The 65,236-nt window shown below is 39.0% G+C and overlaps 3 protein-coding genes across 20 annotated transcripts in view; 2 read left to right on the forward strand and 1 right to left on the reverse strand.

Moving 5' to 3' along the window:
- Positions 1-438: 438 nt before the first annotated feature.
- On the reverse strand, positions 439-21,904 carry dtna (dystrobrevin, alpha). 15 transcript variants are annotated; one of them, XM_038717859.1, is made up of 24 exons: positions 21,679-21,904; positions 17,143-17,210; positions 16,300-16,380; positions 15,993-16,206; positions 15,579-15,664; positions 14,911-15,065; positions 14,695-14,800; positions 14,031-14,197; positions 13,714-13,838; positions 13,108-13,116; positions 12,575-12,658; positions 12,254-12,334; positions 9,581-9,676; positions 8,375-8,456; positions 7,947-8,041; positions 5,956-6,069; positions 5,644-5,740; positions 4,493-4,516; positions 3,711-3,870; positions 3,520-3,609; positions 3,339-3,438; positions 2,807-2,924; positions 2,595-2,633; positions 439-1,593 (listed from the first exon to the last, which is right to left on the reverse strand). In XM_038717859.1, the coding sequence occupies exons 2-23, from the start codon at positions 17,207-17,209 to the stop codon at positions 2,616-2,618; spliced, it is 2,169 nt and encodes a 722-aa protein (XP_038573787.1). In that variant the 5' UTR covers position 17,210; positions 21,679-21,904; the 3' UTR covers positions 439-1,593; positions 2,595-2,615. The 15 variants fall into 15 exon arrangements, with proteins under 15 accessions (XP_038573787.1, XP_038573785.1, XP_038573783.1 ...); XM_038717857.1 differs by lacking the exon at positions 21,679-21,904 and adding an exon at positions 20,061-20,217 and having other exon boundaries at positions 12,254-12,322; XM_038717855.1 differs by lacking the exon at positions 21,679-21,904 and adding an exon at positions 20,061-20,217.
- A 1,635-nt stretch (positions 21,905-23,539) lies between these two features.
- LOC119902016 (coiled-coil domain-containing protein 178) lies at positions 23,540-42,136 on the forward strand. Of its 4 annotated transcripts, none has more exons than XM_038717873.1 (20): positions 23,540-23,691; positions 23,946-24,102; positions 26,567-26,703; positions 26,805-26,863; positions 26,956-27,035; positions 27,440-27,658; positions 27,751-27,971; positions 28,701-28,843; positions 30,248-30,401; positions 30,548-30,643; positions 30,862-30,998; positions 31,119-31,302; positions 31,422-31,484; positions 31,807-31,935; positions 32,025-32,138; positions 32,323-32,468; positions 32,844-33,003; positions 35,414-35,563; positions 38,973-39,107; positions 41,453-42,136. In XM_038717873.1, the coding sequence occupies exons 2-20, from the start codon at positions 24,045-24,047 to the stop codon at positions 41,579-41,581; spliced, it is 2,514 nt and encodes an 837-aa protein (XP_038573801.1). In that variant the 5' UTR covers positions 23,540-23,691; positions 23,946-24,044; the 3' UTR covers positions 41,582-42,136. The 4 variants fall into 4 exon arrangements, with proteins under 4 accessions (XP_038573801.1, XP_038573800.1, XP_038573803.1 ...); XM_038717872.1 differs by having other exon boundaries at positions 23,989-24,102; XM_038717875.1 differs by lacking the exon at positions 41,453-42,136 and adding an exon at positions 39,205-40,730 and having other exon boundaries at positions 23,989-24,102.
- Positions 42,137-49,382: 7,246 nt separating this feature from the next.
- Positions 49,383-65,236, forward strand: part of klhl14 (kelch-like family member 14) — an 18,998-nt gene continuing 3,144 nt past the window's right edge. Inside the window, exons 1-7 of the mRNA XM_038717876.1 lie at positions 49,383-51,991; positions 53,950-54,071; positions 58,170-58,259; positions 59,079-59,157; positions 59,544-59,734; positions 61,679-61,837; positions 64,709-64,866. Coding sequence (XP_038573804.1) covers positions 51,114-51,991; positions 53,950-54,071; positions 58,170-58,259; positions 59,079-59,157; positions 59,544-59,734; positions 61,679-61,837; positions 64,709-64,866 — 1,677 coding nt within the window. The 5' untranslated portion in view covers positions 49,383-51,113. The remainder of the gene's footprint in view (positions 51,992-53,949; positions 54,072-58,169; positions 58,260-59,078; positions 59,158-59,543; positions 59,735-61,678; positions 61,838-64,708; positions 64,867-65,236) is intronic.

Genomic DNA, 65,236 nt, shown 5'->3' on the forward strand with positions numbered 1-65,236 from the left:
TAAAGTAGACTGAACATAGACCAGATAAAGAAAGGATGTATTGTGGGAAAACTGTGGTGTTAGGCAAATACCTGGGGATGGATGCTGTCACTTTAAATGTTGAAAGGACAGGCTTGTGCGGATGTCTTTAAAAAGTGCTGATGATAATAATAATAATAATAATAATAATAATAATAATAATAATGAACTCATATGCTGATAACATTGCCTGGGAGCGACATTCTCCCTCCTAATATTCACTATGAGATTCAGTGCTGGATGGCTGCTTTTATGTTACCTCAGATGGTGGGTCTATGTGATGAATTATAGACAATAGGTTGAGGGCAGCCAACAGTGCATTTATGACAGATAATAAATGTGCACTGCCAAACCAAACCAATTGAAGTGTGCCGTTCTGGAATGGAAAAAGAAAGAAAAAAAGGAGTTCATAGGCAAAAATTGTGATATTGTGTCAACACTTTATTATGCATCACCACCATGCAAAATCACTGCTATGAACTTGCCCAAAAATCAAACTAGATATATTTCACACATTTATGATTTTAGATTGGCTTGCCACTTTTCCCAAAGTGACTGAGTAAAGTTTCACGCACACTCATAAAATACATCAAGAGTGTGTATGTTTGTGTGCAAGTCACACAGAGATGTGTGTGTGTGAGAGCACTGACGCTAACACATGGAACAATGGCAAATGATCCGTGGTCTAACCTTAATTCATAAACTACTTAGTAAACAAAATTTGTTCAATGCCCTTACCAGTGTAAACCTTTGAATTTGAGTGATTTGGAAGTCTCTGTGTTACATCGTTTTCACCAACACATTCAGATATTAGAACCAATCCATCTATAGCTTATATTTAATAAACAATTTATATATCGTCATACGTTTGCAGAACAAATCCCTCTGCAGATAAAATCACTTCTCAGCATTAGATTTAATGAGCTTAGCCTCATTTGTCCAGTGAAGGCAACTAGCATTGCTGCTGTTTTGCTACATGCTGCATTGACAGTTTGAAAAAGCTCTGCTGAGAGGTCATCCAATCAGCTAAGGCAGTGTGCATTATGATTACTAATGTATCAAATAAAACAAACTTATCTGATCGGCCTGCTCCAAAAAAACCAAGTCAAAAAACAATACAAAAGCCACTCAACAGCAACAGTAAGAAATCTATGGAATAGTGGTAAAATCTGTCGGAGTTATACATTTACAAAATATTGCAAATTTTATCATCTATAACTTCAAGTCCAACACTTTAACCTCATTATTTTCAGAAACGTTTCAGTTTGCCACCCTAACAGTGTAGTTGTACATTTGCTTGACAACTCATGTAAAAAGGCTAAAAATTAAGAAATAATTCCCCAAAGTTATGTGGTTTTTATGGCACCTGTGGTATAATAGACACATCACCAATTAATCTCTTTACATCAGCTCACAGTATAACTTTAAATATGCGGTTGGTTAAAAAATATATCTTTACGTAAATGTATTCTGTGGTTGGAACTTAAATTCTTCGTATCTTCAGTTCTCTGTAACGTCAGCCCAGTGTTGTCTCCTCCAGTGTCTTCTACTATTGTTGCTTTTCATATTGCTCACCTGTTAGGAATACAGAACATGTACTAACAGTAGTTTTGTAGTCAAGACAGCCCAAACTGAGACCAAGACCAAGACCAGAGTTTATCGAGACTGAGACAAGACCAAGACTTTTAGGGGCTGAGACCAGTCGAGACCAAGACCGAGGGAGGGTGAGACCGAGTCAAGACCAAGACCAGTTCCCCACATTACATGAAATGTGGAACGAGATCATAGGTACACATTGATCTAAAAGATCCACATTCCCATTAAAACACCCACATACAAACACTAAGAGCTGAAATCAATGTAAGTATTGTATTGCAGGGAGGGGTGACAGTCGTCAAGGGTAACAACACATTTTTAATTAGGGTTATTGGTTGCATTTCAAGCAAAATGTTTTACATCCAATTAAAGTTAGGATGTTAACAAATAAATCAGTCAATGCAAAAGCAATTTATTGATATTCCCAAAGTTATGGTCTTGACTGGTCTTGAAATAAAATCCGGAGTCCTCAATGTCCGAGACCGAGACAAGACCAAGTACAAATGCAGTCGAGTCCGAGACGAGACCAAGACCATCAAAAAGTGGTCTTAAGACCGGTCTCAAGACCAAGACCGGTCTTGAGTACTACAACACTAACTAACTGTAATGGAAGTGCTCAACATGTAAAGCAAAGGCCAGATAAGTATGTTTACATACAGATCATTTGAAAATAGAGCTTGATTATCCACATCCAGACTATAACATAAGACTTTTTAATAACTTTTAAGTTTCAGTGGCTCCTTTCAATGTTTGACCATATTTCCTTGAAACTCTTAAGTCATCAGAAACCTGAATAATGCTAGAATCACATTACACATACATGTCATGCAAATCCCAAAAACGATCAAAATTAGGATTACACTCAAAACCAGGATACTAATACACATGTAAACATACTTTAAAAGGAATAAAAGGCCAAACACCTAAAGCATTGATAAAAAAAAGTCTCAGCCGTCAGACTGACAGTTGCAGATACTCACCAGTTGCCTGGACTAACACAGTCACTGCTGCAGCGTCACCTGTACCACAGTATGAACGCCACCAAAACACACACACACACACACACACACACACACACACACACACACACAGCAGGTTAAGGGGTATGTATTGACAATGAGTAATTTAATGATTCAAAACGCACAATATGCCCCCTTCTCCTTCCTTACAGTCTTGGAAAGCTAGAACTCACCATGCACGCTTTGTCTGGGTCCTGCCTGTGCTTCATAAGCTCCTCCAACGTGAGCTCGTCCTCCAGCTGCTGCTCCAGATCGTTTTCAAAGCTCTCCGCCTCTGCAGCGCTGGCACTTCTTCAACAGATTAACAGGCAGTTTAAAACCACACACAAGATCGGAAGTGTACCTAAACACTAAAGTAACACAATTTAATACAAAGCTTTGAAGCTGCAGGCCCACCAATTTGTAATTTCTCATAATAACCATTATATTTTATTCAAATCAGTGGTTTATAGAGATGTAGGAGATGAACTGGTCTATATGCCAGTATGACACAAAGAAACACTTCAGGGAAAGCTGGCAACAGAGCAAATAAACTGTCAGTAAAACAGTTTCTCAGGTTAAGCAGTGACAATGGATGAGCTGAGAAAGCGTAGAAGAAGAGACTAAATAAAAAGGGTTTTGAATTTGAAGGGGGGATTTTGACAGGAACAAAATGGTGATGAGCCATTTGAAGCTATATCAGGTCAAGATATGCAGTCTTCGTACCTTGGTTTATATGTGAAGAAGGGATCTGAAGAAGTTGTGGCCAATAGGTCAACACGTCCAAAGTCTGAATCCACAGTGCTCTCAGTCTCACTTCCACCCTCTGTGGAAAAAAAGTCATTTTAAAACAGCTGTTGTGTAAAAACTCAGACAACAAAAGAGCTTCATTTTGGTTCAATTTTACCTGAATTGAGTTCCTTAACCAGTGATGACATTGTGTTGGTGATGGAGTCAGCAGCAATGAGTAAGTCATTTCTCAGATTTCTCCTTGGACCTTTAAAAAAAAGTTTTAAAATAGGATTACATGCAGCTTCGAGCCATTCTTTGGACACATGTCCATAAGCAAATGTATACTTCTGTATGTGACTGTGTTACCCTGAGCAAAGGCCTCCTGAACATCCCCTCCCACGCCCATGAGTGAGTCCTGAGGTGTGTGAGTCGGGGTCGTGCCGGCAGAGTCCGAGTGGATTGGTGTGGGGATCGGCCGGCTGATGGTGTGGCTCGGGGAAGAGCGAGGAGAGCCGGGACCCTGAGTCTGCAACAAATACAAACCGTTTTAGTGTTAACTAGTGCCGCTGTGTTGACATCGTCAAAAGCCATGCTGTAATGAAACGGTCTAAGAAGAATATGATATTATCTGGATCAAAAGGTTTCTTATCAAAGCAAACCTTCCACAAGCAATGCAACAAATAACTCTTCTCATTTTCGGAGCTCAAACCACAGCAAAGAATCTTAATTCAAACGACAAAAACAGCTACAAACAATTCAACCATTGTTTTAAGTCGACACCACAATAGCTTTATAAGTAACAATAACTTACATTCCACACATGCTAGAAATGTACAGTATGAGGAGTAATTAAGCTGAATTATCAGTATTTTCCAAATTCTCAACATGCTGTTATACACATTTTTCTGTCTAAAATTATTACCACAGACCAAACCACAAGTTGGTGCTGTCTGGAGAACACCATGTATCTCCAAATTTCAGATAAGCTGAATATTTACAGTACTTTCATCTCTTAATCTTTACAAGTTTGAATTGTGTAGATACAAAGTTTTCACCCGACAACAGCAAAGTATTTCAAACATGCATGCAATAATTTTAAATCCGAGTGTAGTTTCAGTCTCTTTTTACTTCACAGTTTTCACACTTACACCTTGTTTGCATTCCTCCTCCAGCTGGAAAACAACATTTTATGGCTCATGAAACACCAGCCAAGTTACATTGTGTATTTCAAAAAATAGAAATCCAATCAGTATTTCCTCTAGGACGTGACAAGCATATGTCTTTCTCATGCAAGTTTAATGGATTAACACTGATCGTTTTAGGCTAGTTAGATTTATATCCTCCCCACTTAAGACAGTATGTTATGTTAGTTAGTTATGTAGGCTTTGAGGATCTCCTGTCTTGTTGTCACACTTAAGGCTATCCTCCTTAGAGAGGGGGTAGACATGTTGTCTTGTAAGGTGTGATGGAGCATAATCCCAAACTCAATATCCTGAACTCATTGATCAGGACATTAATGATTTACAAAAATATACAGTGAATTTTGTGATGATGCAAATGTATAAATAAACAGTGTTTATTATATTAACAAATACCAAAACACATCTTTGGAGCTTGCTGTCACTTATTAATTGACAGACAGGAGCAAGACTAACATTAGACACCAACTAGATAACACATTTTGCGGATGCTGTTAAAGGTTTGATTACATCAATGATATTTAGAAATATTGGAACAGGCCAGTATATATATAAAAAAATTATCTGGTGAGAATCCCACAAAACCAGATGTTTTATCTATAGCTATAAATCTTAAAATATACATGTGAATTTCCTGTACTTTTTATTTTTACAGTCAAAACAATGACATATAAGGCCTCAACAAAGCTTGACTACTAAAAGATGTGCGCCATCTATTGGACATGTTGGGTAATGCACACATTTCCTCATCTGCAAAGTGCAGTGTTTGCTTTATGTTAGCTGGAGTGATCGCCCACAGCTGGGAGTAATTGTTCTACAAGGGAAATTCATCATCTGGCCATATTGCTTACCACCTGCCTCAAAATAAGAAACAAAAAATACAAGTTACCTTACCATGTAGTTTTATATAAACATGCAAACATTAGCTGCAGAATAGAACTGATTCTGGTCAGGAAGCAAACTAGAAACTAAATTACCACAACCTTATCGTTCCCCACAGGAAACACCCTGTGTTCGCTCAGTAATCATGAAGGCATCTTAACTGCATTCTGTATTTGAGTGCTGTGAAGTCAAGGAGATGAAAGGCACGTCTGTACTACCTTGAGAAGCATCATTAGCTGCTCCAGCTGCACCATGAGTTCCCTGCGACTCTCCTGCAGAGTAGACATTCTTTGTTCTAGCTCATCTTTGCGTTGCCTAACAGGAGGAGAGAAGTTGTACAATGTGATGATACCATAATGTCACGTCAATAGCAAAATGGAAAATGTGTATGAGCATCTGTAGACTCTAACATACGCTGTTCATTTGTCAAGTAAAAAGCAATTACAATTATGTACGTTTTATTGCAGCCTAAGCAAAAATGTCTGTTATAAACGCACTGCACAGTGAAAGATTAAAGCAGGCGGAGTTACCTGAGAAGTCGTAGCTCAGCCAGCAGAGTGGGGTTCTGCTGACCCTTGTCAGGTGGTGGCTGGGAGGCCTCCTCATGCTGAAGGCGCAGCCGCTGGATTTCCTGTAGGATTTCTCTATGACATGCACAAACATATGCAATTACAACACAAGGTTATATTTCAGACATGGCTGTATGACCATAGGTCAACACAAATTACAGGGAAGCTGCATTACTAGGCCATACTATATGCACAAATTTGGAATAACCTCCCAGATGATCTTACTGTAGGCCCTGTCATTTGACAGTCTAAACCAGTGGTCCCAAAGTGGGGTCCAGGGAGTACCAGGGGTCCTTGAGGGGGTTCTAGGGGGACCCCAGCAAAAAGGGGAATAATTTATATCACTTTAATTCCATCCATAAGTAACACAATGGCAGAATATATGACTATTTTGGTCATGGGTTTTAAACACTTTCTGTAATAAAACATCTAATCTTATCAAAGGGGGTCTGTGGGTTAATTTGTGTCAGTTTAGGGGTCTTTGATGTCAAAAAGTCTTAGAACCACTGATCTTAACATGCAAAACAACAAGCAAAACACATTTTATTTTGGCCACATGGGGGCAGCGGAACAGGCTGTGAAGCTTGGTTATTTACAAGTCCAGCAGATGTGGAGTAACATTAGTTTGTGTCCACCTGACCATTTTATGTTCAATATTCACTCTCTTTCAGCTGTTTTTGGTCTGGTCTCTACCAACTGCAAATGACCATATCTAACTCTTTAGCTGTTAAACGCTCCACTATGTTCACCAGCTATTTGTTAACCGTTTAATGCTCGAAAGGTTAGTACACATGCGTCTGCTGTGCCCAAAAATGTTGCTATGGGAGAGGGGGTCCAAAACAGTAAAACAGTGAAGATGCAGGCTGGAAAACAAAACAATGAGGTGAAAGATGCTATGGACCTTTTTCACAACATTTATTTTGCCTTGTCATGGTAGCAAAACCACAAGTGATACTAATAACGTAAGCAATGGCTCAAGTGTCCCTGTAAGGCATCACAGTGTGACAGGTAACAGCAGAGTACTAATTCTCTGTGGGTTCCTCGCCACAAGTGACCCCTGTCATATACAAGTGGTCATGAGATACATTATTTATATAAAAGTATTAATTATAGGTGCATTTAAATCTACGTACTTCTTCAGTGTTGCCTATAATTGAACTTCTGTCTCCACTTTGGTTATATTCTTCTTTTTCTTCTTCTTTTCCAAACAAGCTAGCTAGTGGGCAACAAGGGTTCTCCATCGATCGCGGTCAGCAGTTCTTCGGCCTCATCCCAGGAGACGTTGAGGGCCTTGAGGTCACTGATGAAGGTCCGCCGCCAGCCAGGTCAGTCGTGGCGTCGGCCTTCAGGTGGAACCCAGCGAAACGCCTTCTTCAGGATTCGTGCGATGATCTCGCTTAACTTGGACCTAAGGACCTCCTCCTTGGTTATGTGGTCGAAGTAACGTATCCTCAGTATCCGCCCAAGGCAGTGTTGGTGAAAGACGTCTACTCTTCTTTTCTTCTCTTGGTTATATTATTCAGTATTATTTATTCATCTAATTTAATGTTAAATTTGCTGTTACTTACAATGATGAAGTCTTTTTAACTGCTTTTATTTTCTGTCTTACCCTAGTTTACTATTTTTAAGCAATTTGTAAGGTAGGCTACTTGGAATTTGACACTGTCTGAAAAATGCTATACAAATAAATTGCCTTGAATATACATAGGCCTATTTTGTATACTGCTACATGCAGTTAGTTACCTCCTCAAAAATGTTAATATTTGGTAAAGAAATGTATAATAATGAAAGTTTCTACTAATAACACTAAGGTCTGTTTATTCTGTCAGACCAAGAACCCCTCAGTTCTCAAGGTGAGTTTATTGTTGAAGAGTTAAAAAAAGGAGAGGAGACAACGAAAAGAAAAGAAAAGAACAGAACAGAACCGTATCACTAAAGCAGTCATCCCTAACCTGTTTTTGCTCTCGAGCTCGGCAATGAGCTGCCTCTGCTGTTTGTTGGCATCCAGAGAGCAGGGGAGGTCTGTGGGGACCCTCTGCTGTTGAGCCTGTCGGTGAAACCAAGCAAGAGACATCACGTGAACCGGCTTTACCTCTGGATGATGTCATCCACTACCTTATCTCAAATCTCACAGGGAGAACAAAACAGTCAAGTCACCAACCATCCATAAAGACCTGATCAGAACATAAACAGGCATAAGGGTCTGGTTAGAAATGATCATCACCTTCATCATCTTAGCAATAAAAAGGAGTGAAACCCCTGAAGGTATGGGTAGCAGCGAACGTTAAACCTTCTTCTCACCAAGGACAGATTTTTAGCAGTGAACGATGAAAGATGGTATGATACTGTGTGCAATAAATTTCTTATATATCTCTCTCACCGCAGCATCAGCAGCCAGTCTAGCAGCATAGCGGGCGATGAGACTGTGCTCTTCATCTTGATGGTTACTGCTCTCCAGCAAACTGATCATGAGGAAAATAGAGATGGGAGTCACAACATTAAACAGTTACTAGGCTGCTATGCAGATATAAACTATGCAGGGAAAAAAATGCAAACATTCAAGTTTAGTTTGTTCAGGAGTCAGATTAGTTCTTCGGCAGGAAAGCTTCATACGTTTCACAGCAGAGGCCCCAAGTAATCATGCTAAGCTAATTGTGTAAAACCACTAAAGCAGGAATAAAGTTGGGTTACTGTATAAAAGCAGAGGTGAAGTAATCATTCACTCTGTATTTAAAGTCCAGAAGTGTTACTTACACAATCTGATCTTTAATACCATAAAAATATGGTTGTATATGTATATGCAAGCACACATACAGTAAAAGCAGTACGGAGGATATGGGGGGGGGGGGCAAACATGATGGATGACATTGCATTGCAACCAGCATTAAAACACACAAACAAGCATATTAGTGCACACAGAAAATACAGGCATCCGTTTGTTTGTAAGAGAAGAAATAAGCAAAAATGCCCCAAAGAGGAGAGACTATTCCCAGTGATCAAATACAAACCAGTCACTTTACACCTCAGTTTTATTTTTAAAAATGTACACACAATTTTCAGACCAAACAGTGCAAACTCATTTTAGAGATTCCCTTAATTTATAATTCTATTGGTTAATAATAATAATAATAGTCAAGTCGGAGAAAATAACTGTATTAAAAAGTGTTCAAAGTATTTGGTACAAATTAACTAGTGGTAACTAGGAGTTATACAATTTACCTTTTTTCTTTTACCAATTTGTAAAAGATAACAAAACATGCAATAGGTCTTTTAAGGACTTAAATTTGAAAAACGTCATTTCACTTTGGAATCAAATCTGTACCGGTTTCTAGGTAGAAACAAACTTTGATTCCATTTTGGTTGTTTCTGACTGACACAAATCAGTCAAAAACAACTATTGCTGCTGAATAATACAAATGCCTTGACAAAAGAAAAAAAGGTCAAGGTAAACAGTCTGTAAAACTGACAGCATGCAGCGTTAAGGCTGTAACACACTCAGCATAAGGATGGGTTAGGGGAAGGACTGCGAGGTGGCAGTTCAGCAGAGCACATAGTTTCCACTGACACTAGCACCACACCAACTAACCAGGTTTTGGGGTTGTTTTGGAGTAGATTCACATAGAGGCCAATCAGAGCATGTTCGTCAGCAAGTCTATCAGCAACATCAAGGTTGTAGTTCAACCTGGAACAGTGCAGGGTTTCACAAAACATAAAACATTACATTACACAGGTGACAATAGAGGGACAGGGAAAGACAGTGGAGAGGAAGCAGAGAGAGAAAAGGAGAAAACGCAACAAAGGAAAAGAGGAGGAGAGTCGCTGAAAAGCAGCCATTCATGGGTGGCTAGAGAGAAACAAGGCCATATTATATTTGGGAGGAACACCACTGATGAAAGCTTGGAGCACGATTAAGGACATGCCCAGCGAAAAAGACTCTACAGGCTACATGCACTGTTTACATTCTACAAGCATCAATCGCTCAGTCCTCTGTTATCAAAAGTACTGATAGTCATTATTTTTGAGTCAAACAATCTACCCCCTAAGATATGTCAAGCATACACACTGTACAGTCTTTTGTATCTCCTATATTTATACAGGCTTTCCACCTGCATCACAAACTCCTATAGCAACCATTCATTCTGTCATTATGGAGGGTCAGTGTAGAATTAGCATCGACCATAAAATGTCTCGAAACAGCAACAAAGAAATGCACAGTCAATCCATTCAGAAAAAAATACAATAAAAATAAATGTATAGTCTGGTAGTTTCCAAATTTAGGTTAAACCGTTCTAATTGTTTAATTGAATCTTAGCTCTAAAACATTTCAAGTTGTTGTCAGTTAACCTGACAAATTATCATTTTGGTTTGTTAACCAGCAAGCTAACAAGCTAATTAATCAACTACCAGCTACTGCATTTTGACTTTATAATATATATAGGGGTAGTGATGGTGCAATGGATAAGACACCTGCCTTTGGTGTGAGAAACCGGGGGTTCAAACAACCACTGTGACCCATCCACCAACGTGTCCTTGAGCAAGACAGTTAGTTGCTCCAGAGGTGTGCGACCTCTGACATGTATAGCAATTGCAAGTTGCTTTGGATAAAAGCGTCTGCTAAATGAATAATAATGGATAGTATCGCTAGCAACAAGCTAATGTTTAGCAGAGCTGATATTATCTAAGCACAAAAATAAATCTACCTAATGTTATTAGCTTGTTGTTAACACATAGTAGCCAACCATATGAGGTCAGTATGCAGTTTTGACTGGTAGCTGAATGTTCAAAATAACTATTAATTTAGTCAAAATGATCAAAGGGCCACTCCATCAAGTGTACACTCCAAGTTAGCGGGAGCTCTACTCAGCTTGTGAAACAGCAATGTCTTCTGGCGCTCTGGAAAAAAATGAAATCACTTGAGTGATCTCGGGTTGGGCTTTGTGATTACAAAAAGCAGTATTCATTTAGGCATATTTTGCTGATTTGGTTGATGATTATGATTATGGCTTACATGTTACCAAACAGCTGCTTTTTTACACATCCAGCAGATATTGAGCAACTGTGAACCTGATGAATGTTCAGTAATCACTCTTCTTTTACCTCTGTTTTGCTTCTCCAATAACTCCCGAGGTAAATACCTGGGCTCTTTGGCAGCTAAATGTTCCACCATATTCATCAGCAAGTCACCAGCTTTGTTTGTTTGCTCCAGGTATTATGTAGTTGGTGCTGAGCAGATAGTAGTTTATCAGAGTTTATTTATAGGCCATGAAAACAAAAGAGTGTGGGTTTGCCACTACAAGCAACACCTTTCATATTACACATATTGGTTAGTGCAGTGCTTTAAGAGACAGCCTGCATTACACATGAAGTTTGAAAGATGTTGTCATTTACATGTTAGGAAGCTTATTGTGTTGCATTATGGGAAGTGTAGGGTCCAGGGTTTTTCAAGCGTGACCAACATTATAGAAACTAAAAGTCAGAATATCTTGGCATAGCTCTGTTTTGTTTTGACCACTCTAAAAGTATTAAATTACCAGAATGCCCCATTAACTGTATATTCCAGCTGTTTAAAGTCAAAACTCTCGTCATAAGTTTAGGAATGTAATCAGGTATTCTCCGTCATTGCTGTGCAAAAGCTAGGCAGTCAACCTCCAGAGCGCACATCACCTGAAAGCCCTGTTTTACTGATATGGTCTCAGTCAGTGCAAACATTAACCACAATTTCAGATGCTCTGACATGCACATAGAGAACCTGAAGAACGCCACTCACTCATCACATCTGTATGTTTTTCTATAAGAGTTATGAAAGGGAGTAGTGTTCCCTAAAGAAACACTTTACTCATCGAGTGCAGGTGCAGATGAGCTCAATGGCCTTTTACTAGAGAAATCAGGATCAGAATACTTTATGTTCTGAAATGCAACATATATAGCAACAGAAAAAACAAGTTAATCCCATTTCATGGGTGATTGAGGGTAATATTCAACAGCTCATATTAGAGACAGTTAGTATTTCCCATTATGTAAATGAAAATATTGTAAGAGAGAATTACCACTGATGTTTATGATGCATGCTTCATCTAGTGTCTTTGAAATAGCCCCTCGAGTACAACAACGTAAACCCTTCTATAAGAAAAGTAGTTCACTAATAATTTCCTTTGGTCGATAAGCACTCTAGTTTATGCCCTATGATTATTAACTATTTTAGTTCACACATGCATTTGAGCAACAAAGGCATTCTCTTATGCACACCTGTGTCACTTACCCTCTGCCTTTCAACAGATGTGGAGCAGCCCCAGTCAAGAGCTTTCTTTGCTCAACATCATTATTCTTGCTGTAAGGCAAGCTATTTACATTCAGCACGAGAAACCATAAAGGAAAAAAAAGCACGGTAATATACAAATGTTCACACACACACACACACACACACACACACAACTACACATACTTTGCAAAATGAAGGCAAGAAAATAAAGGCAGTGTGGGTCACAGAGTATACAGGGCATGGGGCCTTTAGGGAGCATGGCAAAATGAAAAGATCTGCTGTAAAATCCAGGACATCCATTGTCATGGCTGTTGTACTCACTTTTTGGTGGAGTAAGGGTTCCCTGATGTAGGCATGGAGTGGGAGAGTGAGTAGTCATTGGTGAAGTTCACTGGTCTCGGTGGCCTGGACAGGAAACAAATGTTTTTTAATCCAAAAGTGGCAAGGCTGTTTTCTTCTAATGTTAAAGAGACAGTAAATGCTCCTGCCCTTTTCTTTTGTCTTTCATTTTTTCAATCTTGCAGATTTCCTGCAATCTTATAATCTTTGAATTTCCATTTTGGTAGATGTCCTGCGGTACATATATCATAACATGGCAACGAAGTCAGATATGATTAGTTATGTAGGGTGTGGTAAACACTGAAAACATGTAATGAGTGGAGGAATGAATCCGTGAATCAACAAACACAGAAAGTGTTCAGAGAGAAATTAACAGTTGACTGTCAGTACACTAGGGAGGATGGGACTTGACAATACTGTATATGATTAGGACAATACAAAGGACTCCAATCTACAGTAACAAAAATGTACAAAGACACATTTTGTGACGTGTTAAATAATTAAAGTAAACTCACCACGTATCTCTGAGGAAACAAAAAAAGGAATGAAAATAATTTGTTACAATTAGCCCAGCAGTGCAGAGACTACATTAAATGCAGAGAGAAGACCCACAACAAACAAGACTTCTCAATAAATTTACCAAAGGACTATATTACTGGCAGATATTAGCTTACAACAGACATATCGGTATCTGGATATTTCAGCCAATAAGTAACAACAAGGTAAAAGAATAAAGTAAGAGGGGTGATTTTTGCAAAAGAGGTAACATTATGTCCCTAAACATGATTTAGCTTTTAATGAATAGCACCAGAGTGCTACAAAGTCTGTGTTTGTGTAGGCTTTTGTTTCATTATTTATAAAACAACACAAAACATCAGTCAAGCCAAGGAAAAGGCAGAAGCAGCGTTGCACATCAAAATCATTCCCAAGGCTATAATTAAGCCTCATTGATCAGTTGACCCAAGAGATTGACTGGAATCACTTCAGACTTCGAGGCAACAACAAGATAATTATCAGCTGAGGGAGGAAATCAAACATTTTGAATAATGACAAGAATGCAACTCTCTGACTGCAGGACTACAGCAACACACAAGAAAAAAGATGCAAGAAGATGAACTTACACAATGTGAGCTAGGTTGAGAGGTTTCTCAGGCATTTCAGGAAACATGGGGTGAAGAGGCTCTCTGCTGGACGCACAGCTCAGTGACTTACTGAGGGCATGGGATAACTTCTTAGCAGGGGATTTCTGGGAGAAGCACAGAAGTGAGGTGCCAATTGTGGGGACTTGAGGACACTTGTTTCTTTTCAAAACACATGGCATCATCACAGCAAGCTACATTTAGCATCCTCGCATTGTGGGGAAGCAGAACGGAAATAGCCACAATGACTGGTCAAATGGAGACACACCTTCCTTAGCCCGCCCCTCTCCTTCGCTTACCCATGATGTATACTCCTTCATTTGGTGCTGGTTGCTATGGGAACCGCTGGCATGCCCCCTCCAGAAGCAGTCCTGACAGAGCTGGTAATTATGACATTGCTGGCAGCGGTAGCGGAAGCCCATCATACTCTCAGTATGGCAGTAGGAGCACTCGACCGGGTGAAAGACTGCAGGGAGGAGAGGAGGGATCAGACGCACACACACACACACGCATGCAGATGGACAAACACATGCGCACCAACAGCTGTGATTGTAAACCCAGATATTTTGCACATTGCAAAGAGAAGAGGATTCATTTTAATTAATTTACAGACAGATGTGCTATTGAGTCTATTCTGATGACAACATTAATTTCATTTTAAACGAAAAATGCACAAAGCAGTACAACGGCAGCATGCTGGATATGTGTAAGGATGTGACAGTGTTTCTCTTGCTCACATGGAGGTGACTTGTGATAATGAGCGCATCACAAATACGCACAAGCACACACACTCATACATAGGGTGTCAGGTCCCTATGGGTCATCTTCACTGGAGTTGTGTGTATATGTCCACTTGGCTGATTGTGTGTGCGGTGACTCAAGATTATGATGCAAAGCTGAACTTTACATCCTCCCAGCCCTGGAATCGTTCAAGTTTTATAAATATTCTGTGTGGCGTCTTACCGTTCTCCACGTTGGCGAGCCGATGCATGAGCGGTAACCACACCAGACACTGAGGAGGCGGGTCTGACATCAACGTATCGAGGAATGTATTGAGGGAGACCTTTTTCTGTTGACGATCAGTGCAGAGGAGAGGTGAGATTCAACAGGAAAACTCCCCCACAACGTCAACGCTAAACACTTTGCTTGTATTGTACGCTGTGGTTAATTAAACTTCACCTGCTGTGCAAAGCATGTTCTTGCAGCTTGTTCGGTGTAACCAAAAGAAGGTCCCTCAAAAACCGCCATGGGTAATTTGAGAACCTCCCTCAGAAATTGGTCAAACTGCAAGTGCACCATTATTCCAGCAGAATCTGATATCTGAGAAAAAATGTCTGGGAACAATGCGGGGAGACATTATACAAATTAATGAAGCTAATTGTCAGTTGCCACCACAGTCGGCTAATTACAGCACTGCACAATACAATTATCCCACTTATTTGTGAAAACAAAGTAAAGTAAAGCAGTTATTAAAATCAATTGTTACAATACACCAGCATTACAGCCCTCCTTTTTTCACTTCACGAGCCACTGCGACTGCTCCCACGGTTTTTGTAGATTATGTAATAAACCCTATCCTTCAGATAATGAATAATGACTTCTCCCAGCCATGAAGAGCTGGGCCAGTACTGCTTCTTCTTTAGGAAGAAAAGGCTAAGCAGACAGAGATACAGGTAGTACAGACACTAATAATTTTGTATAATAAATTCCAAAGCAGTACATTACTTAGACTAGAAATTGCATGAACTTTACAAAGACAATTAGCTGATTTATAACGGGTAAAATGGTTGATTTTAATTTCATTTTTCATAATTTAAAGTAAAACAAGTATTTGTTGTGCTGCTTACATCTTAATTTATCGAGTATTTTCCCTCCACAGATGGTTGCTAGGGCCATCTTCACAACAAAGACAGATATCTTGCCATGGCCTTCCCTAAAAGGAGCAAATATATTTTACATTATGATCATTAATCATTTTAAACAGAGCGGTTGAGGCCAAAAATGCAATGAACTCTAAACTCTAAAAGGCAAAACCTTTCAAGGCAAACTTGAGTTATATTGTCTTAAAAACGGTTTAGCTTGGCTTTTAACATCTCTAATACTATACACTCTACACAAGCATGTTGTGATAGTATGAAAGCAAATAGTCCCACTTTGGCAGACACTTCACAGTCACATTTCACACTATGTTAGCTTGCGTCAAAACCTCAGACGTGAAAGTACACATTCAGCCGCCGACTGTCATATGACATGTTACTCACGGGTCATAGGCTGCCAGCAGGAAGTTGAGCAGCAGGCTGATGGACTGCTCCACGCTGATCTGGTGGGTGGTGGGCATGCGCTTGTTCAGCTGGTAAAAAATGGTGGACAGTACCACTTCTAGACGAGCCACAGAGAGGTCAGCGTTGAGGTCCATGGTGTTGATGCCATTCTCTCGGAAAGCCTCGATGACATTCCAAATGTCAACCAAATGCACTGGAAAGCAAACAGGAAAACTGTTCAAACATCTTGATAAGGAGGAGTATGAGCATACTGAGTGTAGTTAAACATACACTGCATCATACTCACAATTGCATCTCTTTTGCAGAAATCTGAGTTTGCATGCTGTTCTGTATGTCGATAATCGTATGGAATCCAAATCTTGAGCCCCTGAGGAAGAATGACTCGTTATTAAATAACATTGTAAATGTCAGTGATAGTTCATAGATAATGTGGAACCCTGGAGGGAGAGTGTATGGAGGCCCAAAGTATTCAATATCAGATAAATAAATGACACTATGAAATAAGTAATCATATGAATAAAAACAGACAATGTATATATTATGATATAGATTATTTTGTGAAATAATACCAAAATATGTACCAAATAAATATATTTTTTCATCCTGCTTTTTTTCACAATAAGAGAGTTAATTGTAGATCATTTTTATTTAATCTTCCATCGTCCTTTTTCAAAAGTGAAATATTTATAACATTTGGAATTCACTTTTTTCACAATGTGAAAATGTGATGTGTCTATTACTATGCGTACTGACTTTGACGCTTATTTTTGCCATTTTCTAGTGTGAACCCAAAGAATAGTTTATTAATTTATTATATTCATGATTTTGCAATTCCATGGTTGTATTATGTTTATATTGCATTTATTTATATAATTTTTAACTTCATAATGTCCTATTTATTTATCCCATACTGGACACTTTGGGTCTCCATGGCAGTGTTCCTTCACACTGAGTAATTTGTAAGACATCACGCTGGTGTCAGTGTTAAAATCAATCTGGTTGATTCTAGTGGGGACACTTGATCTTCATGATATTTGTTTTACATGAAAGTCACAGTGAAGAATTTTTATTGTCAGTGAGTAAAACAGTCCAGCATAGATCACGCTGAGCTGTAGCCCTGGGCACTTACTCATCTCGACAAACAGTTGCCTTCTATCTGCCATATTGTCACCGCTCCAACCGATGTCTTCAATCATTCTGATCAAGAAGAGAGAAAGTTATGTGAGATCCTGTATACCCCTACTTTTAACAGAAACAGTCCCAATTAAGGCATTTTCAATCAGTGAATATGCTCCTAATAAAGCTTTCAGCTTTATTCTGTTTAAAACAACTTCTAAACTGATCTAGAACAGAAGCATCACAAAACATTGGTTGCACTATTGTGTATAAATCACTCACTGGAATCACTCACCACTTGGTTAACATAGTAGACATACTGTAATAACATTATGTGCATTTGAAATGATGAAACTCATGTAAAAACATTCTTAACGTTTACATATTGAAACTCTCCCCTAGGAATACTTATGAACAGCTGTCATCAAGTAAACACTGTTATGTAATGTTTTACTAGCAATTACCAAAGCTAGATTAATAACCAGGCAAAGCGGGCAGCTGCAGGGGGCCTCAGACCTTCAATGTGCTCAAAGGCTCCAGGTTTTCTGTGTGGCAAATAACTGGTCACTAAGACCCGCCCACCTTAATTACTGTCGCAATGCCTTTCAAGCTTTCTATTCTCACTCAGCACATATGCATTTTACAGTGATAACGGTGGCAGATTTAAAACTTAACCTTCAAAGTTAAGCAGACAAATGCAGCTTCTTATTTTTCCTGGCAACCATAATTTTTTCAGGTTTATATGACAACTGTCATTAGCAGATTTTATCAGTTGTAGCCAGCAAGATTATTGAGATAACTTTACCTCCATGAGCTGCGAAAAGGGTTCCGTAAGCTGCAGTAGCAACGTTGGAGATACCAGCGAGAAACTAGATTTTGAAAGTGCCTGACCAAACAAATCCCACACCTTCCCTTTAGGCTTGCCTTCAAAGCCACTCCCCCAAAACAAATTTTTATATGCATTGAGTGAACAGGCAGGTACAGGTAGTTAGACAGACAAGTAGGCCTAGCCCAGCCAAGCCAACGAAATGGTTGGTCATTCTTATTACAGTCCCGTGACAGCCACAGATATTTTTCTCTCAGAGCATTTGATTGTTGTCACATGTCTCGTCAACATTTAAAAAGAATTTCAGCAAATGTAACAAAAATAAAATAAAATGCCTACCCGGGTTTAAAGGGTAATTCTGTATTTTTAAACCATGGTCCCATTTTCATACATTTTGGAGTTGAAATGACAAGTAGGTATAAGGTTTTGGAATCTGTGCAGTAGATGGCTTCAGCCGGCGGCTGTGAACCGGCTGCAATGACTGCAAGGAGTATTACTATATGCCCCTCTAAGCACTACTAAATGATAGGGGCCTTAGGAAAACACCTGCATTATTACCTAATCTTGGGGTCCTTCCTCAAATCTAGCTTGAAATAATAAGGCCTTCCTAAATAAACGTATGCTTAATTGAATGTATTATTAAATAAAAATGGGAGAGGGGGGGCAATTCATAGTTTTCAGGTGACGTCACATTCCAAGGAAAACAGGAGAGAGTCCAGTGTGAGCCGCTATGTTTGGTCTGTTGTTTTGCCCTTGAGGTCACCGCGCATGCCACGTGACTGTAAACTATGAATAGGGCCCCACAATTACTTTTAAATCAGGACCTCATGGTAGATAAATCTCAGCTTTGGTCATTAGACAATGACCTCACTTTTTTCGTAAAAAAAATAAAAAATAAAGTAGATTTGCAAATTGAATGTAGCACACTACAGTGCCCATCAGAAATGTGAGGGGGGGCACAGAAAAACTTAAGTAAGACAAGGACAAGACATTCAAAGGGGGCAGAGCAGCAGAGAGAGTGCTCAAACCATGCCTCACTGCACACTGTCCGAGGCAATCTAATACACCTAGTCATGTGGTTTGTTGCCATGGCAGCAAAGATCCCAGCCGCTCCGTTCGTAAAAACATAGTGCTAGTCACCCCTCCACACACACATACACACACTACACCTCCCACTGCAGTCAAGCAAAGTTTGTAGAGAAAAGTTTTTTTTCCCTGGTAAATATCTTTTTATGATATAATAACGCTCAGTGGGATGATAGTCGAGAGCACAGTGGCACTTCTTGGGCGAGTGACTTGAAACCACTTTTTCTGCAAGACAATCATTCAGGCATGGTATTTCAAATTACTTTGACAGTAATTGGTAGACCCAGATATTATGCTGCAGAGACCCATGGTGTGGAAATTAGAATTCACCTAGTGTTAAAAAGCAAACAACATCATGCTTCCCCCCTTGATATCCTTCTTCAGAATCCAGTCAGTTTAGGCAGTCATTTATGGAGCTTTATAAATCTTTGAAATCCAGTTTAAGAGGGAAATGATTAAGCTAATAAGTTAACCTGGAATTACAGAATCAAGTGTAGTATTACCTCACAGCATAGCAGTATGAGCTTCAACAGAAAAAATGGTAATAACTAATTATTAATGGTATATTATCATGACAAGACAGAACAGAACATCTACATAAGAATGAAATCATCTGCATTTTAGGGTTCATATTATAAAGCAATGTTGCAAATGACAAGCCTGCAAAAACACAAATAATAAATGGCTGTTTCATCATCTGTTTTAGATGTTCACACAGTCAGGCCGCCACTGACAGCCAGTGTCATCTTGAAAGTAATGGATATGCAAGCCCATTCATCACTTAAGCAGTGAGTGAATGAAAAAGTGTACATATATATACTATTTTATAGATTAACACTGATATCCTTTCCATATCACAAGCAAACACATCCTGAGTGCCAGCTATGTGACCTTCTGCGGTCTGTTTCCAGTCTCAGAAATAACTGAGATTGATACAATCTAATGCAAGTGCAGATATTAAAACCAGCACAGCCAATACAAATCGTGCGATGGTGAAGGGAGCAAGATGATCAACATACCTTTCATAAAGCACCATGGTCGTAATCCTTTCCCTTGCCTGAGCTCTGAGTTACTTCAAAGCCAAGTTCTCCTTCTAGAAACAATTGTCCACAACGCAAAGTTCTTTCTAACAAGGGAACATTACAACAGGGCTGACTGAATACATCTGAAATTAGAAACTGTCAGCTAGGATACAGCCTGTCCTGCCTCTATCTTTAACTACAAATAAGAAGGCTCCACATTCTTGTACAGCTTTACTGGCTCTCTAGTTGCAGACCCCAAACCTCATTCCTGGCATGTGCCCAGCCAACATTACTCTTTCTCTATGGCACTGTCACGCTGGCAGCATTAGAAAATAACTGCCCTTAAAAGAGCAAATCATTGTAAACCATTGACATTGCAGAGAGACTGGTGGGGCTAAGCACTGCCAAAAGCAAAGCAAGGGTCTCCCAGTAATGACTCACTCTATTTTTTTAATGCTGCATGGATTTCTGTTGGCCAAATATTCAATGACATGTCAGGCCAGCAACAAAAAGATATGCCTTATTAGTCAGTTATTTACATTGTTAGTCTATTTCTGTAGCAGCCCAGTAAAACATAGTGGACAGCGCTGTTAATGTATGCCCTCCTTAATGTACTTGGAACAGATTATCATGCAACATTTCCAAACACAAGCACTTACTTGAGTTACAGAGCAATCTGTGTCTGGCCAGCTTGTTACAGTACATCGCAGCTGTTACCACTGATTGGCCAGAGTTATTTTTACATCACGAGACTATAAACTACACTGGCATCCGAATCCCATCTCCTGACGGGAATAAATAAGCTGCACCGCCAACCTAAGGTTAATCAGTCAGCAAAGCCCGAGATGTTGTGTTTTAGTGTTGTAATTGCTGTTTAGGAGGTGAACCAGTTCTCTCTTCCTGTCTGGTACCAGCCAGTGATGTCTGCTGGAGGGCCCCTCTGCTCGCTGTCCCCCCGCTGATGATCACCATGGTTTCAGCTGCAAAAAGGCCAAAACTTTGGGACCACGATGTTAAAAGAGAGTGCGGCTACAAATTTATGGGTTGCTGCTGGTGCTGTGGTTTTGTTTACAACACTGTTTTGGAGTTATTTGCACAAACTACAACAGGTACATTTGTTGAAGTATCAAAAAAAGTAATGTAGAGCAAATGGATATAGAGGCTGCCTGTGCAAATGTGTGACATGATAGCCAGCGCAGAATTACATTTGCATTTCAATCACAAGCTTGAATAGAGATGTACTCCTGGGCACGTTGCTCTCTTGACATCAAGAAAACCATCAAAATTCCACCACAGCCATACTGGCCAAAGGTAAAAGGGCAGCGAGTAAGGCAACAGGCACCTTACTGTACATTCTCAGCTCAGCCATCACCTGTCACGCCAGATACACCTGTGTGCACGAGAGACAAAAGGTCTCATTGTTACAGAAATATCTGCATGCTTATACGAGTCCCTTCCTTATGTTTTTATCCTCGCACATCCTTGTTTTTTATCGCTGTAAGTTGATCGGGGAAACTCATTTCACCCAGAGTGACAAAGTAGGTTAAGGTCGCTCCTCCCGCTGCTGCTTGCCACCCTCCAGCAGCTGCAGCAGGCGCACTTGCACAAGACTTACCAGAATTTATTCCGAGGCATGTCATGCAACATCACTGTTTTCCATCCAGCAATCCGACAGCCGGTCGTGTCCTGTAGTGCGATCAGGGTTTCTTTGGTGTAGGTTGCTGCATCACCGCACGAAGCGGCCGTTCTTGTGCCGCTCTTCTGGAAAGCCTGTGCGGTGGAAATTTTCGGGTAGCGTACTGGCTGAGCAGTGCACGGGCAGCATTTGCCTCCAGTATGTGGCCTTCGCGGTGACGTAATGCGGAATCTCTTCGCTTGCGTCAGTGTGCTTCGGCTGCAAAATGTGTGTTTGATGCAAAAGGGGACAACGAGAGAAAAAAATAATAAACTACACTATATATTTTCGTGGAGGTGGTCATGCAAAGACGCGTTCATTCGCTGGTGTGAGCATTTTTGCAGCTTTAGTAAGATGACGTCATCGAGATTCACGAGGCTACATCTTTGTGAATGAAAACAGGGTTCATCAAAAATAATTACCCTATGCTACATTTCCGTAAAAAAAAACAAGATGTCTTCAAGATGTTTCTTGAACAGTCAATAGATCGGTAGACTATGTGATTGAACAATTTAGATTGTAAAACACTGAATATATTCCTAGATAATTTATTTTTTTAAGTTGTGACCCCAACATAATGCTAATAGTCCTAAATAAAGTAATCATAAGATTGACAATTAAAAAAGGAAAATGCATCTGTGTAGCCTATATTTTGCACATAAGCTAGTCTGCTTTGGAGTTTCTTTAGCTCTCCAACTCTTGTGTAACACTTGCTCTCAAGAATCGTCCAAATTATTTTCATTACTTTGTAGTAGGCCTCGTGGGGCAATTGCATAGCTATGGCTGCTGTGGCCTATATCTAAAAAAAAAAAAACAATTGCTGTCCAGGAGACTCCAAATAGAAATAATAAAAAATAATAATAAAGAATATAAACACATGTTATTTGGATTTTAAGTTTGGATAACTGTCTTTTGAGTAAAATATATCATAAATACATACATACATCTATCATTAGGCTACAGTAGGCTTATAGGATTTACAATTGTTATCTGTTAGGCCTAGTATGCATGTGTTAATAGTTCTAGGGGTGAAATCAGCTAAAATGGGCCAAATTAGTTTGGAGCTTTATAGAACTCAAATACTGATCTTGAATTGTTGCTACAACACTGGTTGACATGTAAAAAGTTTTATTTGCTCTGAGATTTCTATAGTGGGCGGGGCACTGCCTACATGAAGTACATCAGCGAAATCCTATGGAAAATGAGCTTGACATAGTAAATTTCACTCAACACTAATGATAAAGCAAATATAAGTAACATTACCAAAAAAGCAAAATGTTTATGAAAGATGTTTTGCCAGGCTCTTTCAAATAATATTATTTCAAATTTGTAAAGAAACTTAGACTTTTGTTAAAATAGTAATTTCAGGTAAGGAGGCAACATACTGATACTCAAACTCACAATTACAAAACAATTATACCTTTTCACTTTTTTAAAACAAATAAATATATAAGAGACCCATGCCAATGTATAAAAAATATCTCATGCAGATCTTATTTGGTAGTCCTATTAGTCATTTACCAAAAAGTGGCCCATCTTAGCTGACTTAACCCATAACGAGGCCTACACACGCCAGAAGACCTTTTATTTCCTAAAATGATCTCAATAAAAGAGTCATAGTCTTTTACTCCCGTCTCGATTTTATTCTATTCCTTAAATGTGCCTAACTTCTCGTAATACGAGTAGGAAACACCCCTCATTGTTGCTAAAAGAAAGCACAAACCTTCATTGATGCTCTTGAACGCAACTCACTCTCTCCAAGCGCAGCCCCTTGTTGCTAAGCGACCTCCGCCTAAGATTGACAGCAACTTTAGTTGCTTCATTTGGAGGAAACTTTAATGAAAGGCAACTTTTTCACGGGACCGCTGCAGCGTTGTCACCCAGAAGAACAAAACACACTACTAGGTAACGCTAGCTAACTGACAGCTGGCAACAAGAGGTGTGTTGAGATAAGTAAGTTGAGCCATTTTTCGCTTTCACTTTCTGCCATGACAACGCCCCCCCCTGCTCATTAATTTCTCATTAGCTAAGTTAATTAACCGATAACTTAACGTTAGCTAAAAGGGCGACACCAAGGTATCAGTTGCAACGTTAGCTAACGTTAACTTTGTCTGAAAGATTAACAGATGTTAAACCTATACTATCTAATGTATAAATAAAGTAAGTTAGTTAATAAACGGTGGCACTTTTTCTCTCGAAATGTGCAGGTTGATGTTGAACGTAAACGCCTCTAACGTTACGTTTCCACAGGACGGTGGAGATTAAACGGGTGGTATTTTCCTAATCCTGTCGGGCAAGTTTCAGCAATGCCAGACGTTGAACCGCTCAGATTCCCATCGAGGGAAGGACGACCTAGTCATCAAGGTGAGAAGAGTTAACAAGGTGTTAACTGACTTAATACTTTTGTAACTGTTTTTTTTTTTTTTTGCATTTGCAATTACAGTAAAAGGATGATGCTGCAGTTATACTGTATCTCCCACGAGGAACTTTTTTCTAGACGTAAAATAAGGTCTAAACAGATGTAAAATAAACAGACATAAAATTTGATTGAGAAACTCTGTTACAACAGATGGATGCTCAAACTAAAAAGTAACTCTAAACAAATATGGACCAAAGAAACTGAGCAGTGTGGTCAGTGGTCACACAGTCTACATTTATAACATGAATATGATGACAAAATTTTGTCTGGAGACACCTGTCCCCAAGCACAGCAAGAAAGCTGGGCACACACACTCACAAAGTCCAGCCTGTGGACTGTAATCTGTTGTCCAGTCAGTGCTTGAGCTGGACTGCACTTCAGAAATGATATGAAGGTGGTGAATATGTGAATACATTTAGATGATAATTATAATTAAATATCTAATATCATTAGCGAAATGGCAGGTGAAAGCCCCTCACATGGGCCTGGTCTGTGGCTATAATACACCCTGCCAGGATATTAGAGCTTATTCAGCCTGCTGATGACATATTGCCTTATCACGTTCCTACCCCACTTGGTTCTTTCACTGTGTATTATTCATCTAAACTGCTCAGCAACAGATGGCCTTCATTTCTGGTCTCCACACAGTTTTTCCCTGACTGTTCTTTTATTCGTCTGAGTCAGCTCACACACTAGCCATTCTCCTAATTAATGGACCTTCATGGCAAGATAACTGTTATCACAGGTGGGAAAGGTTCAATAATCACAAACACTTTGTGACCTGCTCATTTCATACTGATTAGAGTAGGCTACTTGTTTGTCTACAGGTCCTTGACAATTTTGGTTGTATCTCAACTAGGTGGCCATTTACCTGGGGATCAAAAACTGTAATGAAGGGGATCTCTCAACTGCCCCAAACATTATGATCCTGTCCTTAAAAAGGTGCCAGGCAACACCAGGTGTGATCATGATAGCAGTGTGAAGACATGTATAATCACCTGGTGGAGCACATCACCCTTCCACTTGTGACAACTGAAGATAATGTTGTGCAAATGCATGGTTCTTCCTTTCAGTGGCATACATACATTCATGAATCTGTTGGGTGGATTCTTTATCCAGGGCTGGTCCTCAACCTGCAAAGTTTAGTGAAACTGATAGATTGTTTGGGCACAGAGAAGAACAATCCACCCATAGTCCTCCATCTTTTAAATCCAACGACAGCAGAATGTTGGCCAGTTAAGTAAGATAATCAAACATTTTATTAATTAAATTCAATTGATTAAAATGCATTGTTCTCTCTCCCCCTCTATTCTAGGCCTTGCAGTGAAATGAAAACATTACATCTATCTTAAATGGCAGCTTACATATAAAGCAGAGGATTGAGAATTCATAATATAGTGTGCATATCTGTACAGTTTTGTCGATATTACAAAACTGATGCGAGTTTCACTGTATGTTGTGTGCTGTGTACAAGACTTTCTAAATGGCAGCCTACTAGTGAACAGAAATACTGGTGGTCCTCTCCACCTTTTTAAAAAAAATCTATTTACTGTATTACAAACTACATTTTATGTAATTTCTGTGAGGGATCATCTCAGAGACACTACATAGGGCACAAGAACCAAGGTTTCAGTTCCACATATGCAGACATGAACTGTGACAGATTTTGTTCCAAACCTACCACATGACTGTACATATTATTTGTATTCTGATACCAACTGTTACACTTAGTCTAGGCTTATTAAATGAATTACTCAGAGACTGGATTAAAAGTTGTGTATGGTAGAATTCACACACTGTACATTAAAACATTAAACAGCACAGGGAACTTTTTGCCACTAACATAAATTTTTCTCTTAAATTTGCCCAAAGGTTACTTTTACTCGTGAATGAGCATGACATGTCTCTGTACGATAATATAGACCAAAAACTCCCAACAGTCATTTTTCTCAGATGTTCATGTAATCCTCACTACTGGTGGGGTTTTTTTGCACCTTTTGTCAGCCAGATGGCGTCCTTTCACCACAAAGAATTGTGCCCTTGGGTTTGTCTTGAGATGCTCAAATTAGTTGTCTCTGCTCTCCCACTGATGCTTTCAATATATTGCAGTCTATGCAAGCAAAATCAGAGAGAAAGTAAAGAATCACAGCCAAATACATTTTTGTAATTACTCTTCAAAATAAATTTGATGAAGTAGAACAATTGTTTGTTCCAACAAAAGTCTGTTGTTTGCTAAGTTCTTTCATTGAGTGATGGTTCGTCAGTGTGTTTTTATAAAATATTTTTGTGCCATTGTGTGAATGAAAAGCTTTAGATAGGTTTGGTCTTTCATTGCTTCTCTGTTTGTGTTTGTCAGAAATTGACATTTTAAGTTGGATTTACAGATCTCAATATTCTGTGTTTCTCAAGATCAAGCAGATCTTCAAGCTGTCTGTTCTGGAAGACGTCGCACTTGTGTTTTGCTCAACAGTCCCTCACCATGTGTCGACAATGCTATTTACCATATCCAAGAGCTGAAGATGACAGTGGAAAATTGGTGTCAACAGGTAAACTGATGTCAGATGTGATCAAACCTGTGAGAGATTGAAGGACAAATATCAGATAGGAGTATAAATCAAGTATTTTTTTCATTTTGTTTTTGCACCAGTCGGGAAAATATGAGCCACCAGTCGATCAGGACAAGCACCAATACAGCAACATTTTAAGGTGCAGTCCCCTTTTGTTTTCATTTCCTATTTCTTTTTGTCATATTCAGTAGGACGTAAAACCATGACATGTGTTTAACTGCTTTTTGACAGATTTCATTCCAGCGACTTAGATACTGAATCAGTGACGTCCACGGAGTTGTTTGTCGAAGGCGTTGGAATTAGTGCAAGAGGTGAATTATTATTTTTCAAAAAATACCATACCAAGTCATTTCTAAAATATTTTGTCTTGATTTTTGTTGAGCAAAATAAGAGCAAACACTGTCAATAATGCACATCCAGATAAAAGCAACACATGAACATGTCAAGGGTGCACTTCCACTTGGAAAAGTTTAGTTGCTGTGTCACTGCATTAGTGGCTCGTCAATTTGTCACTCACTGAGTCCCATTTACTGGTTCACATCTTTTCTCTACATAATAACTGATTGGATACTATCTCGGTATTCACTTCTGCTAATACAATACCATGGATCAAGTTTATGTTTAACTGCACTCTGTAGTTGGTCAGCATAGCTTTACAAAAATTTGTTTACATGTTTGATGATACAGTACAATACATTGTGCCAACCTTGTAAAGTTTTTCATCCTCTAGAAAGTTGCCCATTATCGCCACTAGTGAAGAAAATAAATGATGTCCTCGGAGAGGTTGTGTATCTGATTGAGCGGCTGGAGGCTGATCGGCAGTATGTGGAGGAAGCACTCCAAAAAGAGAAGAGAAGAAAAAGATTTTTGGAGAACAAAGTTGACAGCATCTCACTGTGGAAGCAACAAGAGCACTCTTTTGTAGTCCAAAAAGGTCTTTCCTCATAGACATTTGTGTTTTGGGATGTTCTCCAAAACAATGAATAAACTTTCTAATTCATTTTTGAGTATTGCTTTTTTTCCTAGAGCACGAGGCTTGCATTAGAGACATCACTGAACTGAAGTGGCAGCTAAAATTGGAAAGAGAGAAACTTGACCAAGCCCAGGAGAAACTGTCACAGACTGAGATGTTGAACCAGCACTTACATGAGGACATCAGCTTTGCCAAAAAACAAGTTCCCATAGTGAAAGAAAACCTGGACCTCCAGAGAGGAATCATAAATCAAATCAACACTGCACAAGCTGAGGTAACCTCTAATTTGATTTATTCTTGTTTTGAAAACAATTTCTATGTTTATATTTACAGGTGCTATACTATACAGTGCTAAACCACATTCTGGGGTGTTTTATACATTAGCAAGTAACCACAATAAAATAAACTTATCAAATTATTATTGGTTATTATTTTAGTTTCTGATTAGTTTCTCCCTCGCACACTAGCTCTCTCTCACTCACCCATTCTCTCTTTTTTTAACTCTTAAGTATCATGGCACAAGGATTGCAATGTTTATTGGTCTGTTGGTCCAGTGTCCATCAACACTTTGGTCTAAAGTAAAATCATTCAGTTTTAACAATTGACTGGATTGCCATGACATTTGGTACAGACATTTATGGTCTCCAGAGGATGAATCCTTATAACTTGGATAATTCCCTGAGTTTTCATTTAGTTTTCCTACTTGTTAATTTCTTTAGTGCAAGTCAGGATACTTTGATTTTAATGCCTACATGCAAATATACAGCATGAAAGTGCACTAGAAGATTGATGGATAAAAGAAAGAGGGTTCAACATGCAATAGGTCAACTTCAACTCAAAACCACTGCAGCTTTGTGGACTGACTCAGTATTAGAGGAAATGAAATGTTTGTATAGTATTTAGTTTCAACAGGGCATGATTGCATAAGAGGATAAAGTTTTGTCTTTAATATCAGTACCTGTCTGGGGAAAATAATAACCCCATGCCCCCCTTCTTTTTTAAGGCTTATGAAGTACATTCAAAAACACGAAGTCATCTCATACTGGTTCAGAGGGAGTTAAAAGATATGGCGCTGGACAGAGACAATGAAAAGATGTCAATGGATGCTGTACAGATGGGGATGAAGAATAAGCTTGCTATCAGGTTGTGAGTATCCATCCGGACAGTAGTAAAAACACCTTCAAATTAGAACAAAACAGTTTGATAGCTTTCATCAATTGCGAGAACAATGACTAGTTAAATCAGTTGTTAATGTCAACATGTGTAGTACTGAGAGTTTGCACAATGTATACAATCAATATATTTGGCAACTTTTACTTTCAAGTGGTGCGGCAGTTGTAGCTTCAGTCCTTCTGTTTTGTGGTTCCTAAGATGTATTAATCTCTCTTGCATCATTTCTGCTAAATAACCACATAATCATTAAACATATTGTTATTCTATTTAATGTCACAATGGGTTATGCAGCACAATGGGAAATTAACCCAAAAGCAGTCAGACAGGCAGACTGTTGCAGTTCAATGATTCATTGTATGTGAACGAGCTTACAGGCAGGTGTTGGTGGCATGTAGGTTCTGGTTCTGTGTGACAAGTTGACAGGCAGGCAGATTCAGGTCCAGGTAAAACAGCAGCATCAGAGTCTGTGCAGAGTCTTGCTTCGTTTTGTCGGGGCAGAACTCAGCCCAGGTGTTCAGTTGGGTGCAGTTGGGTGTGGCAGTCAGGTGATGGGGAAAGAAGGGTGATGTCCGAGGGCATCTAGTGGACAGCTTAAGGATGGCAGGTTGGGGGAATTGGGGCTAGAGACCGGGAGAGAGAGCAATGCAGAGGGCCGGAGATGAGAGTGTGAGTGAAGACTGAGAAGCAAACTGGGACATTAAAGGCATTTTCATATGTAGGATTATGCTATGTCCATAGAAAACACTTGTTTCTGTCTGTCTGGCAGGCTTCTGTAAAAATCATATAACAGGACACCTCAAACAAAGATATGATCAACAACTGCTTTAAATCAGTGTTCAAGGTATATTAAACTTCACGTTAGCTTGATGTTGCATTACCAGATAACTCACTCTCACTGTAACAGACCTAATCATTTAACCTGACTACAAACAAACTTTGAAACATTTTTTAATACAGGTGTCCTGACATACAAAAAATAATTATGATGATTTTAATGTTAATGTTTTAAATTGGTTCTTTGGTGCTGACAAAGACAAGACCAGGTCATGTTTCATCAACCTCATTAACTCAAAAATAACTCCTAATAATGTTGTAAAAAATCAATAACTTAGTTAGGTTTAGTCCTGCTTTGTAAAAAATAACTTTCCTTATCTAAGGGTACATTTTCCTATTCAGTTTCACAGTTATCATGCTGTCTTGTGGATGATTTTCTTGCAATATAATGGGGATCATGAGTTGCTTGGTTTGTGATACCATCAATACCACATGAAACATATTGTGATGTCATTGTGTGATGAGTTCCTGTTATTCCCAACCCTAAGTGTGCAAACCGCTTGTAATTCACTAACTTAATAAGAAAACTTTTTTTTCCTTCAGGGAAGATTTAAACCAGTTGAAGAAGCTGGAGAAAGGAGTTTGTGCTGAAATAAAGAATGCTGAAAAGACAGTTGCTCTTACTGAAGAAAAGTGCGCAGCCACAACAAAACGTATCTCTGAAATGATGGAGCTTGAGAAAACTGAAAGAAACTGGGTAACTGATATTGTCCACATTTTAAGGCTTAAAGATAAAAATGTAGCTTTCGACAGTTTACAAAAATAGTGTAATTCATGCCCCCCCTTCCCTTTTCCATTTTTCCTTTTTTTTAATTTTAAATTTTTTTTAAATTTTTTTTACAGATTTTGCAATTGAAATTTCAAATTGAAGATGAAATGCGAAAGAACAATACATTAAAAGAGAAACTACTTGCACTGCAAGAAGACATTGAGAAAACTGTAAGTATTGTATAAAGTTAAAATGTCTTTATAATGTTTGTGCTGCTTTGGCTACTACTACTGTCTTGATAGTTAATTTGGTAGAGCATAGACCATAACTGACAATGACTGGACTCTCACTGGACTTATGCATGCTAATGTTTGAATCCATGGCACTGTAAGGTGTTTAAGATAAGTGCATCGACTCCGTGGCACAGTGTATGTTTTGTTATCCACAGAGACTTAACGGGGAAGCAGAGGTTTCCTGCATAGAAGAGCAGCTCTGTTCCAAACGTAATGCTTTTTTAGCTCTTCGCAAAGAAAACATGGAGTATGAACAGAATATAGAAGACTACAAGATAAAACTTTCTGAGAGGTACAGTGTCAAAGCCAAAACCGTGGGGAAACATACAGCATCCCATATTTGGTATAACTATATGCTGTAGTACGCTACTTATGCGTGTTTACCATAACTTTTCTGTGTGATTTCTACTAGCAAAAAAGCAGTGAAGCTGATGCATGAAGAGAGGAAGCAGATGCTCCAGAAAATCATTGACAATGACGAGCAGTGGGAAAAGGCCAAGGAGGAAGTGACCGAAGTTGTAGCCCAGCACAGTGTCACCCAGACTAAACTGGAGGAGCAGGAACAGCTCACCTTCATGGAAGAACAGAGGGCCAGGGTCAGTGACAACATATGTACATGTTCCATGTCTATTGCATGGGTCACAGTTTGTAAGGAAAATGGGAGATACCAAATGCTTTCTCCATTGTTATTCACAGCTCTTTCTGTCCTCTACAGAAAGAGATTGAAGACCTGAAGAAAGATCTGACAGGTCAGATCACTGCCCTGGAACTACTAAAGGTATAATTCATGAGGCGCTTCAGAGTCTTCACTCTGACCAACCACATTTTACTCAGTCAAAGTGGTAGAGAAATGTAATTACAAAACTGGTGCATACAAAGTAGATTTAAATTGAAATCTTAAAAATATGTCACTGTATGTTTCTGTGGAACACTTTGATTTTATAACTATGTTGGGAGAGGCATGAAGAGGTCAATAGAAATTTAAAATTTAAACATTATACATTTCATAAAGGTACCTTTAAATTCCTGTTTTTAACCCCCGTACATATGTTAAATGTTCAGGATAATGACATCCTGCCTTCTATTTTATTTTGCATCAGGGTCAGTGTGCAAATATAAACGAAGAGTTGTATCGACAGCAAAGGAGCTCAGAGATAACTAACCAAAAACTTCATAAAGAATTTGAAGATGCATCCTCAGCAACAAAAGCTCTGGAGACCAAAATTGAGGTACTTAAATATAATTTTTACATAAAAGAGCAACACTATATTAAATGTTTAAATCAACCGCATTAGTGGCTAATCTTTGCTTTGTGTAGAAAATCAAGAAAATGGCAGAACATTTGGAAAAGATTCAGTCTGAACACAGGAACACATTAGTCAACTTTGAGAAGGAGAAAAAACTAAAGTCTGACAAGCTGAAAGCTGCTCAGGTAAGAAAAGAGGGGTTGCATAAAGTAATTCTTCTTGAGTCAAAGAACAGTTGCTAAGTCAGGTTTACTCTGTGAAGCTCATTGAGCATGAAGCTAATCACAGCTATTTATCATATCATTTCTTTGTTGAACAAAATAATATCTTGCTCTAAGCACTTTAAACATGAATGCTATTTGTCTATAGGATTTACACAGTGCCATTATAAAGAGACATGACAACACCCTGGGCAGGATCAGTGACCTTACGAAGAAGAGTGAAGAATACCGAGATGCTTCAGATAAAATGGAAAAGATAGTTGAAAACATGCCAGAATTCATAGCAGAGCTTCAGTAAGTTAGTTACACACAAGAAACGCTCAATATAATAGTAGTATAATAAGGAATGGGACATTATTGTTGGAGAATACTCAACCTTTTCTTCAATATCAGCCTTTAAACTTTAAAATTAAATTAATAATCAAAATATACTTTTATGCATTTTCCCCAATGTTTAGTTTTCTTTGATTATATACAGGTGTTTAATATATAATATAATAAAAATATTATATATTTAATATCAAACTTTGTTTTCTAAAAGTTGAGAATTTCATGAATAAATGCTTTACTTTGAGTATAGATTTTTTTTTCTACCTGCTCCACTGTTTTTATGATATTCAAAAATGATTATGGAAAAATAATATTTAAGTTTTTGATTTCTCCTTGCAGAAGTGTTTTTGATGTGGTGGAATTCAAAAACAAATCAGCTGCTCTCATAATGAGCACCTTGCAGTCTGATATTAATAACTGCCAACAACGAACACAGCGATCCATGCAGACACACACTGCTCATTTTGCAGCAAGAAAAAAACAAATGGAAGACACCAAGGTAACAAAATGTTGTGCTGTATAACTCTCTGTAAATACATGATTTTTTTTTCTTTCAAATACGGTGCTATCAGAGACAAGCTGTAAAAAAACATCTCATTGTTTATTTGTTTGTGGATTAGTGTCAGCACATTGCTTGTCACAATACTTCCCTTAAGATGCAGGGAAAGGAGCTGTGTGCAATTAAAATTACAAGCCATGGTCAATCTTGTTTAAGTGCTTTTCCCACAAATGACAACTATAACTGTTGTTACAGTCTTTTGTCTGGACGAATTTGATGATGCGTGTCGTGGTGAGATGCGGTGTCTGTTTTGTTACCTGTAGGCCAACATTTTCAATAGCTACAGTATTTCAATGTAAGCATAGAGTTAACGGTATCAAATAAGCATATTATCTTTTTTTTTACATGAGCATCAAGAATAGGCTCTTGTAAAAACATGAGCATACTGTGCACAAAATGGCATGTATTTGAACTCTGCTTTGTAAGAGAAACCCCTATTTATTGTAAGGTTTTCATCTGCAGGATTATCAGCCCCAGCCAGAGCGTCTTTGCTGATGGGGGTTTCACATGGCTTATCTAATGTGAAATCGCCATGTGGTATATAGTTTCATTAAACGGTGATCAAGAATGCATTAGTTCAAAACAAGAAAAGGCAATGGAGCTTAAGCTGCCATGCATCCAAGTGCAGCAACTTTAAAGAAGTTGTTGGCGTGAGACAATTTAAGAATTAGAAGTCTTCCTCATAGACACAACTCCCATTAGCCAGATAAAAGTTAGCCATGCAAAAAAGGGTTTAGTCTTTTCACTTGACGAAATAAGATGATATAACAACAATACTCCTCACCAAATAAAAAGATCAGAGCGAGTGTGAGGTTCTAAGGAAATTGGTCACTTTAATCATTGAGGCCAATATAAAGCACACATAATGTCTGCATTAGCATAACATAATAAGCAGAGTGTGCATTCAGAAATCACAGTGCATGAAGCAGAAGTTAGACACTTTCAAATATTCTTATATTTCTTCTAAAAATGCTGACCCCATACTATACTATTATAAGCTCCTGTAGGTAGCAGCTCCTCTTTGCTATAAAAGCTGATAGAGGTCAATATAACTAAAAGCCTGATGGGAATTAGTATGTTGCTGTATTAAATACAACTTGCAGATGGTTACTTTTAAAGATACAAATACAGGGTATAACAAGGTGAAATAGGTTGTCTGGTAATTCCGTGGTCATCTCTATTCAAGCCGTACATATCTGAAAGTAGTTTGTCTTTCATATATGAACCTATCTTTTGATTTGATCAGGGCTTGTCGTTTGGCGAGCACAAAGTAAACAATGCAAACTGCCGACGCTATCAGTTTCTTATGGGCGATGAAGTGTAATTTGTTCCATTTACACTTCACAACAGCATCAGATGGGCTTTGTCAGTGCTGCATGGAGTAATTAAACCTGAAATCAATAGCAGGCATTTGTCATGTTTACAGCCCCTCTTTCTGCTGGGTTAAACTCATCACTTTAGTGCTGTTCTGTTTTACTGCAGAGACACACTTCATTATGTCTGCAGGTAGACTTCACCAGCCACATATCCAGTACTTGGGAAACATAGCTCAAATGAAAAGAGGACATGCAGAGAGACACATACTCACTGTGATTTATTTGCTTGATTTCCCAGAAAAGTGTACATAGTTGTATGCCTGCTATTGATGTTGCCTTAATTAACAGGACAAATACAGAAAGCATGTGTTGTGTTGAATGCACACATAACAGGTCAGCGGTACAACTGAAGCATCCTCTAAACTGTATATCTCCAATTCCCTTCACCATCGTTTATCGGGTATCTGTATTTTACATCAGTGCTGAACTTAATTCTGCCTTGAACATGTGTTCTTGTGCCAGTGTAGTTGTGATTTAATACAAACATAATGATAAAATGGTCGTCATGCTAACACAAATCCATTTGTGTTAGCTGATTGCTAGTATGGCAGTATACTAGTTAGTATAATGGTATAGTAAAATTAACATTTAAGTGTGAGAGGTCCCTGGTTCCTATCCCTATAAGTTTTTTAAGTATATTAGTGACAATTGGGGATACACCAGTCTTTGAGAGATGTGTTTACCTGTATGTAAAAGAGTCTCATAACTTTAGGAAAAAGAGAAATCTGGTATCGGATCAGTATTTTTTGAATTGATGTATCAGAATCAGAGTGTGAGACAAAAAGTTGGAACAGTGCATCACCAGTGGACTGTAGTGTAGGGTATGTCACAAGTACAGCATTGATCTGCAGCTGAACTTGCACCTGCTTGTGTCTTAGTGATTATTTAATAGCTACTGTAAATTATTATTATTATTATAACATATTATTTACCTTAACTGTTTTACCTAAACCTTTTTGTTTTCATGTGTGTAGGAAGCACTAAAAATTGCGCTGAAGGAGAACAAACAGCTGGCAGATGAGTACAAAGGTCTTAAGAAGATCCTCATGGAGGCCAAACAGGAAACAGTGTCCGCAATGAGCGAGAAAAACCACACACATAAATCTTTTCATTATTACACACAGGTATGGTTTATATAAACTTTTGTTATATTTACTATCTCTCACCCCCTCTCTTTTTAATTTTGTTTTATGACTTAGGATTTCTGCTTTTGTTATCTAATGTTCTGTTCCCTCATGCTATTCTTCTTTGCACTAGATTGCTCTTCTTTGCATGGGCAGTAATTTTTAAGGTTTTAGTTTGGCAACCAGTGAGGAGGTTACTGCGGCAATCTAATAATGATGAGATAACTTGAGTGGAGGAGGATGATGGATGTGACATAATGTAATGATAGCTATGTAGTTTTGCCACGAAGGGGAGTAAAGAGAGAGGTTGATGGCACATGTAAATACTATACCTTCTACATTTTCTTGATTATAGTTTTTGTAAGGTGGTCAGAGGTGAAACGTTTTACACACACACACACACACACACACACACACACACACACACACACACACACACACAGGTTAGGATCAGACAATGAACGAACCTTCAGTGCTAAAATAGCACCAGAGGTCTTGACTAGTTGAGGGAGACAACTCAGCAGCCTTTTACTGTGTAATCTTTATAGTTTTTGACACTATTTAACTGGAATAGAATTACACATGACAACCATAACACCAGGAAGAAGCCACACTGTTCCTGCAATGAAAAACACATATTATTTGTTCCAAAAATGACTAATACCTTTACTTGAGCAATTCCTCATCTAACTGCATGAATGTTATCAAGTGAAAAATGCATGCAAAAATAAAATCCTGTGGACAGGATTTTCCACGCTCATGATCAAAGCCTGATTTTCTTTTACTCCGGATTCAGCCTTCACCATTTTTGTTTGTTTCAACTCCACACTTCTATAACAGCAGCCTCTCGGCTAGTGTTTTATGCCTGAATTTAGTTTTTATAACAAGCTTATAATCAACAGTGTTTATGAAATTTAGATGCAGGCCTATCGCATTTAATCTGTATTAAACAGGGACATTCAAGCACCCTTCTTTCCTGTTCCAAATGTACAATTATCCTTATAATGTGTGCATTTTATGTCCCAGTTAGTACATATATTACACAATGTGATTGCCCTTAATTGATTTGTTTGTAACTGGAGGCAACAAGGTAAATGCATTCAACATGGTCAGGATCATTTGAGAGATAACATTACTGTCATTTGTGTGTTTGGAGAGCCAATAATCTCTTTATATTATATTTAACTGAGGGACACAATGAAAACCATCTCTTAAGTATTCTTATATATAAATATAATCCTGACAGCAGGCATCCCTGATGTAGAGTTTAAGTGACAAGTTTAAAACATTCCTTATCCCCCTTTCAGGACGACTACTGTACAGCACATAATGCCTTAAATATAAACTGGCATGAAGTACAGCAAGATTTCTGCTATTATAAATACATTTTCTTGCACCATACAAAAGGCATCTAAAACATGGAAACCTGAAACATCTAAAAGAAGTGATTGGGAGTTAGCTCATAATTGCGATTTTAACTTTTCAACACAACCCATAGTTGACAATAACATGCAGGTTAAAGTTCTACCTTTTAAAGCTGTAATTATTAACTCTCCAAATGTTGTCATGTTGAAATACAGCTAAGTAGGTGGGGGCATCTAGTGTTACTCTTGTTTCTTTGAATTGAGTGAAGTGTTTTCTAACCACATGAATGTTAGTGGCGGAATGTAACATGTAGTACTGTACTTAAAAATAGAGGTAGGTGTATTATATTTTTGTATTCCTATTTTCTACTTTATACTTACTCTCCAGTAAAATATTATACTTTTTACTCCACTACATTTATTTGACAGCTTTAGTTACTAGTTACTGTACAGATAAATATTTTGCACACAAAATATATGATAAGCTTATAAAATATGATGTGCTGTTATAGAACAAACTACCCAACAATATATAAAATAGTTCATATTGGCTCCACCTTAACCACCTGCAACATTAAAATGGCACATGTTAATGTCTCAGTAATAATTCAATAATAAAATAGTATACACTTTCTGGTCATTATTTTTCTGCAGAATGAGTACTTTAAATTTGGATACTTTTTGCTAACAATACTTTAGTACTTTTACTCGAGTGACATTTTCAGTGCAGGGCCTTTACTTGTAATGGATTTCCTGTATTGCAGTATTATTACTTTTACTTAAGTAAAGAATGTCAAAACTTTGTCCACCGCTGATATTAATGTATTATTAATGCTATATTTATTACCATTGTCATCCAGAATAGGAACGACCCAACAACCATAATCAACATGTCTTAACAGCAAAGTTTGGAGCTCTTTGTAAATGTGCTAGTTTCAGTGTTTTTGCCATACTCCAACATAACAGATGCAATATAACATGCTGTTCATTACTTTAAATAAATTGCAGATTGCAGCTTTAATATACTTGCAATTCAGATATGGATAATTGCATATTGCATTATGTGGCATATTTTGTGGTATACAAAGGCTTTGTATGTTTGTAGTGGAAGAAGTATGTTCTATTTATTAATGGTCCAACAAAGACACACTTCAGCTACTTTATCTAATATTAGAGATGGTAGTTTTTCCTTTAAAAGAGAACAAGTAGGAAAGGTATATGTTTTTACATCAAAATTCAACAAGTATAAATACATTCGAGCAAATTTCTCATTTGCAAATTAAAAAAATGCATGATTAATTAGCATCTGATAGCACTTGCCAGTATGTGTCTCTTTTAAAAATCCTCTTGATTCTACTGTACATGTAAGCATTGCTTTGTTTATGTGGAGGCTTTCGGCACTTGGGTTTTAACAGGGTACACCATAAAGAGCATTCTTGTTATTGTCTTTCCTTCAGGAGCTGATGACTGAGCTAATTCGCTTTAGTTTTCAATGCACTGGGGAACACATTGCCAAGCAATGATAAGCTTTGTAGGAAGAGTAGAGAGATGGAGGGGGGAGAAAAGCAATGGCATCTATCAGAATTTAAACCTCTTTGCTTGAAACTGTGTTCAAATAATAAAGCAAGCAGCATGTCTTTCCAAGAGACTAGGAATAATTTCTGGTTTCAGTGGGGGGTTCATGACTCTGTGTGTATGTGTAAAATATGTCTTGAGGGGATTGGTATAAAGTTAAACTGGGTGAAGTAGAAATATTTTACTCATCAGCTTTGCAGTCACAGAGTTTGCCTCGGCTAGAACAAAACTGCTGAAGCATTTAGAGAAAATTAACCCCCCATCCTGGCAGCCAGATGTGACTGGATTCTGATGAGTGCACACGAGTGGGCAGAGAAACCAAGAGACTGTGAAATTCCTGTCAGGCCCGTGTACTGCAGAATGGGCTATTGACTGCTTTCTCTATTCCCCTCCATCATTCTTCTTGAACACTGCCATTAATTTCCTCTCCTGCCTTACCAATTCCTTTTCTCTGCCTTCTCTCCCCCCAGCTCTCTTTGTTGCAGAAGAGGATGCACAAAGCTTTGGTGAAATACTTCAAACAACGCAGCCTCTACAGCCAGGCTGAACTGGACCGGTGCCAGGCTCTTTCTCGAGAGACCGACCAGAAAATAAAAACAGCCCAGGTATTTGTACATATACATGTAAAACTGTCTGGAAAAACTTCACAAACTGTCACCACTCATTTAAATGGTAAATCCCTTTATTCAACTTTTATCCCAGTCTAGGTATTCTACCGGATAGAAGCGTATTCTTTTGCATACTACAGTGACTCCATGTTATGCTTGGCATTGTTTGAGCCTCATCCGGCTAGTCAGTTGCCTTGTGTCTTCTTTGCCAAGCAGGGGCAGCCAGGCAAACATCCACCAAGGCTTTGTGCCTCACTCCTATGGTGAAGTTAAAGACACCACTCTTACATTACAGTCTATACATTCACTCATCAGACTGATGTGATGGATGATGTGTCTGCTAGAGTGCCTATGCAGTGACTCCGTGTCTGAGGCTAGTCCTGTCTCTGTAGATATCTCTATATACACACACAACACATAGTGTTTGGTAACATTGCATTAACATTTGAGCCTGTTTCCTGTTTAGCGGGGGCATTTGTGACTTTCATGGCTAATTCGGAGTAAGTTCATTACACCGCGTGGACGGAATCTGTGTTACAGCTTCTCCTTTGTGAATAGAATAACCTTCTGTCTGTCTTGCAGAAGAACAGCAGCATATTCTGCAAGGTTGAGAAGTAAGGATCTTCATTTAGAAGATAATCGGTGTCTAATCTGTGCTGTGATGTGAGATGAGGTCAAAGCGGACGGAGAGACAGTGATGAATCTTTATGAAATGTCCTGTCCAGCATTACCGCAGAGCCAGGTTGCATGCAACCATACTATGGACTATTTCCACCCTTTTTACTTCTTCTATACCTTAAACAGTAGGGCATCCCAAACCTCATGTCATGTCAGTAGCAATCTGTTGTTTTTGTGTAAAATCCCTTTTTTTTGTTGTTGTTTAATTTGTTATTCACCAAAATTTTAATTCAGCTTCATCAGATATGCTGGAGGAAAAATATGCTCAGATTTGATTAAGGTTTTCTAGGGGAGTACCTAGTGAAAATACTATTAAGTGGTTTCCTTCTCAGTTCCTCCTCCTTTGACTGCTGGCATGTTTTTTTGATGGGTCTGGTCCAGACATTACAGGGAGCAGCCATGTCTCACTGGCCCAGCCTCAAAAGGCCCCAGCAGATCACAGCTCAAGGCAGGGAGGAGTAGGGCACAGGGGGAGGAGCTATCAGAGAGCTGCAGAGTGTGAAGGACAAAAGAGCTGGTGTATTCAAGCGCACCACACCGTCACTCGTCACAGCTCAGCACAGGGTCCATCAGAGCAGGCAGCACTCACTTTAAACAGGCTCCTCATGAACAGTCCAGCTCAGGGTCTATCCTCCAAAAAGCACACATGTAGAAAAACCTTTGCGAGAAGAAAGAAAACAACCGTTATTAGTTCATGAGCACATATAAACACACAATCTGCATGATTACCTAAATATTGGGACCTTTAATGTGATCTTATGATCCAGAAAGAATTGCTCTGACTATGCAGATAGTGATAATGCATGTGGTGTTTCAGTAGGTCTGTATTAAACACAAAGCTTCACAATTACATGATATCAATATCGTCGCCACTTTGTAAGAAATAATTGTCAAAACTGATACCAGTTGTAACCAGGCTGAATCCCGACGAGGCCTATACTAATCCATCATGTCTACTTAACCCCACAAGCAGAACATAAGAGAGGTCAGGTTAGTGCTTTCACGGCTAAAGCGTGCTTGAATCACAAGCCAAATGGCAGTTTGCTCAAAAGTAGCTTGAGGGGAGGAAGGCCGGGGAACCCTAGGGTGGGAGTGGGTGGGGGCTTGGTGGTGGTGGTAGTGGGGGGTGCGGCAGGCTGTCATCCTGTTACACTCCTGCCAGAACTGGCAGTTCAGCTTTGTGTTCTGCGAGTTTACACTAGGGATGGCATAATTGACAATGGCTAACAGCGGAGAGCAGTGCAGAGCCTTGTTGAATGGCCAGTAATGATTGGAGCAGACGCCCACTGCCCCAGTCCCAGGGGACAGTAATCCAAGATCCTGTTGCTGATATAATTGTTAGTCAGAGAATTTCTGCATGGCTAGGCTGGTTCAGATTCCCAAGCTGGTTGACAGTGCCAGGCAGTTTAATAGAAAAACTGGATGCTGAGGTTTTTAAAACAGAAGAGCACTGAACCTGGACATGGTTCACCAAGAGCCTCTTGTTCTCCTTCCTCACAAAAATAAGAACACGATGGTAACTTTACTCTCACAATTGTAGATCCACGTCGGCTGTGTGTGGCATGCACACAGAGCGAGGAGTTTGTATTACTGCCTTTCTACAAAAACAGCATTTTCTTAATTAGCTTGTTTCCATGTATTCTTTCTGTCCCTTATTCAAACAGGAGCGGTTGTCAGACGAAATTCAGCTCATCTCTGCGTTCCTGCAAACCTTGACAGACGACTCTACTACCACTGATGATGTCGGGGTGAACAAACAAGCCAGTCCAGATGCCGCTGGATCGAATGAGTAGATGCCTTCAGTTCAAATAGCAGTGTAATTGGACATTCACCTGTACCAGACAACTTACTTACCCTAGCACGCTTCACTATTCCCCCCTCTTTACTTGCAGCAGATCCATAACAATGAAACAGGTGACTTTCATGCTGCTGTCAGGACTGATCTAATTTTAGCTGGGTGAATGATTGCAATTGGCTTTGCCTCATCAGATAATTAATCTATGTCACCATTAATTGGAAAAGAGAATAATTACAGGCAGTGTTGACAGAAATTCTACGCTTCTCCAGATTCCAAGATCTAATTACAACTAGTGAAACCCTGTGACCTTAACTAGCACTTAGTACACCGTGGCCACCTTGACCATGCCCATGTGAGGACCACTGTCTCCTGAAAGACCCCGTATTTGTTATCGCACCCCAGCACTCTTTCACTCGCCTCACTCTCTGAAAGCTGTCTCCCTCAATCACTTTTCAATATTCAATCTTAATTTTGTGGAAGTTTAGCATTTTCAATGAGCTGGAGATGAATGATTAATGAATAAATTTAAATGCTTCATTTTGTCCATGGATCATTAGTTAAGTCCTTTGTGGGAAGGACCTGAGAAAGGAGTGAAAATTATTGAGACATTAGCCTGAAGCAATCCAGGGGTAAATAGTGTGCACAAAAGGATGTTGTGTGCGCACTATCCACTGGCTTTCTAAAGAACCCTGGGGAAACACTGTTTTCAATTTGGAATCTTAACTGAATCACATTTAGTACTTGTAGAAAATTGATTTTTGTTTCATCATGTTTCAACAGTGTCATACTAATGGTACACAACAGTAATGCCTATTCCATATAAACTTTAAAAGTTAAGTAAAATGTTTCTGGATAAACAATACTTGTCTAAATCAGACTTATTACATATTTTTAATTTAGTAAATAATATTAACGGTCATGTAATTCTTGAAGCAGTACACATGCTGTTGATTTTCTTTACAGTTTGAGTGGTTTCAAGGTCGATGCTTTAAGACAGCTCCTTAGAAATATGTGTTGCCCTCTCCTTCTGTCTGTGTCTGGTTGATAGAGATGCTGTTGTTTTGTTGGTACGCCGGATGCCTCTCCTACTCATGGGGACAGAAGGGGGCAGTGTGAACACAACAACCTCAGAAGGACATAATTGACTGCAACATGGTCCAGTCCAGCCATAGCATTTCATCTCAAATTAATGATTATTCTCATTCCATCAATTGAAATTAGAAATCATTTTAGTTACAAAAAATATGATAGAAGTATTCAAACATTTTTACAAAGTCTCTTTTATCTGCAAAAAAAGTGAAATTTCAGAGTTTTAATAAAGTTTTCTTTCTGTAACTTTAAACTTGAATACTCTTTTTTGTACAGTCATAAACATGCAAACATAATGACACTAACGCGGTACCTAACATCGACAATTCGCATGATGCCATTTGATCTCCAGAAGCACCGTAAAGAGAAAAATGCTCAGACATCTCATATTCCTTACTGACTAGATCTCAAATGGAAGTGCCTCCCCAACACATTTATCTACTCTCTTTGCATCTAATCAATCCCCTAAATAAATGAATGTGAGCCACAACTAGATGTCATCACATTTATCTGCAGGCGTGCCTCAAAGTGCACACACCTAAATGCTGCCACTCTTAAGAGGGTAGACTGTGGAAATGCTGATGGGGCTGCTTGACAGCTGAGATGTATTTTCTTCTATGTTAAATGTTTGTTTCAGTATGATGAGGATGGAATATACAGCACAAGCCTCACTGTGTTGTTATATTCTGTGATACATCAAAGCTGGTTTAAAAGATTTTTGTAGTTTTGTATAAAGGCATATTTTTGCAAGAGACATGTTGGGAAAATCTGATTTACAGGCAGCATGATTCTCAATTTCAGCCTGGCGCCACCATGCAGACGATGGGCCCGTTTCGTTTGGATTCACTCCACTGATCACTTCTGATCATTGACGTGAAGCCAAGTGAATCAGAGCAACGTTCTGTCTTCTCAAGCTAACCCAAATTCTGTTTTGAGATCTTTTTAAAACCAGGAAGATGGAGGTGTCCACTCAAACCGTCCTGTCTTTGTTCATAAGCAAGTGGAGAGTTGAGCCATGGAGCTGATGGAGTCAAGGAAAGAATGTGAGTTGAGAGAGGTGCTACTGTGTCTAAAATATCAATGAGGGAGATGCTGCCAAGTTTTGGAGCACACAAGAGGGAATGGGTCTTCTGTTAACATAGAGTAGACCAGGCAGTTCTGCACTGCTTTGAATGGTAACTGTATTTTATCTTATAGAGAAGATTTTATTTTATTTTAACTAGATAATTTTAAACATGTCTTACTGATCATTCCCTTCATTATTTATACACTGCAGTATGTGATTAGGGAGTGTGCTCCTTTAAAGTTTAAGTAACTACAGCATCTGTCATTCAGTCATACTGTACAGCTTAACAATACACTGGAACTGTGTGTTTGCCCAGGTGAGTCTTTAATGTGGAACTCCGCAGAAAACATGCCAAGCAAATTCATCAGTATAACAATACATGTTCCTTGTGTTTCCACACTCATTTGATTTCAAAGATATTTATCTTAACAGGATAATAATTTGTGAAAGTCTCTGACATTTGTGGCTAGCTAGCATGATAATAAATCCATGGCTTGGAACATTTTTTAGTTAATTAGAGTCAATCAATCCAAACTTTGCTCACTTACCGGTGTGAAACCGGAGTATAATGAGCAGAAATCAGCATGGTGATTGGAAAACACAAATTACAGCTGTTAAAGAGAAACTCATCCACTTTTCTTCTGTTGATGCCAATGCCTGCTGCGAGGATTTAAAATTAGCATGGCATTCCTTTAATGGATGTTGGGGGAATGTGCTCCTCTATAATTAAAAAACCTGTTAATATCCTCGTAGGTTAAAATAAGAGGGGTTAGTATGATTATATGACATCTCTTTAAAAGGACGTCTTGGTCAGTTGACTGTTAAAACAAAAAATGTCTTTTTTATTTTGTTTTATCATGAGACTAGTATTTCTAAAATAGAAATATACAATATATAATAGAAATATATAGTAGAAATATACACCTAAACTATGTAACTGCTATTTATATGGTACATAGATATATATAATGAGTATTGTAAGTAAATTAAATAACACCTGATAATGGTGTGTGACCATACCAACGAAGTGGTCAGCACTGCTGCTTCAGTAAGATCATGTGGCATATTAATGAACTTCCCTGATATATATGAGACTGTCTTTGCTGTTAAAGGCTGCATATATCTCTATGGTCAGGGCTATATTCCTATTATTCTGGACATATTCCATGCACCTTACATTTATGGTGTAATGATGTGAGTAATAACCTGGTGATGTTAACAGCATCCTACAATAGGACCTTTATCTTTAGCATGATATGACCCGGCTGCTAGCGGCCACAACGTATATGACCTCATCTCTGGATGTAATTTCCTCTCAAGAGCTCTTGGAAGGGGAGAGCTTATGTTGTTGAGCTCATGTTGTCGGGGCTGGTAACAGCAGCTTGCCATTGTATTAATTATTGTCAGGGAATCCAAGGGGTGTAGATAATACAGAATGCACTGGTTGGTCCCATTTGTTTCACTTGTCAGTGGAGTGAATAATTGGGAGTGCTGACCATATTAGACACAGAGAATTTCTAAAACATACGACTCAAACAGTTTCAACACAAAAGTATGGCCTGGAAATTAAAAAGCTTAATGTCTGAGAATTTCAAATCAGTATGGAATAATTTGCTGGGTTCCCATTGCCAAAGGAATTTACTGAAGTTTAACTCAACAACAGTTATTCTGATGCACAGTGAAACATACAGTTAAGAATAATATGCTAAATTGAATTGAATTTTACATTTTATTATAGAGAGACTATACATCGTACCGCCACATTATATTTCATAAAACTTTAAAGCATTTGTTTCCCAGATGTGTATCAGATATTTTGTACCCCAACTTCGTTCTTTAAAGGCTTGAGAACATTGATACAGTTTTAGTAGAAGGGGTTGCTAATACAATGGGGCTCATCTTGCAATTCTCCCAAGGAATAACTATCAGTCCTGCTACAGCAGCTTCAGCGTCCCTAGGTGACCGCGCCACTGAGCCCGTGCTCGCTCCATCGCACCCCACTCCACGCCTGCTGCCACCCTGAAGGTAGATGCATCACGCTGGGGAGAGTGTGCAACAGCAGCCCCCTCTCCCTCCAGCCCGCAAACCTTCTCCACAGCACAGTGGCCTCCTGCGGCCCCTACACATCTCTGGGTCTCCACTACCGCCCTGGTCCCAACAGCCCAGACTCTCCCTCAGGTGAGTCTCCATGCCACCTCCATGTCTCCTCCCACCTGAACTGCACAACTGGTATCCTTTTGTCATTTGAGAAATGCCACACACACACATACTGTACACACACACTTACACACACGCTCCTGTGCTCAGTCTGAAGGGGACACCGCCTGTTCCTTTCTGCTCACCTCCCGGCTGCCGGCTGACTCTCTGAGCCGTGTCTGTGGTGGCTACGGCATGTGTGGGGATCTAGGGGTTTAAAACAGCAGGCCTCCCATACTCCCTGAATGGCAAATATAAGTGCTTCCACTTTATTACACAGTGGACGTTTTATGAATCATCTCTGACTAACTTTGATCTGAGATGACAAGCACGCGCTAATCAGTCCCAGTATCAAAATATATGTCAGAAATATTTTAGCAAGTAAACTCTAGACTGCATTCAAATTTTCAAATTCATCAGGATAAACTCAAGCGGCCATTGGAAATGTTGCACTTTAACTAACCCTTTCATTTCTTTAAGTCATGTGTTTCTTTCACGTCGAAGCTACTCTCAGGAGATGACAAACTGGTACAACCATTGGCACATAAAGTTAAAGTGATAGTTTGCTGGGACTCTGACACAGGAACTACAAATCAGAACCCCTAAAAACTGTATAGAGACTATTTTCATATCCAAAGCAGTCATATCACATAATAATATCATATCACTCTTAACTGTGAATTCTTCTAGGATCATAAAAAATACAGGGAGGCAGATGTTTAATCAAAGGAACCCTGCTTGTGTTTAGACACATTGTTAAACTGGAATTGGGGAGGGGGCGGGGGTCTTTAATTTAAATGCAACTGCTAAAAGCTTAATAATTTAGTATTTACTCTAACCTGCAGTTTGCATTAATTTTGTCTTTCTAAAGAGGCTGTGTGCAGCATTTTCTGTTTCCCCCCTTTTAATATTTTTATCAGACAAAACCTTTAAACTACAACAGTTTCACCAACACATAAATTACAGCTTGCACTTTATAGGTTGCCATACCACACCACACTTAGTTAACAAAATATTTTACAAACAAGATGATATCACCCTCTCCATGATATTAATATGATATGTTCTCTGATCTGTAAACAGCTGGTTATCTTGCTTTTCCACGATAAGAGAAAGTGCTGAGGATTTACGCTTGGTGAGCACATTTGGGCTGAATCTTTCACACGTCACAAATTGCAGATGGGAAGCAGTGATCTTGAACAGCCGATCACATTTCCGTGACCATCTGACACCTTCCATTTAGGAAAATAATACTTTCTATCTTAGCATACCCCTCTGCAGCAGCCAGCAAAAGGAATTATGCCTGGTAGACTTTGCTATTCACAACTTTGGAGCTTCTTCTTTTGTTTTGTTCCATTGCACTGATTAGATTAAATGTTCACTCTTTAATCGGTTATTCAAGGGCACAAAAATGTCTACAGTTTGTGCTGTTTCGTGTTATTTTATACGTTATAAACAATGAGAAACCATGCTATAATGTAAGCATCACACAGGAAGCTCAGGGTGAAATAAGGAGCTTATTATAACATTTACTGTATGAAGTAGATGGTCTTTTCATCCTTTTTGTTTGAAGCTTTCTTTGAAAACTAATCAGTGAACTACTGTATTTAAATAACTGTTGTTATTTACTCTCATACCTGCCCCGTCACATTTCCATAATGTTGAGGACAAAAAGATATTAAGACTTTTTACCCACAGAGTTAGATATGGTATCTGTGTAATATGACAGATTAATATGAGTTGGGTTAACTGGTACAGAGAGTTGTAAATCACTGTGGTGTGATTCTTTGTCTCAAAGGGTTTAATTAGTCTAGAAATTCTTCTCTTATCTGATGACCCCCCACCCCCCACCCCCGTCTGCACACTGCAACAACTTACAACCATAAACGCCCTGCAATCTTGAAGACCAGTGGCCTCAGGAGACTGAGTTGCTACAAAGAGCTGAAAGAGTTGGAAATGGTCATTTTATTGCGTTAGAATAGCTCGCTTGAGACTTGGGTAATGTAGTGCTAACTCAGTGCTAGTACAGATAACAGGATGTGACTCCGAAGTGAAATACAGTGAACTACTGTAATGCCCTGCAGTGTCAAGTGCTTTGAGAACGAGGCAACACTAATAACAATAATACTAGTAAACAGCAATAATACAAACTGCTTTCCTGGCGGTTTCAAACCACCAATTAATACTACAGTATGGTTTTTACTTTGGTGATGATTATTATTTTAGATGCAGTGCACAATCAAATCAGTCATCTCAGAGTTCATGTAAAATGAATTTGCTTGGTATAACTACAAGTGGGGGATATGGAAGCTGCGTGCCTGTCAAATAATCAACCATCAAACTATGTTCTGGTTCCATCTATTATAAATGCTACCTATATGTGGCCAGTTATTGCTTGACGGTAGCATGGTGTTGCTCTATTTCATAGTACATGAACAAAACCATTTATCCCTATCTGTCATTTCATAACTTGTGAGGTATCTGTCACTTCTGGTCCCATGGGAGTCCTGTGTGTAAGTTTATTTTACTCTAATTGAGCTCTTTATTTAATTGACAGTTTATTCTGTCCAAATAACTCATTTCTAACAGTTTTTGATTGGATTTGCATTTATTTTCCTTATTTTGAACCTGCAGCCATGCTGTGTCAACCTACTAATGATTAGGATTACATTACCTGATTATTCATGAACAGGGTTATTGGGAAGGATATGGTCTTAATGTAGATAATAAGATTAGATGACCTTGTTTCCAAGTTTTTAAATCTCAGTGGAAGACATTCAGGACTCAAGTCTCAGGCAGGAGCTGAACATAACTTAAGGGAGTGTGTCTACTGTGGTTTAAGTAAATGATGGGAATATATATATATATATATATAAAGTTACTGGATTGATAATAGGGAGCTGAAAGTTCCTCAGGGCTTTTACATTGTTGGTTTGTTTGTGATAGAGTGCTATGGATTACATGATAAGGTCAAGTGGACATTCAAGACAACAAGGAGTCATATTTTCATTGTGTGCTTCATCAATCAACTTCTTTCAACGGCCAGTCTTGTTGGCTTTGGGGGTTTGTGGAGGTGAAAATGTCTGAGCATCTTTTTATATACAGTCTATGGTAAGCATACAGAATCTGAATATCCAACCGGGACGTACAACACACTATTGTGCATTAGTGGTTGTTGTATTAGGTTTCAACCTTTTGTGTTTGCAGGTAGCTAGACCTCTGGTTGTGAAACAGTGAACTGATCAGACAAGATAATAGCACCTGAAAACGCTGCAAGGTATATTAGACTGTTATTTTCCTGCTTGTTGTTTTTTTTAACTTTACATTACTTTAGGCATGTGTTTGTGTTTCATGGTGTATGTGGCCTGATGCTTTTGTCACATAGAAAAGGGAAACATTATTATTTACTCCCATTATTATAAATGAAATGCTTTTATTTGAAATTATAATCAACGTGTGGCCATTATAGTGCATATGGTATTTATCATACAGATGCAAAACTTGAGTTTGTGTAGAGCACCTTCTTTTGAAGGACTAGCAGGAGCAGAATGAGATGAGGGGTTATTTTGGCGATGGAGATTAAGGCAGGGGCTTTTTGTCATTTGTGCGAGACAAGCCATTCATCCATCCAGTTCACAGCCAAAAAAAGGCTGGTCCCAGAAATTAGCAGTTTCAGCTCAGCAGCAAAGTCGTCGGGCTGTGAAGGCAGAGAGAAATTGACTAATTAGCAATGCGCACTAAAACTTGACGGTTCTCTCTATAACAGCGAGGGAAAGACTCGGTTTTTCTCCCCCTTTCTCTTTTCTTTCTTCCATAGATGTTTGAAATCGCAGTCATTTACGCTCGACAGTTTTTACAATAGCCTTGAGCCATAATTTTGCGAGTCTCTCCAGCATCCATACCCCTGCATGGTCTCTCTCCACCGGCCATGCACGACCGTTTCTCTCCCCAACCGTGGATTTCCTATTACTCTCGTTACGACTCACTGAGCCCCAGGCCCAAGGATAATGATGTGTTGTTTCTTGGTAGCATAATTTGTCACACGTATATTTCTTCTTCTTCTTCTCTTGCAGAAAGCACAGCTCCCTCTCACACACTCACACACTTCTTGTTAATTCAGAAGAACAAATGATCAACGTCAACAAATAACCTGAAATAGTGACTTTATGAGTTGGAATCAATGGTTATTTTGAGGCACCACCGACCATAGACTTTAAAGGAAAGGACATTTCTTAAAAGGAGAACAAAGGAAAATTCAAGTGAGATTATTGGGAACCTGAAGCTTACTTTCTTTTTTTTGTCAAGAGCTGAAGTCAGGTAAGTTTGGCTCCTTCTCAGGCAAGCTGCTCACATCATTTAGTTGTGACAGGCGCTTTTCGTGGATCTGGCTACAACGTTACAGCACGCTTGTGTCAAGTTTACACACACTACGCACATAGAAATCGCTTTTTTGTAGTGACTAAGAAACAATAGATATGCATATTGCGTTTAAGTTTTCCTAAAGCTGCATTTCAGTGAATCATTTTCGATACTCACGTCCGCGTAACTCGGTAGGCTAAAAGCGAAACGCACCCGTACTGCTGCTGACGGCTCGGAGACAAACTAATTGCTTTTGTATGACTCTATGAATCTGTGCGATGTGTAATGTCCTCGTTGTGGGGGTGTGCAGCGAGATAAGAGAAGGGATAAGTGTTAGCTGAATGCTGCATGTTATCCGTCCACCGTGGCGGTTGTCTCTTTTTCCATATCCGACAACTTCAGCCGCGTTACGGAGGGGGAAGCGCTGCAGCATCTCCGTATCCTCGTTTGTTTTGACAGCGCCCTTCAAACCTCAGCCTCCATTTAAATCATCTTGCTCTTGAGTTAAGAATGAATACGAGTGGCACGCTGTGGGAACTACTGCGTTTTTGTTTGTTGCTTTACGACGAGAGCTCAAAGTTGAAAGCGACTGAAGCCGTATTGGATGTAGATTCTCGCCGGCAGGCATGGCATGATGCTTATTCCCCTCTGGATGTACGGGAGATCTGCTCAGTAACTTATTCGAGAAATCGTTTTCCATTGTAATAGTTGACTGATACCATTTATAGGCTACGTGTGTTGTGCAAAATAAATGACCTGAGGTAAATGGCTTGCATGGTTTATTTGTTGCCTAGGTGGCGTTTACAGTCAGGAAGTCATGTCCAGATCGGGTGATAGAACATCCACCTTTGACCCAACACACAGTGACACCCTGCTGCATGGCCTCAATCTCTTATGGAGAAAACAGCTTTTTTGTGATGTGACTCTCACTGCCCAGGGACAGCAGTTCCACTGCCACAAAGCTGTGCTGGCATCCTGCTCCCAGTATTTCAGATCTCTCTTCTCTTCCCATAATGTAATCAACAATGAGGGGAGCAAAGGGGACCAGGGCAGCAGTGGGACCCCCTCATCCTCTCCCGATGACAAGCTGGTGACCCCCAGCGCCAGGCCCATCAATAACCTAGTACTCCAGGGTTGCTCCTCCATTGGACTACGATTAGTGCTGGAGTACCTGTACACTGCCAACGTGACTCTTTCCCTGGACACAGTGGAAGAGGTGCTGTCAGTCAGCAAGATCCTCAACATCCCCCAGATTACCAAGCTCAGCGTGCAGTTCCTCAATGACCAGATCTCTGTGCAGAACTACAAGCAGATCTGCAAGATTGCCGCACTCCATGGACTGGATGAGACCAAGAAGCTGGCCAACAAGTACCTGGTGGAGGATGTGCTGCTGCTGAACTTTGAGGAGATGTGTGCCATGCTAGATGCTCTGCCACCTCCGGTGGAGTCAGAGCTGGCTCTATTCCAGATGTCAGTCCTCTGGCTGGAGCATGACCGCGAGACTCGCATGCACTATGCGCCGGACCTTATGAAGAGGCTGCGCTTCGCCCTTATACCTGCTCCTGAGCTGGTGGAGAGGGTGCAGTCTGTTGACTTCATGAGGAGTGACCCTGTCTGCCAGAAACTACTCCTGGATGCCATGAACTACCACCTGATGCCCTTCAGGCAGCACTGCAGGCAGTCCGTGGCCAGCAGGTGAGGATGAGACAGACAAACACAAATACAGAAAGAGAAACACACAGACATGATTTCACCCACACACACACGCGCAGCAACGAGCTGTTAGAGAGTGGACGGAAGGCAATTAAATGCCTCCCACTTGTTAAATTTGAACAAATTGCCAACTCAAGTATTGCCCACTCGCTCAAGTAGTGGTCCCACCGCCTGTGTAGTCTAGAGCATGTAGGTGGTCAGGCAGAGATTTGAGGTGTGAGGCCCAATTAATGAGGATTGTGGGAGTTTTCCTGAAAAAGAATGCCAACTGTCAAGGGGCTTGATCTACTCTATGCTACACTGTAAACAGAATTACAAGGTTACCTTATGTTTTAGTGAAGAAAAAACAACTCTTTATTTCCTCACACATCTGTGTAATGGCTCTCTAATCAGTGTAGACAAGATGCAGAAAACTAGATAAAGGTTATGTGTTTGATGTGTAGCAAGTCTCATGAATACAATTTGAAATGCTGTAATTAAATTGTTACCAGAATGACATGGTAATTACATAACAGTACATGGATACTTCAGTTATTGAGGCGAACCGTTAACCCAATAAACACAGTCAGAGGGAATTCAGTATATTTAGGTATGTATTATTTCTGAGAAAATGCAGAATTAATCAAATAAGGGATTATCTGACAATGCTCCCTATATTCAGGTTAGATACACATGTCTCACTCTCACACAAATAGGCCAAGCTGCATGTCTTACTTACATGTGTGCCATGATCAGAACTTTAAAGAGCTGGCAAGTAGACCGGTGTTGTTTGTAAGTTGATTGATTGACGGTGCTGTTGTCAGGTTTTGTTTACAGAGCTGAAAATCTTTAGAGTAGTGATGGCATCAGTATTCAAATTTTATATATATATATATATCTTTAAATAGCAGAAAATTAGAGCTGTGGCATTGAGAATCTCAAAATGTGAAAATCAAACTGTGCACAAAGAATCATCAAGTGAAATCACTGTACATGTATATATTCCTCCATCATCCCCATAACATATCTGTTCCCACATATGGACATAAATGAGCAAAGAATCAGGAATAATTAGTTTCACATGCTACTGTTTCTCTCCTCTCTCAATTAATCACCATTCTCTATGTCCAGGGGCCCATTTGCATATGAATAACCCCAAAACACTTCAGAGTGGGCCAGTAGCAGAGAGAATGTACCGAGACAACCGTGATTTTCCCAAGCATAAAAAGTAAAATATGAAAAAGGAAAAAAGGTGAATGTGACTGAATATAAAGGCCAGCTACTCTTAATCTTTTTCTGCATATTGTGATTAATTGGTAGATTTGTGTTGAAATCCATTAGGAGCCAGATAATTGTCATTAATGTACAGTAAAGTCTGCGGCTTTTCGGTTATATATCATATACAAACAGCAGGAAATATCTTACAACTTGCTCAGAGATGTCACATGAATCATTGCAGCCAATGAAATGGAGACATTGTATAGGCAGGTTTATGTACTCAATTGTGCTTTTAGCCTCCAGCATGGCCCCCTGCACGACTTGTGTTCATTTCACAGCTAATTGAAAAGATATCTTTAGAGAACAATAACCATTCAATAACACATCAAAAGATCAATACGGTGTTGAGCAATTGTTCGTTAATTGTGATAAACATGGCCACATATTGCCTGATTAGTAGTCTCAAGTTCAGTAGTTGTACCCAGACAGCAGTTATTCATTTGACCATGAATTTTCATTCACTGATTATTTCATTCCTACAATAAGCGCAGAGTGAAAAATAAAAATAGGCTTTGCAGGTGCTGTTAATACTGTTAAAGTAATTATGTAAATGAAGGATTAAAGGTGTCCAGATTCAGGTTGTGCTTATTTTGGCCTTTGGACGTTTTATTTCAAGTCTTAATACCTGTTTTGTTCTATGTTTCCCAACACTTGTCCAAACACCCACACTTCTGACATTACAGAATCCGTTCCAATAAAAGAATGCTGTTACTGGTGGGTGGTTTGCCTCCTGGACCTGATCGTCTCCCCAGCAATTTGGTCCAGTACTATGACGACGAGAAAAAGACATGGAAGATCCTCACAAGTGAGTGGCAAAGGCTCTGCTGCATTTTTTTTTACCTGAGGCATCTTGTGTTAGTGGTTTTTATGATGAGAGAAAGTTGTTCCTATGGATGACTTTAACACAGGTTAATTTCCACAGAAAATGAGGGGAAGGAGTTCCCTAAGTCCTTTAGGTAATAATGTATCACTATCACTTTTAATATAAGTTTTTAATCAGAGCGTGACTTCACAGCACTGTGGAGCTTCATGCCCGGTTTCCCTTGTTTTTTGCTGAAATATGCTGGCAGGATGCATGATGAGATTTGCTTGCATCTAATGATCTATTGTGGCAGAGAACAATAATGAAAGACATATTTCCTCAATAGCTTTTAAATGTAGCTTGATTATTCACTCACATTGATCAATACATGAAATTGAATTACCCTATACATATTTTAACGCAGCATGGAATTAGCCTGTTGACCTATGAGTTAAATACCAAAGAGATGGATGGGGTTAGTGGAACACAGCAGCTGTAATGTTGATGCAAACATTTCACAATATATAATGATAATGATTTTAGTTGACTAAATGGAAAAAATAAAATATATTAAGACGTATCCTGTAACCTGTAGGAATTTTATACTAGGGTACAGTTTATAATATTGATTTCATAAGGTTACATTGAGAGCAAGTTGTCACAATTGAACCAAAAAAATCTATTCTATTGAACAAAATGTGGTGTCTGTAGAGAACATATTTGAAGCCTTTCCTGCAGGACTCACCTCTGTAAACTGTACTATGCTCTTTTTTCTTTCTGTCTTCCCTGACCTTTTATGGCTCACCACTATATTGTTGCCATATTGCAAAGGTCAAACAGGATCTAATGGGAAACCAAAAATGTTCTTTGCATCATTATTGTCGGACATATTGAGTTTTTGTCCCTTTGTTTTGGTTGGAGCCATATCTCAGTTGTGTCTCTTCATTTGTACATATTAGCCATAGGTCTGGTCTGTCAGCTTGGTACTGTGCAGTTTGTATTCTCTCTTTATGGCACCAGTTTTGTACTGTATCTGGCAAGGAATTTCTTACATTGTGTCTAATGGTGTCTTAAATTCAGAGAAAGTCTTTGATGTTGTTTCTTCCTCTGCTCGAATCATAACATTTCTTGGCAGTTGTTTGTTATTTTAGCTCATGTTCTATCAGGGGGCATTTTTACTAAAGGAGCCATGCATACACAATAGCCTGAAACTCACTGGTGTTTATATTGTCGTTTTCTCATTTAACTCACACTCCTGGGTATAAACTGCAGCAAGCAAAAGGTCAGTAGGGATTTCCATCACTCAAAACTAAAAAGTTAACACTCAAATGGTCCGTGGCCAAGTGGAAGGACAAAACTGCAAAATCATCCCCTTAACACATCAGTGACCGTCTGATGTAGCCTCCACACAATGGATGTGGAATAGAAGATTATTAACATTCAATCATAACTTTTCAATGAGGCGAAACCTGAGAGGGACAGCCTTTGATTAAGACATTCATCAACACAATTTGGGAAGAATCTGATACCTCTCTGTTGTGTCAGATATATCTACTGCTCTGTGATTGCAGTGTAAAGTTTGCCATCTAGTGTACCCACAGCAGCGTGGACAAACACAAGACAAAGGCAGACACAGGCTCAGCCACAAGGCTGGACTATTCTCTTCTTCTTTTTCTTTTTCTTTTTCTTTTTAAACCAACCTGATATTAAAATCTCCCACTTGGAAATGGACCTCATCTATGCCGCATGCCATGGAACAAAGGAATTCAGCTCAGTAGGATGCAATTGTAATGGTGTAAAAGGCACGTCAGAGCTCGAGCAGCAGTGGTGCATTAGCTGTGGAGTCATTCAACCAACCCCGACTGTGCCTCTATGCAGAGGTTTCTGACTCCCTCTAGTGAGCCCCAGAGCTCACTGTAGACCGGAGTGATGGCGTCCATCTCGTAGAGGACGTGCTCATCCTGCCCTCCCGTGGCTGTTCACCCCTGGGGTTAGTGGAAGATTTAGGGGAGAGGGGGACGGATAGGTAGATTAATTTCACACTCATTCTCAGGTGATAAATCTCAGTGAAGTCTTACACACTGTAGAAGGAAACTTTGATTATTTTCACTGCACAAGACTATTACAGTAGTCTCAGTTATTATATCTTGCCGCTTATCCCACTGTTCACCACTGTGTCTGAGGCACCTGTAGATAATGTCCCAAATCCTCCCACAGAACTCCTCACACTGTAGCCTGTGACATACTGTAAAGCAGTAATCTTCTTTTCACATCGCAACATGAGATGATTTTTAGTATGAGTACAAGTCGCTAGACATCAAATAAAAAGCCACCCATCCGTGTCCTATATACTGTACTGCTGACTGAATGATAATGTAAATAGCATGTAAGGGAATTTGGCAGTCATATGGCACTCGTCTTTGAGGTGCACTGGAGGCAGGCAACCTAATCCCCTCGTTCAAGATAAAGCTGTGTTTAGTGTATGTACTATTAGTTCCTATCTGAGACTCCCCTCCCACAGAGGACCGGCACATGTCAGCCAGCCAGAGTGAGATTGCAGGGAGAGGCCAATTGGAAAGAAATGAGATTCAAGGCTGTCTAATTTTGCAGCAACTGTGATCCATCAGGCGTTGGGGAGGTGACAGTGGAAATGACTGATGGAGACAGACAGGTGGGCTTTAACATTTCACTGATTTGTGTTCAAAAAGCGCCGGGCCTGAGATTTATTGAGTGAGCACGATCATGTTCATTATGACTGTCACCTAAGACCATTTCTCTACATCTCAATGGGGTCACTTCAGCAAAAGAAGATGGAGGAGAGGAAGGGAGCACAAAAACATACAAAGGGGAAATCTTCTGCAAGGGGGTCCTGCTGTAGCTGTGGGCTCTTTATGCTAACTTTGTGTTAACACATGATGAGTAGTATGATACACTAAAGATCATATTTACTGGATGTACTTCATATATTACTAATTGAACGGCTGTTGTGGCATATTTTAATGGTAGATGAAGAGAAAAGGAAAACTATTCCACTGTGAGATTCAGTCTTTACTGGTGGGTGAGTTAGATCCCCGAAATAGAAACATATTTGCCTTATCAGATGGATGGATGGATGGATAGATAGATAGATAGATAAGCTCACAGTAACAATTGTGAAAAAATTGGCTGAAATTGGCTGCTTCAAGCACGTTGGCCCGTTGTGATGACTACATTGCAAATTAAATCAGTCTTGACATTAACATGTACTACGAGCACTTCTTGTCAAACAATGGGGATACTCAGCATGACAAAGTAAGAATAGTCACTGAATGAGAAACGCTGCCAGTACAAATATTGCTTATTAAAAAGTTAAGATAACATTTTGCATTTTGGATATGTTTTATAAATAACACCCAATTTGTCACTAACATTTAATGTCCTGACCAGTAGACCTGTATCACATGCAATGTGGTTCAACAAAAGCCAGTAATTTTTAAAGCTTTGCTTCATGACGGGTCAGCGTAGTTTCACAGGTGCAGTTGAGGCGCAGGCCTACATCATTAAATAAGTTGTTTGTTTGATTATTATTATAGTCCAAAACTGATTTATTATTCTTATTCATTAGTTTTTAGGATTATATCGGAGGGCAGATGTAATTTATTTCAGTGCATTAAGTACTCACAGAGTTACAGCAATTTATGCTAATAGTGAAAAAACTCATGCACAAGATTGTATGATCTGTGTTGCACTACAAGACAGAAGATGCCATGATGTTATTTACAGTACAGTTATGAAATCATAACATTTACTTATTTAGCTGATGCTTTTATCCAAAGTGACTTACAATTGCTATATATATATGTCAGAGGTCGCACGCCTCTGGAGCAACTAAGGGTTAAGTGTCTTGCTTGGGGACACATTCGTGGTGTTACAGTGGGGAATTGAACCCGGGTCAATCGCACCAAAGGCATGCGTCTTATCCCCTACCCCATCACCAGTTTGATCCAAACTTTAAAAGAGAGGGCCATATTTGGCCCACAGGGTACTATTTGCCTACTACTAATCATTCAATCATTCACATGTCTTAGTGATTGACTCCTTTGATCTTTGTGTCTCGTCTAGTAATGCCTTACAACAGCGCCCATCACTGTGTGGTGGAGGTGGAGAACTTCCTGCTGCTGCTGGGTGGAGAGGACCAGTGGAACCCCAACGGTACAGTAACACCACGGACTGAACGTCTTGCTTTCCAGTGATTTTACACAGCAAATTTATCAGTGTTTACTTTTTTTAAAGAGCGCTATGAGCTTGAGTTGATGCAAGTTCAAACCCATCAGAGTTAATGTAACACTTAGATAGTTTTAAAACACTCATCCTCGAGCCAGATCAGCTCTGAGTGGACAAACAACACTCCAATCAACACTTGTCAATAATTGCCGCAGAAAAATAACTGTTATTAACACTGAAATATTTGTGATGTAGAAGTGTTAAGAGTGCTTTTTGTGAAATGGTGGTAACACACTGCCATACTAAGAAACAAAGACTGTAAATGATCAAAAACTTTGATACTATCCTTATGTCCTTATTTCACCAAGAATCATAACACAATAGTGAAACACAGTAGTGTTTATTTAGCTCTGAGAGTAAAAATCAACACAGAAACAACACACATCATTAGAGATAATTTATGATGTGATTTGATTTTCAACAGCTTATCCTCCACAAAAAACAGACTTCACTCAACACTTGTTAACTCTAATAGTGTTGAAAAGCAGCACATATTAATACTGAAAATTATCAGGTGTGGGTGGTGATTTTCAGATAATGCATTTATTTAAATGAAGACTTCTCATAGTCTCAGTTGTGCTTTTCATTGGTACTGCCTGTAATAAAGACTTTGGCAAAGACTTAGCCAATTAGAACGGAGCACTGCCATAGTCTGCCTAAACAGTATTGTGCCATAAAGACTCTACTCACTTAACTAAGTCATTTGTGTAATCAGTGTCATTGATCTTGATTGTATCTGTTTTGCAGGAAAGCACAGCACTAATTTTGTCAGCCGCTATGATCCCAGATTCAACAGCTGGATACAGCTGCCTCCTATGCAGGAGAGGTAAGTCTATTTGTGGTTGAATCCAGATTTGTTTTTTAACTCCACAAATGTTATTTACTTATAATAAGTCATATATAAAACATTGTGATAAAATGAAAAGCATTAGATTTTTATCAGTTTGCATACAGATATGGTATTATGCTATCTGTTACTCAAAATATATTGTCTTTTTTGAAATTTTATTTATTTATTAAATAAAAGATAAAGTAAATTAATTATCCCCATTTCACTAGTGTAAGAACAGGTGCTCACAGCTGGTAAACATGTAACTAGCCTTTATTCAAATCTATCCTTTCTACCTTACACACAAACTGTGGAATATCCTTACAATAAATCCTGTCATCGCTGGTTTAATGATGTTGTCTGGGCGACACTTCCTTCCTCAGGAGAGCCAGTTTCTTTGCCTGCCGCCTGGAAAAGCACCTGTACGTGATTGGTGGTAGGAACGAGAGCGGCTACCTCTCCAGTGTAGAGTCTTACAACCTGGAGACTAACGAGTGGAACTACGTGTCGTCTCTGCCGCAGCCTCTGGCCGCCCATGCAGGAGCAGTGCACAACGGCAAGATCTACATATCAGGTCAGGAGAGACCTTGTCACTCATACACACTTATTATACTGTCTTCTTATTTAACTTTCTGCAAATAATTTTTTTATCCCTCTGCAACGTAAAATACACAGAATCTTTTTTTTTGCTTAGCATTTGAAAAAGATAAATACATCCTCTAAAAAGGTATTATATGATATGTATTTGGCACAACAATATCAATTAATCTTCTTTATTTTCAGAGCTGGTTAAATTTGTTGTACAGTCATATTAAAACAACAGTGACCATCAGCAACACATACACAGAAGGCTGGAGGATAAGTTTTACTTTTTAGTATTTAGAGTATTTCCATTTCTGCCTCTTTAAACTTCTGTTCCAGTACAGTTTAGAGCGAAATATTTTACTTTTTACACCATTACATTTGTTTAACAGTTATTCGTTCCTTGGCATATAAAGATTTTATAAACAGAACAGAACATGTGATCAGTTCACTATAACCCTTTACAACATTAAAGTGCTACTTACACAATAATGAATCAGCATTTCTAATAAGCTAACCATAATATATGTGATTATAATACACTAACCGGTGTTATTCTGCTCCATAATGAGCACTTACTTTAAGATTTTGCTGATAATACTTAGTAGTATTAGCACTTTTACTTGAGAATGATTTTTAACGCAGGACTTCTGTTTACTCTGAATACAACACAAATGGCACAAATCCAAAACACATAAAATATAACAACTAACAAAACACAAAGAGACAAAGAAAAAACTGTAGAAGTAGCCATCATATCACACAGATAAAAGTGCAAAGCCATACAATAAGTGACAGGAGGAGGGTCACAACAATTCTCACTGAAGTGACAGTTGGCTGCAGCAGTGAGGAGAAGAGATTTAAAGTTTGAAAGCAACAACATGATTGGCTAATTGAGACTGTGGCAAAAATCTGGTTGGTTTAACCGAAAGAGTAAACGCCAGTAGTCATCTGATTAAGAAGAAGTAGGGAGAGAGAGAGAGAATTGTGAATGAATGAGGCATAAAGAGAGTCTTTCTGAGCTGAGCTTCATCAGTACTACTCTATAATCAGGAACAAGTGAGCCCTACATCTTTTTATCCTCTCACCAAGCACTGTCAAGGGAAAAATGGAGGTCCAAATCTCCTTTCACAGGCTGGACAGACAATGTAGAATGTCGTTTTTCTTCCTGAGGACATGATTAAATACCTGGTTTACCCATTTGATTTGATTGTCTCCAGGCAAGGTTTCTTGCAAAGTGCGTACTTGCAGCGCCAGGGTACCATGAACCGCCGCTATACAAATGTTTTATAACCAACACATTATCATTTAAATATATATATAACGTTTATACAATACTTCTGCTTTCTGGAATCAATAATGATATCTTTTGTTTTAGTTAGACTCATCACACCAACGCAGAAATTCATAAACCAAAATCCCCCTCTTCCAAAAGCTGATCCACACTGAATCATCTGTGAACTTTATGACGTGACTACTGTACTGTACTGTACACTACGCCAGTCATTTCAACAGAAAACTAAAAGAAGAGAACCAAGGCACCAGCCTTGAGTGGAACCTGTGTTTGAATAAAGCTAGTTTGAGAAGACACTATTAACTCTGACGCACTGCAACCAGTCAAAAAATAAATAAAAAGTTTAGCCGGTGATACAAAAATCTTGTTTAAAAAAGAGCAGAGTTTCTCTGTAAGCACATGTGGCTGTATTAAAAGTAATAAAATAAATCAATAATCTATAATTACTTATCAAAGTATATTTCATGGGAACCCTGGTAATGATTAGGTTCAGCAATAAATCAATAAATATTTCTCTCATTGATCAGCATACATGTGTCAGTTTGCTCTACAGAGGATGTCACATAAGCAGCCGGTGCGTCTACCTACAGATTGAATTTCCACGCGCCATTAAAGGCATAGTGCTGTATTTACCTGTTGCAGGAGGAGTGCACAATGGAGAGTATGTGTCCTGGCTCTACTGTTATGACCCCATAATGGACGTGTGGGCTCGGAAACAGGACATGAACACAAAGCGTGCCATTCATGCCCTGGCTGGAATGAACGACCGCTTATATGCTATTGGTGGAAACCATTTGAAAGGTAAGTACTCGAGCGTTTCAGGAACTAAAAAACAGGTCAAGATTGATGCTTTTTTTCAAATCTGTGTGAAAGAGACAGCCATTATGAGCAGGCGGCAATGACCTTTATTACACTGTGGACCTGTAGTCCCTCTTCTCTTTCACACTTCATCATTCAAGCAAAATGAAAAACTGAACAAACAACTGAATTACTCTTGTGTGTTGTGCATTTGTATTTGATCAGCAAGGCTGAATACTGGTATTTGAATAGGAATTATGACGAGCTGAACATGTATGTGTTTCTTTGAAATACAGTCCATCACTACAAATATGAAAGACGGTTAAATGTTCATCTACAATACATGTTGCACGACTCTAATTGGGTTTTCATTGCCACAGTTTCACATTCAGCGCTTTGATCTGTCACAACTGTATCTAGGCTAATTGAAGTTGTGGCTTATTTCTCAGGCTTATGATAAATTACTGCATGTCTTTGTCCGTTGTTTATTTTTCTGGGGTGGATGTGTGCTTCTTTACTGCCTTTACTGGGTGCATGGGTGTTTGTACATTGAATTTACTTTACACTACAGATTTTGGCAATGTTCACGTACTTGTGAAAAAAAGAAGAAACAAAAAGAGTCAGTCTAAAGAATGACTGATCCAGATGTGAATGTTTCATCTGTTGTTAGTGGCCTTCATTGCTATCAGTATATTGCCTGAGCAACAAGTTAAACAGAAACTAGAGCACAATGGCCAAATACCTGTGTATGATACACTGCATTCAAACCTTGATTTCAAACCTAATTTTTTACGTATTTCGATAACAGGGGTTCTTAACCGTTCTGGCAGTCCGACCCCTTTTTGAGGTTGAAAATATTTTCGCGATTGTCCGGAGACTGCAACAAACTGTCCCAGACTCATCCTAAAATAAGCCTTAAACAGACCATCATTAACACAAAGCCCCTGGACCAACTGGTAGACTACTACCAGCAGTGTGTCCTTTTTCTGAGGGTCTCATGTACCCGCACGGATCTCCGTTTCCCTGTGTCCTGTGTGTTTGTACACCTCTCACACTCAGTGCCAGAGATGGAGCCCACCGTTTGTCTATTTTTTTTTAAAAGCACATGTTTTTAACAACAAAAGACTCAGACATGTGAGTTGTGATAAAGTTTCTGCTAAAATGAATAAAATGTTATTACTTAACAGCAAACCAAAGATTACAGATCGCTGGCGATATGGTTGCCTAGCAACATTAAAAAACGGCATTGCTGTGCGTCTCGCGTTTTCGAACCTGCAAAGAGCTTTCTGTCTGATCGGGGCCTGATTCTTCTTTGGCGTTTTATAGCAGTTGGCATTACCACCACCTACTGGATTAAACAGTGCAAAATATTTACAGTGTCCACCCAAAGTGATTCCATTCACAACTGTAGTCTGTCTAGTTATTTTTAAGTTTTTATTTTTATTTTTGTGTCTATAGTAGAATTCTCTAGACCCCCATGGGACCAGATCATGACCCCCAGGGGGGACCCAACCCCCAGTTTAAGAACCACTGCTCTATAACATTAAATATTCATGAATACATAATGCAACAATTTAGACGAGTGAAATCATACAAAAAAAATACATTTATTGCTTAAAATCTCAGCTGATCAGGGGTGCGTTTCCCAAAAGCATTGTTGCTAACTGCGGTAGCAACTTCCTTGGTCGGAAAAATTCAGTTGCGTTGCAACTGTTTCCCAAAACCCTAGGTCGAACTATGGAGGTAACTAAGTTGGTAACTTAGATGGTACGAACCATCGTTAGGTGACGCAGGTGTTCCGCAAAACCATAGTTCTGACGAATGTTCGCCACCACTGTCGTTAAGTTGTATAGTTCAAACTACAGCTCCAGTTGCATTAATTCAATAATAAGTATCTTAGTGTAGACCATCTACAAACAGCAGGTGTTTTTCTCACAGATTACCCATCTGTTCACAATAACTTCATTTAATATTAGTCACCCAGTAGGACTACAAGGACAAAATGGAGAATGTAAAGACAAGACTTTTAATATTACCTTCATGCATACATTTCTAGGCCTATGAGGAAGATGGATGTTCTCTAGTCTTCATTAAAAATATAAATGTAAAAAGGGACAGCATAAAACTCCTGAAAGTACTGTAATGAATAAATCCCTGAGAGGTGTCGTTGCCATTATAACAAACATGAATAGAGAACTCACGGGATTCGAACCCGTGTCTGTCTCAATAGAGAACGTTCACATGTGCAACCGCTTATGACACTGAGCTATTCTCAAGACCTTGTAATCAATTGCGGCCAAGGGATTCATAATAGTGTTAAAGTGTTAAAGTATTTTACTGAATGTTTTGTAATCGATAATAGTTCTTGGTTTTTTCTTCTAAAATGTTGCTATTGCTATAGAACAGTTATAGCCTATATTTAGGCTAAATAAAATAAAGTTATATATTATTTATATTGTTGATTTCATTAAAAGCCTGCTATTGTTGATTTTCTTGTAATTGCAGCTACAACAACAATATGAAAAGCATAAATAATAAGCTAGCATAATAATGTCACCTAATATCGGTCACAAATTACATATTTAGGCAGAATATGACAACGTTTTGTGAGTTTCGTGCTGTGAAAGTCAGACGAACACACCTGGGAACATGTTAGTTCGAACTATGTTGGTTCAAACTAAGTTAGTTATTCATGTAGGCTCCCATCGCTCAGAGTATGAAGCTGATTGCAAAAATGTGTTTTTAGGGCCTTTAAAGTCAAACAAACAGCTTGTTACTGTAACCTGGACCTTCAATTACAGGTCATACTAACTGCATTTGATACGCTGAAGTACTGTCATTATTTTAAGATATTTTTCCTCCTCTCTCACAAAGGTTTCTCCCATCTAGACGTGATGTTGGTGGAGTGTTACGACCCAAAAGCTGACCAGTGGAACATCCTGCAGACACCCATCCTGGAGGGTCGCAGCGGCCCTGGCTGTGCTGTTTTGGATGACAGCATCTTCCTCGTGGGAGGCTACAGCTGGAGCATGGTATATTCTTACACTTCAGATTAGATTATTTTAGATTAAAGAATAAGGCTGGCAAAATTTAATATATTTTTATTATTGTCAGCAAAATTCCATGAAAAGACCAAAACCAAGAATGTGTTTGTCGTAATTCTGTCTGTGGCACAGGTCAGGAATATATTCTTTAATTTCTTTTTTTTTTTTAAATTCGTAAACATCTGGGCACTGTAGTTTTTAGAAAACAGGAATAAATAGTGGATTTTTTGGGGATTATTTGCAGCTGCAGATTAACACACATTTGTTGCGCTAGCAAGAATTTCAGGCAGCAGGACGGCACATTTCATTTCATTTATTAGGATCCCCATTAGCTATTCTTCCTGTGGTCACAAAACTC

This window comes from Micropterus salmoides, unplaced genomic scaffold (assembly GCF_014851395.1).
Source record: "Micropterus salmoides isolate LMB-PRFRI ecotype aquatic unplaced genomic scaffold, ASM1485139v1 Ms_hic_scaffold_14, whole genome shotgun sequence".
In the NCBI taxonomy this organism is placed as follows: domain Eukaryota; kingdom Metazoa; phylum Chordata; class Actinopteri; order Centrarchiformes; family Centrarchidae; genus Micropterus; species Micropterus salmoides.

Coding starts and splice junctions, on each gene's coding strand:
- dtna (XM_038717855.1), bottom strand. Junction 12,335..12,574: donor AACCCTTACTCCACCAAAAA/GTGAGTACAACA, acceptor GAATGTAAATAG/CTTGCCTTACAGCAAGAATA. Junction 8,457..9,580: donor CAAAACAACCCCAAAACCTG/GTTAGTTGGTGT, acceptor CCTCATGATCAG/TTTGCTGGAGAGCAGTAACC.
- LOC119902016 (XM_038717873.1), top strand. CDS start 24,045: ATGCCAGACGTTGAACCGCTCAGATTCCCATCGAGGGAAGGACGACCT. Junction 31,303..31,421: donor TGGAAGAACAGAGGGCCAGG/GTCAGTGACAAC, acceptor TGTCCTCTACAG/AAAGAGATTGAAGACCTGAA. Junction 39,108..41,452: donor AGAAAATAAAAACAGCCCAG/GTATTTGTACAT, acceptor TTATTCAAACAG/GAGCGGTTGTCAGACGAAAT.